This window comes from Vanessa tameamea, chromosome 10 (assembly GCF_037043105.1).
Source record: "Vanessa tameamea isolate UH-Manoa-2023 chromosome 10, ilVanTame1 primary haplotype, whole genome shotgun sequence".
NCBI classification, from domain to species: Eukaryota; Metazoa; Arthropoda; class Insecta; order Lepidoptera; family Nymphalidae; genus Vanessa; species Vanessa tameamea.
This window is the reverse complement of record NC_087318.1, coordinates 2,232,946-2,290,442: the sequence shown is the minus strand read 5'-3', so window position 1 is coordinate 2,290,442 and position 57,497 is coordinate 2,232,946. Positions and strand designations below refer to the sequence as shown.

The 57,497-nt window shown below is 32.3% G+C and overlaps 3 protein-coding genes across 4 annotated transcripts; 2 read left to right on the top strand and 1 right to left on the bottom strand.

The window, feature by feature from the left end:
* The first annotated feature begins 5,613 nt into the window (after positions 1–5,613).
* On the top strand, positions 5,614–29,893 carry LOC113404383 (facilitated trehalose transporter Tret1-like). Its single transcript, XM_026645259.2, has 9 exons — positions 5,614–5,883; positions 14,403–14,538; positions 14,861–15,075; positions 16,988–17,132; positions 19,022–19,160; positions 20,736–20,902; positions 22,657–22,852; positions 28,901–29,084; positions 29,632–29,893. Exons 1-9 carry the CDS (start codon positions 5,851–5,853, stop codon positions 29,812–29,814), a joined length of 1,398 nt encoding a protein of 465 aa, XP_026501044.2. The 5' UTR covers positions 5,614–5,850; the 3' UTR covers positions 29,815–29,893.
* Positions 29,894–35,534: 5,641 nt separating this feature from the next.
* On the top strand, positions 35,535–37,848 carry LOC113404401 (pro-resilin-like). Its single transcript, XM_026645282.2, has 5 exons — positions 35,535–35,685; positions 35,781–36,383; positions 36,478–36,667; positions 36,887–36,925; positions 37,357–37,848. The coding sequence occupies exons 1-5, from the start codon at positions 35,677–35,679 to the stop codon at positions 37,770–37,772; spliced, it is 1,257 nt and encodes a 418-aa protein (XP_026501067.2). The 5' UTR covers positions 35,535–35,676; the 3' UTR covers positions 37,773–37,848.
* Positions 37,849–38,616: 768 nt separating this feature from the next.
* Positions 38,617–48,083, bottom strand: LOC113403854 (uncharacterized). 2 transcript variants are annotated; one of them, XM_026644475.2, is made up of 6 exons: positions 47,829–48,083; positions 45,252–45,460; positions 40,890–41,025; positions 40,536–40,801; positions 39,505–39,700; positions 38,617–39,001 (listed from the first exon to the last, which is right to left on the bottom strand). In XM_026644475.2, exons 1-6 carry the CDS (start codon positions 47,869–47,871, stop codon positions 38,928–38,930), a joined length of 924 nt encoding a protein of 307 aa, XP_026500260.1. In that variant the 5' UTR covers positions 47,872–48,083; the 3' UTR covers positions 38,617–38,927. The 2 variants fall into 2 exon arrangements, with proteins under 2 accessions (XP_026500260.1, XP_026500269.1); XM_026644484.2 differs by having other exon boundaries at positions 38,619–39,001; positions 39,520–39,700.
* Positions 48,084–57,497: the final 9,414 nt, after the last annotated feature.

Genomic DNA, 57,497 nt, shown 5'->3' with positions numbered 1-57,497 from the left:
AACGGAAACGAATGCAACTCTTGGGTAATCAAAACGTGGAAATTTATGAAAATATGGATTTCCAATAATGGGCGCTATTAAAACTTCTATCATGTGAATGTTCTATTTTATTCGACTATTGAAAATATATTAAAAATATATTAAATCTCATGGGAAAGCGACGTCGGATATCATCAGTCAAATATATAAAATTTATTAATGAAAAGTAGGGGTTATATGCTTGACATATCTGTATATCTTTGCGTCTGTCGTGGCTTTGTCTCAAACGGATGGACGGATTATGTTTTTTTTTTTTGATAGATGAGAGATATGCGATAGATTTGAGTGCTTTGCCATCGATAAAAATAAAACTACAAAGAACGAAATGTTTTAAATTTGTAATTTAACCTTGTAATATTAAATAGTTATGATGTATTTGACTAACTGCGTAATGTATATTACACAATATTACACGTAGTGTCGTCGGGGTTAAAGCATAGCGCGCCGTACATATTTATAGTATACTAGCTGGGCCCGCGACTTCGTGTGAATTTAACAAAAAAATTATTGTTGTAGCCTAAGTTACTCCCTATAACATCAGCTATGTGCCAATGAAAGTTCCTTCAAAATAGGTCCAGCCGTTCCAAAGATTAGCCGGAACAAACTGACAGACAAACAAAAATTTTAAAATATGTTATTTTGGTATATGTACCGTGTGACATATGCATTTAGTAAAAAGCGATTATTTTAATATTACAAACAGATATTCCAATTGTATTATATGTATAGATTTATTTCCAAATGCAAATGCACAGTGGTGTTACTCATGAATCAATTAAATATTTGAATAAAATATCATATTTACATTTGACTGGCGGTAATAATTACTTATTTCTAATCGAATACGTACTTATTTTATAAGTTAAATATATCTAACTATAATAATTTATAGTTACTATACTAATATTATAAATGCGAAAGTAACTCGGCCTGATACACTTTCACAGCCAACCCACTGGACAGAATTACATAAATTTGATTTCAGGTAAGCTTGAACCCCAAGGAAGGACATAAGCATACTTATTTATATTGAATACCTAATCGAACACCGAAACCACGGGCGGCAATTAGTGTTATATTTTTTTATATATAGGTTATTACGACAATGTATTCTGAGTTCAACTGTTTTTCATCAACAGTAACATTGAATATATCATTCGAAACAAGTAGCTATCGTTATAGGAGAGTATACTCATAATGGGCCGTAATAAGTGTCGTCAGATTAGGTTAAGGCACCAGAGAGTTTGTTTAAACTGTATAATTTTCTTTTGTTTTTAATTCAAATAAATACATTTAAATAGACTATCAGCTCTGTTTGTTTTATAAATTCTAGGGTACAGTTGACTCCTCGATTTAGATAAAGGTTTTATCTAGCACGTGAAAGCGATACACTTAAGAAATAAGTGTTTTCAATCTTTTGTTTTTCTTAATCTTGTCAGTTAAGTACGATTAGATTGAGATCATTCTTATGATTTCAGGACTTTATAGCTACTAAGGTTATAAACATTTATATATCTCAAACTGATATTTTACATGTAATGCAGTTATTATTTTACATGTATTTGCATTTCATATATTTAAAAGTTTAGAAACACTTCGTTGATTATTTGGTCTGTTAAGGTAAGATCAGACAGTTCATTGTCGTTCATTTTGCACTTTCACCCAAAGTGACATTTGCTTTACTAAAACAATGAAAAATAAATAAGTGATAAATTGATTAATTAATTAACCGAATCATCGATGTTAGACATGAATATTCACTCGAGTGCATGTTCTTCAGAGTGATTCGCCTTAAGATAGTTGATTAAAAAGTCGGTGGTGAGTAACGGATAACTATTATATATAAATAGACTCATTAGTGGCCAACGGCGTGAACAGAAGTCACGCAAACGGCATACACAATGATCTCACCTTACATTAGCAGCCTGTAAATTTCCCATTGCTAGGCAAAGGCCTCCTCTCCCTTTGAGGAGAAGGTTTGGAGCATATTCCACCACACTGCTCCAAATGCGTGCACCTTAACCGATGATTTCGAATTCAAAACCAGGCAGGCACCACTAAATTTTCATGTGCGTAATTTGTGTTTATAATTCATCTCGTGCTCTGCGGTGAAGGAAAACATCGTGAGGAAACCTGCATGTGTCTAATTTCAATGAAATTTTGACACATGTGCATTTCACCAACCCGAATTGGAGCAGCGTGGTGGAATATGTTCCAAGCCTTCTCCTCAAAGGGAGAGGAGGCCTTAGCCCAGCAGCGGGAAATTTACAGGCTGTTTATGTAATGTAATGTACAAAATATACCGATATGCCAAGTAAGTATGAAAAATTTGGTATGAAGTAAATTTGAACTTCAAGGAAGGAAATTTAATGCCTAAGACCTGACAAGCGACCCCTAAAAGGCGAGCGAAGCCGCGGGCGAAATCTAGTAGAACTTAAAACAAGTAAATTTGTAAAGTGTTATACATAAAAATTTAAAATATCCCCTGCCTATCTTAGTTAGAATATAATTTTAACTTTAATATTTAAATATCGGTTGGGCTTGTGATTTCGTCTAGTTAGTTAGGTTCCATATAACGTTGATTTTCTGTAATAGCCGTGTTATTTTAGAGCGTCCGGGATAATAAGTTCAATCGACTATAGAGGAGTCAAATAAAACCAGGTTTATCTTTTAAATACGTTTTTATATAAATATTTTGTTTAATTAATTTGAATAATAATAATCGAATGTATTATTCTAATGAATGTATCAGTGTGTATGTCTCTTTATATGTATGTATGTATGTATGTATGTATGTATGTATGTATGTATGTATGTATGTACGTATGTACGTACGTATGTATGTATGTATGTATGTATGTATGTATGTATGTATGTACGTATGTATGTACGTATGTACGTATGTACGTACGTATGTATGTACGTATGTACGTATGTACGTATGTACGTACGTATGAACGTACGTACGTATGTACGTATGTACGTACGTATGTATGTACGTATGTATGTACGTATGTATGTACGTATGTACGTATGTACGTACGTATGTATGTACGTATGTACGTATGTACGTATGTACGTACGTACGTATGAACGTACGTACGTATGTACGTATGTACGTACGTATGTATGTACGTATGTATGTACGTATGTATGTACGTACGTACGTATGTACGTATGTACGTATGTATGTACGTACGTATGTACGTATGTATGTACGTATGTACGTACGTACGTATGTACGTACGTACGTATGTACGTATGTACGTATGTACGTATGTACGTACGTATGTACGTATGTACGTACGTATGTACGTATGTACGTACGTATGTACGTATGTATACGTATACGTACGTATACATACGTACGTACATACTTAATTAATTTTGGTTTAAATTTAATATGTGTTTAATTGGGTCCACGGAGGGCTATATTGAACCCGGTAGGTGGCGTTCGGACAGGATTACAAAAATATACATATGTATATATATTAAAATAACATTAACTCATTTTCATAAAATACTATTAATCCGTTACAATCCGTTGTAGATCTTGCCCCAGAAAGGATGTATTGACTTGCTTGACAGCTTGACACTCGATGTATGTTATTATTATCATAAACATATCGTTACGCAATTGTAAGTTTTTAAATTTTGATATTTGCTTAGCGATTAACAGCAGCTGTTTACTGTATAAAACATAAAGAGGCTGGGTAATGTTTAGTTTAGGAAATCGGAATAGCAAATAAATGGGAAATTTAATTATTCCACGAGGTCATGGTTTTTGCAGTGGCTATTTTTATAATTGATATTTACGATTATTATATTTAGTAAAGTCCTTATTGTAATCAGGGAGCGAATTTTACTTATAATGGAAATGATACGTTTCCGATTCCATTCCGGTCCGACTTCGACTATTCCTCACAAAAAATAGCCTCAGCTTAATCGTAACTGAGGACTAATTCTACTCATTACGATACGATCCCGATTATATTCCGATTCAATTTTGACCAAGTCGCAACTGGATCATTGCGTTTTGTAGACTGAAAACGACTGAATGGCTGAGATTATGTATCGATTCAATTGCAAAAAATTATCACTTTGTAAGTAGAATTGGGGCCCAGTATCAGGCCACGCAATTGTTCTGAACATACATCCTACCACACACTTTTATTCTATTGCTTTTATTAGTGACCAGTGGGTCGCGCGCGAAACTTCGCGTTTATTCAAAAAAAAAAAAAATGGGAATTTCAAAACCTATGGCAGGTCTTGTTTTGATTTCATTTCGTTGTAAACTGCAAGTCACTCATCCCCATTTGGCGCCAAAATGATGAAAATTATTTAAATTATATTTTTTATGTCAAATAGTATACATTAGTTCAGTTAGTATTGGAGTTTGTCGATAGCAATTTATTTTAATTTTGTTTACGTTTTTCATTTTTTTTTCTACAGAAGTAGCATCGCTCTCTATACGGCCAGTAACTTTTTGCCGCTATCTAAAATTAAATCTTTGTTAAATTGTAACAATTTAGTAAGGTGCAATCAAAAATCCTCTTTTTTTTCTGCACATCTATGGCTACAGGAGTTCAAAATGAAACCATAATCGCTTTTTTATGTCCAGCAATTGTCCCATAATCACTGTCACTTACGCTATTAATATACGAGATTTTAACATTGTAACGACTCTAAACTACTGGTCCTAATCGCAAATAGTAAATGATAAATTGTATTTAGATGCAGAAAGCAATTAAAGTTATTGTTATTCATATATTTCTTTTAAATGAACATTTAAATTTATGTGACAGTTAATGTTAACTTTAACATTTATTTTTCCTATTTCTTTTAACAGAAAATGTGTACAGGATAATGATATAGATAGATAGAATTTTCTGTTACTTTAGAGGTATATAACTCTTATAAAATTTATTATTTATTTTACTTTTACTCAAAATATTCCTTAAAAAATGTAACAAACAAATAATTATTTTACTTCTAATTTAACAAATTTTAAAAATCAATTTTCCATCTTTGTTTATTTGTTAAACAGAATACGAAAATAACGTAAAGTAAATCAACTTTTGTAAAACATCATATTTCCATGCCATACCGTGCCATTCAATTTAAATACTTTTAGAAACTCATATTTTCATTTAATTTTCGTAAGAGATGCATGAAATACTACTAAGTGATATGTTTTAATGTGTATATTGTGTGTATCATAATTTATCTGAATACAAACGCTTTTTGATTAATTTATACATTTTAAATAAAACCATACACAATTGCGGATCACTAAAAGATAATCTTGTATTTTTTCGTTACATTAACTTATTATCCTAGACCTTATTTCGCTGTGTTATCATAAACAACTACATTTCAATACGCAAACCGTAAATTCAGTAAGACTCGGTTAGGTCGTCATTTAATTCACGCCTAGGTGTCATATTATTTTGTTAGTTAAATGATTTGTTCTGGTCCATGTCGTTCGACGTCATTTATCGCATTAGCGGTAAAGTACAATCTCACATGAGCACTGTGGAAACGCGGATTTTTTTTTATTCGATTGTTATCTCTAATCAAAACAGATCGTAAGAAGTCGTAGCTGGTTCATTCATAGCCGGCGGTCAAGAGGCACCGGTGTCTCGCCTGCTCCATTTAATTTTTATTCGCAAATTCTCCACGTTGTTGTAGTGCCAAGGACTGTTGTCGCGTATCTAGGAAGAATTACTCGAGCTAATATCGACTCTTATATTTTTTTTATCTTAGAATAACGTCGTTTTTCAAGTGAGACGCTTGACTCACTTTTTCGAGATGACTAAAATACCAGAAGCATTTTTGAAACAGGTATGTTTCTTTTAATGTATATTCTTTATATAAAAAATCCTCAATAATAATAGCTTATAATTACATAATTCTTATATTGTTTACTATATTAATACATATAAATACGAGTAAAATATTTAATTAAGAATTCGATACTGTAATGCAAGTAAGCATCATACATTTTGTTTTTTATATATAGTAATACGACTTGTAATTTTATTAATAATCGACGTACCATAATAATTTAAATAAACAAGTTCAGATTTAATTGTTATTTCGTTCTCAGGAAGCGTTTGTGTTTTACAGAAATCGTTTAAATAATAACGATCAGCGTCGTTACCGTCATTATTTTTTATCTTTTAATAAAATATTTTTTTTTTAATTAAGTGAGATACTAAAAAAACGCAAGGTGACATTATTTTTTTTTAAGTCGTTATCAAAGAAATTAGTATTAGTAAATAAGAAATGAATATTACCCATAGGAGAGAATAGGTATATACTTATATACATAAAAAAGGAAAGTCAAATTAATATATATACAATGAATTTAAACTACGTATAAGTAACTCATTATAATGTATCCATTTTTATTACTTTGTTTTTTTTTTTACATTCATCAGTAGGGTTATTCTGTAAGTCACCTTCTATTCTGTACTCACCGCGGAACTCGATCTTAAAATGTCTGGATGTGATATGCGACATTGACAATAATAATTATAAGTATGCATATGAAAATGCTGTATCACCGTCACTTGGCTCTCACCAACCTTCTCGAGTGAGATACGGAGTGAATTCGTAAAGAATCGCAATGCTAATCAAATTTTAGCAATTATTCTTTTGAAAGCGTATTGACGCTTGATTAAAAATATGGGTTTAATACAGTCTCATATTCTATTCTCTTCATTAAAAAAATAATTATGACAATTGTTTTTAATGTAGAAAGCTTTGACTTAGATATGTGAATGAATAGTTTTAGCAATTTTCCGGTTTTAATTGGACACTAGTCGATACTAAACTTGAATTGAAGTTTTAATTGTTCTACTTCTGTCTGTAAAAATGTCACGTTCATCATTTAATTCCCTAAAATTCATTTAAGTGTTAAATAGTGTAATTAATTTAATTTTTTATAACTACGACCTTATTTGGATGAAGAAAATTGCATTAAAAGAAAGATTTAAGCTCTGCTAAGCTAAACTGTTTTGTTCTTAAAATCCTTTTTAAGTATGTACACTAAAAATGTTATAGGAAATATTTATAATAAATTAAAAGACCTTCAGTGATGTAGGATGATTTAAAAGTGTAGGTAATCGAGTAAAATTCAAACTGTATTTGGTGGTAGGACTGTTCCCGTCTGGGAAGTCATAACATCTTCGTTCCCAAGGTTGGTGACGCCTTGGTGATATAAATTTTTAATATTCCTTAACAGTACCAATGTCTATGGGTAGTGGTGACCCCCCACCAATAGGTGTCCCGTTTGCTAATCCCTTTACTATTTTATTTTAACGAACGTGGTCAGAATTAAAAGGTAAGATTGTCTATTGATCTGTAGACGCATCCTGCTTATGATTAACAATACACGCAACGATCAAAATATTAAACTTAATAGCAAATATAATCAAAATAAGATAATTAATAATTTATTAATAATAAATTTTAACTAATTATAACATAGTTATTACGAATAAACTTATAACGTAATACAAGAAATAAAAAAAAATGTATTATAGGGTCAATTCAATCATTTCCCGCTTTGTTTTATAAAAAAGTAAAACGATTTCAATTTCCTGTTGCAATCAAATGTGTTTATGCCATGTACTGACTATCTAAACTAGCGCACCAAATGTTATTCTATTTTTAAAAAATCCAACAATTGCATGCATTTACTTGTACTTGGGAAAATGTATTATGTGTTTACGTGACTTTATCGTTGTCCATTCCATTTCGACTTTTATTTTACAACACTGCAGAGATTACATTCGTATTACAGTGACATAATAATAAAATGTTGATTTCCCTAGTAAAGCTAGTTGAATTGGCCTCTAAATACTATTGTATTTTTTTCCTTGATGAAACTCAAGGAAAAAAAATGTTTAAACATCATACAAAATTGCAAATATCTCCATTTCGTGTTTACAATTACAGTAAATCTGTTTATCAACTCGTCATGGAGATATACAATTATGTTTCGATGACAATAGATTTTAAATCACATTGTGAAGAAATTATAAACAATGGTCTTGTTTAATTTATTACTATATGGTTACAATTATGCACGGGACTGTACCGGGCCCGCGGGTTATATTCTTTCATATTGAAGTAATTAATTATCTTAAAAATATAAAACTTTTATTTTTATTAATATCGATCCGATTCGAAAGGTCAGTGATCCAGAGTAATTACAGGCACGAGGAACATAACGTCTATTTTTCCATGATTGATGATGGTAAATATTTCTTTTAGTGTCATCAGTCCCGTTTACTATTTGGTGGCCCATATGCCAGTCTGCCTACCTATGTTAAATAATATATACCTTCGAGTATTTTATCTTTTCGTTAGTGATAATTAGCTGATTGATATATTACGTCTTTTCTCTATATACTTCAGACTGAGCACAGATTTTATCGTAATAAGTAGTTCCGATAGTTTAAAGAGATACACATTCGCACTTACATATATATATATATATATATTTGCATATTTAAATATAATACTTATTTACAAAGAGTGATTCTAACAATATTACAAAGTATTTCCTACTACACGCAAAAACGAATGCGATTGCTTTGGCTGGCAAATGTATACCGGCTTGATTACGCAATCATGATTTAAGAGAAAAATAAAAGTATTTGAAATTATTTCAAGTAATAGTAGATAGCTTGGACTAAATTCTTTATCTTGATGATTCAGAACGAGATATAACGCATGTATTATACATGAATGGCCCACGACTGAGCTATTGAATTGGTATTTTGTCGGTCGCCCGATACGGCGTTTACTGAAATTACTAGATAGACTTCTTCCGTTGATCATGCGATGCGTGATTTACTTGCCTTTGTTTGCTTTTTAGAGATTTTTGTAGTTAGTCGCGTTTAAATTTTAGTTTTTTTTTTTTTTAGTATTTATTAATATGTAACATAATATGTCGCCTTGACGATAGTCAAAGAAAAAAAAATATAAATTCAAAAAATAAACCGATTTATTTCATTAAACAGTTTCGATGACATTATGAAACAATATTTTTTATCGATCGTTTTACTTAATAATTAAAAAATATTACGAAAATAACGAACCACATAAACACATCCAATGTGTAAATAATTATGAGATATATTATAACTCTTTAAATTGCATAAGCTACTGTCACTTTAGCAGAATCGACCAGTCAAAATGGGGGAGACTATTAACATAAACATAACATAATCAGCCTGTAAATTTTCCACTGCTGGGCTAAGGCCTCCTCTCCCTTTGAGGAGAAGGTTTGGAGCATATTCCACCACGCTGCTCCAATGCGGGTTGGTGGAATACACATGTGGCAGAATTTCGTTGAAATTAGATACATGCAGGTTTCCTCACGATGTTTTCCTTCACCGCCTAGCACGAGATGAATTATAAACACAAATTAAGCACATGAAAATTCAGTGGTGCCTGCCTGGGTTTGAACCCGAAATCATCGGTTAAGATGCACGCGTTCTAACCACTGGGCCATCTCGGCTCTTTAGAAAGTACATAAGGAATAGATATTGTAATAGCATCACTTTAAATCGTTTGGCTTGACTATAGTAGTTGTATTTATATACGCGTACGTAGTACGTACGTAGTATACACGCACAGAAACTTAAAATGACAGAAACTGAAAAGCGGCAATTGGAATAAGCGCTCTTAATATGATACTAGTGGGTCACCCGGTTTTGTTTTCATTTCATTTAATTGCAAACTGCAAGTTTCTCATCCACATTCGGCGCCGAAATGATAAACCTTATTTAAATATTTTTTTTATGTCAAATAGTATGCATTAATTCAGTTAGAATTGGAGATTGTCGATAAAAAATTACTTTAATTTTGTTTACATTTTTAATTTTTTTCCCAATACAGCCGTAGTAACTCTCTAACCTGCCAGCAACTTTATTCCGTTTTCTAAAATTAATTTTAATCATTTTAATAAATTGCAATTAAGAGTCTTCTTTATTTTTCTGCACATCTACGGCTGGAGTTCTTCAAAATGAGATCATAATCGGTTTTTATGTGCAGCTACCACCCACAATCACTGGGACAAAAATCGGCTTACGCAATTACTATTTATTTTGATAAGAATTGGACGAAATTTATCGATTATTATTTCCCATTTTCGAGATCTGTAAATTTATTTTTACTTACAATGCTTTCCTCGTTACTGTTGAATTTTTGGCATTGTTCGCTGGTATGGCACCCGGACTGCGCTAACATCATAAGCTGTCTCGAGAGAAACACGTGAACAAAGCAATGAGTCCTGATTTCATACACTAAAATAATATAAACTTTCGCACTTTCGTTTCCGTTATTTTTTTTCTTTTATTTGTTTAAATTTATGTTTATGTAAATTCTCCAGTATATTCCCAAATACCGATTTATCTCGTTAGAATACATTGTGAGTCGGTGGTATTTTCAGGTTAATTATGTCGATTTAAAAATGCTTTTAATCTAAATAAGAATGCTCTTATTCGGATTTAGATATTTTTTTTAGTGACACCTTCGAAATTAACAGTTTATTTGGACTTATACAGAATTATATTGATTCTATAAGAGCATAGTTTTAGTTTAACTGTATTAACATAGTATTATTAATTGACATACAATTGATCATCACGATGACTTAGTTTTTATGTTAACCATTTACATATAAACTAATATTACGAATACAAAAGTAACTATGTTAATTTTTCGCGACGTGACAGAATGTACCACTGCTGGGCTAAGGCTCCCTCTCCCTTCGAGGAGCAGGTTTCGAGCTAATACAACTACATTGCTCCAATCCGGATTGGTGTATACACATGTGGCAGAATTTCGTTGAAATTTGATATATGTTAACCTCTTCACAATGTTTTCTTTCGCCGCCGAGCACGAGATGAAATATACACATATTAAGCACAAGAATCTCAGCTCTATGGGATTCGACGTTACATACTGAGCCGGTATTAATAAAATTTAATTTTGTCTTCATTTTGTCATTAGTTTCTTTTTGACTTCAAGGAGGTGAAATTATCTACCGATTTAAAAAAAAAAAACCAAATCAAATGTGTTTTATTCAAATAAACTTCACAATTAAGCGTTTTTGATTAATCTTCAATATTTAAACACTACCAATAGTTAATAATTAGAATGTAGTAGACCTACTTACGATGACATATTTTATCAATAATATTATATATAAAGCTTAAGAGTTTGTTTATGTAATCTCAAAATCTTGAATTTGAAAATATTATACATTTATTGAGAAAGGTAAGAAATATAAACCATATGACATCACACTACGACACAGGGGGCGAAGCAATAACGTAATACATAGACGTAAACCGCACGGAGCAGCTGGTACATCTACATATGACGTGTTAATATAAAAAATATCGACCTTTCTTACATAGAAAGTTATTAAGAAGCTGATTATCGGCTTTAATTAGCGAAATAGTTAATCTTCTAATTAGATGACATAATTTAAAGATTAACTTTGAAAAAATGACAAAAACCAAGAGAAAAACTATAGCAACATCATATCATATAAAATCGGGGTAAATGATTTTGTTTAACGATTTTTATCACGTTTGCACTAGCGGCTGAAACCAATTAATTAATGTGGTTTTCTAGACCGGAAAAGAAGATCCACAATAATATCAGTTAAAGTAAGCAAGCCAGCACTGAATATCTTATTACGAAGCAAAAATGTCCCTGCACTGTTCAAAAAAATAACCATCATTTAAAAAAATTAAAGTATGTAGTTATTGAAAGAATTTATAAAATGGAAATGGAAAAAAAATAAAAAATTAGAAATTCGTTAATTAAAAAAATATTTTTTTTTGTTGCGGAGAAATTCACAAATAAAACGTCTACACTAAAGAGACTAGAGAACGACTGCATAGCTTAATGCCTTTTACCACCACCGCCATACGAATTAGCCTTAGACACCACACATCGTGTTTATCATAACGAGGTCTTGTCGTGTAAATCACCGTTGTACATTGTAAAAACTCATATTATAGGCCAGTCAATAAAGCCCGTGAATGTCAAGTAATTAGTATCATTATGATTTTTTGATATGTGGTTAGGGACGTTAAAATAATAACAAATTAAAATTTTCAACCCTCTGGGGTGAACGCTAGGGGGTTGAGATGGTGAAAAGCGTTTTTGCTTATAACTTTGTGAAAAAAATTGTTAGATGGTTGAAAATTGGACAGAAGGTGTAAATAATTATAACTTACCTTGTATTAAAATTTCAACCTTTTTTGTTTAGTGCAAAAAAAGTTATTAACAAAAAAGAATGTGTCATCACCAAGGCCGATAGATGTTACCCATCGAATTTTTTGACCCGATCGAGTGATCGACGTTTCGTTTAATAATGATATTTATGTATTAATAATAATGGCAATGGCAATTAGATAACGTAAATATCTTGCCCATTGTAATATCTACAACGATCCTTGTTCCAAAAACTCTCTCGACTAACTCAAAAGCCCTGCAAATGACCGCATCCACCATTCCACACTTATTCAGAAGGCCTTTCTTATTTAATTCTCAACACTTGCCGTGTCACACGTAAATTCTTGTCATGATCATATGCTAAATTCTATAAAAACTCAAAACTCAAATTACCCCTCTAAAATGGAGAAAAAAATTGGAAGAAGAAAAATAATAACAATTAATAATATACACAAAAGTCTTTGAGCTGATGAAGATAAAAAGGTTTTTAATTATGATACAATATTTTAATTATACCACGGTGATTGAGTTCACATTTTATCAATTACAAATTGGTACTTGGTTAATTCAATCCGGGTGAAGAAAAGTTCTTTGTTGACAGAAACGACCTTCGGCGCTTCGCTGACTCTTCAATTAAGCAATTATAATGAAATGCTTAGGTTTTGACATTGGTTTCCTAGACGGAACTGATGGCTTTGCTAACACAGTTTCTTTTTTTAATTTTCAAGTGCCAATATTAAAGGAATACAGCTTTGATTAAAATATAAATAAAATCATTAATAATACTTCCAAATATTTTTTAATATTGTAGTAATATTTTTGGAAATATATCGATTTATCACGATCTTTTTTCTTCGATAACTATTTTTTTACATCCCTAATTCCGTCTTACGTTTGCGACGCCATTGACGTCTGTCCGATGAAGTATCTTTAATGTAATCTTAGAATCTGAATCAACGATGAATTTGTTTCACATTTATGACTGACTATTTGTGGAGTGAAAATTTGAGATAAGGAAGAGTAGATAATGTCGGCTATTTTGTGCTTGAAGTTATAGGAAAAAGCAAAAATCTAACCTATGATTCCAAGTTCAAACCCAGGCAAACACCATTAAATTTGAATGTGCTTAATTTGTGTTTATAATTAATCTTGTGTCGGAGTGGGGGAAGGAAAACATTGTGAGGAAACCTACATATGCTGGGGATGTCACGTGTATCCACTAACCGATATTGGAGCAGCATCTTGGTACAGTAAGCTTCTTCTCTTCAAAAAGAAGAGGAGGCTTTAACCCAGTCGTGGGAAATTTATACACAATACTGTCTTTATAATTTAAATGTCCAGTTTGTGTATACAAAATATTTCGAGATCATGATTTAAGAGATAGGAGGTACAATGAAATTGCCATATTTTGAATTAATTTGTTTAGTTTTTATTTTTTTCTGACTGAGTCTTTTACATTGAACTTGACTCAAGGCTACGTTAGGATACCATATCTCCCAAGGTTGGTGGGGTATTGACATTGTAAGAGGACGGTGGTGACGTTTTAAAGTCAGATGGACCGTTTGTCAGTCTAACTATCTTTTTCTTTAAATAAATGTCATAGCGCTAATTAACTTTTAACTTTCAAAAAAACGGTAGTATGTAACGAGGTGGTACCAATAACTCGAAAACGACTTGACTAATGTAAAAGATAATACTTGATTCTATTAAGGTAAATCCATATTTGGGTAAAACGTAAGTTATAATAGACCTCGATTAGTCCAAGAACTTAAGTGATTATCATATTTCAACAGTCTGCATTTATCACCAAAAGTTTGAGCAAAATTTCAGCTCAATCATTGGCAAATTGTAGTTTAAAATACAGTAGTATATTTGACCCTACACATTTTACCCAATACTTCTAGTTTAAGTTAATAACAATATATATATTTTTTAAAAGTGCTGACTCCTGAGTATTACTGATAAAGGCCACTGTCGTTTATCACTGTCTAGAAATAAAGTCTAAATAAAAAGATTGAGGATGCTGGCGTGTGGGATTTTCTTGGAGATATCCTGTGACGTAACAACCACTGCTTATTTTTAAATTATTTCAGTTATGGCTCACCTTCGGCGCTTCACTCGCTTTCCTTATTATTGGCCTGGTCCGAGGATATTCAGCTTCCGCTATACCTTCAATAGAAAGTCTGGAACCAGATCTTATTCAGCACAGTGAACAAAAATCATGGATTGGTAAGTATCTAATTAATTTGTTCATCGCTTATCCGAACTAGAGGATGTCTCTGATTTTTGCAAGAGTGATTAAAGGATATGACAAGTTATGTGAATTAAAAACACTGTTTTTTTTGTGTAATGTATTTATATTTTATGATGCCATTATAGATTTCGTTGAAATTTAAAATATATTAACGAGTAAAACGAAACACAAATTTCAAGGCGAGTCTTATTGAAAACGACCTATTGAAGTATCAAAGTATGTGAGAATCGGCGTAATTGAATATTATGCTTTCATACGTAATTAGTCTATTTGACGATGATATTTGTTACTCTACAGGTGCGATACCACCATTAGGTGCCTTCCTGGGCAGTATGTGTTCCGGACCATTAATGCAACGTGCGGGCAGAAAACGAACTTTGCAACTGACTGCACCACTTTGGGCTGCCAGTTGGCTAATACTCGGATTTGCACCTAACTTTCCGCTCGTATTGTTGGGTCGTATCATGTCAGGCCTTTGCGTCGGCTTCGCTTTAGCGCCAGCTCAAGTATATGTGAGTATATTATTTATTGCAGTTTTTCAATATGTTAATCAAAGTGTGTAATATATTTAAGTAAACTTAACGCTCACGTTGTATTTATTCACTAACTTTAGTCTTAATATGATATTAAAATCAATTTATGATTTTCGTATTATGCGTGAATGTTTCTTGTAATACGACAAAATATAGCTAGTTGGTTTAGATTATTAATTATATTGAAAAAATGAAGGCTTATTATGAGACTCAGAGACTTGGACTCTAATAACGTTTTGTAAACCTTATACGACACAAGCTACAATATATGTAGTTAGAAGTAGTTACAGACGAGCTGAGAGAACGTTTCCTGAAGTCCAATTGGTGTTGACGCTTATTACAATAGAAACATAAACGCTTATGCAATATATGAACGGACACCCCTTTTGTTGTTGCTGCGTTAAAATACTTTAATTTAGTACAAACCTAATTTAATACAAAATTATAATACATGTGACAATACAGAAATAGACCTAAAGGTATTCAATGCAAGTGTGTCCACGATGGTTGAAGATATAAATTGATCATCCACGTTATAGCATATAAATAGTTTACACATAATTATGTTTCATATCTTGATAAAACATGTGCTGCAAAAGGATGCACAGCTGACAATAATAGATGTGTATGGATGGATATTGTACATATATACTTTAGTAATTTTTACAAGTATAGAATGATCTCTCTCTTTACAAAAGGAACAATTTTTTAGTCGTCACAAAAAGTTTATTTGATCACTTTGAAAAATAAATATTGCTAAAAAAGCATTTCGAACAGTTTCAAATAAGATGCCAAATATAATAATATAGAATTTTGAGATTGTTTGTATCCTACAAAACGATACAGTATTGGTAATACCCTTCTCCTATTCTGTTGTTTAAAAAATTATTATATATATTCACTTTTCGTTTAGAAGTTATTATAATTCGATTAGACGCTATTTCCGTGCTACGAGAAGGTCGGAGTCGTTGGAGAATTCATTGTTTTTTTGTCTCTAATATTTTGCGAACAAAAGATGATGTTGACTTCAAACGGCGTGCGTAACACCGTAATGACCATAATATTAAAATTTGATTATGATGGACATAGAATGTTGTCGTTAATGGTATTCAGTGGGAAGTTGACAACTCAAACCAATTTACAGCAAAACTATTTTTTTTTACATTATTAGCTAGAATACTCACAGGCTCACTGACACAAGTCAATTTTAGTCGATGTAACCGCATAAGTATTATCGACCTGTACAGATTATCAAACAGATTAAAGCAATAAAAGTCGATTCAATATAAGTTTGCTATATATAATTTAAATTTACATTTGCCTCAAACGTTTAGTTGAGCAACAGACGTTTCAAACAGTCTCAGCCATGTATGATTATTGTTTTTGTGTAATTCCTTATTTTAATTTATTAAGTTTATTTCTAGTACGTCAATAATATTTACGTAGGTTATAGATCTAAAGCAGATGTCAGTATAGTTAACAGTTCAACATTGTTACTTATAAGGAAGTCTGTGTTCATTAATAATTGCTCAGTGTAATACAAAACACATTTGCTTATAGCAATGTATAATTAATATTTATATCGTAAATAAAATATATTCAACCTCCAAAAGGCGTTTCGATTCAGTTTTACTTACATAACATATTTTTAGAAATAAACGCAATTCGATATTCTAATATAAAAAAGATTTGTCAAGAATACAATAGTGATTGTAATATTATGAAGTATTTTTATTGACTGTGGGTATTTTATTTTGCGGATTGGTGTTCTAATTATACACACATATTTAATAATGTGTAGGAATAAGAATGCTTTCTAATATGTGAAGTAAATGATATAAAATGTATGTGTATTTGAATTAAGAAATGACTTAATAAGTCTTGTTGTAAGGTAAGCGAATGCTGTGATCCTGAAATCCGTGGAAGGCTCGGATCTCTGCCTACACTGTCCATGTCACTGGGCATTCTAATCTCCTACTTGGCCGGTAACTGGCTGTCATGGAGACATCTGTCCTTCCTCTCCGCCTTGTTCTGTGGTAAATATGTATTTTATTACAAACAAAGATAAAGATTTAGTATAAGATAAATTAATTTGTTTTTTTTTTATTTTATTTTTTTTAATTAATTTCGACAGAAAAAGAACGAGATGGAATTTCTTTTAAATATTTATTCTATATATTATTATTTTAAATTTACATCAATTTTTTTTTTATTTGGTCGTGATTTAAATTACACGCGTAATGAAAATATAATACGCGAACATGTTGTCGTTGCGTTATTTATTTACTACATACAGATAAATAAACATCAAATAGTGTAGTTAACACTTTAATAAGCAACTTCACTATAATTTGCTGTACGCCAATTTGCGACATAATGACGCTTGTGGCTTTTTAGCGTTAACAATGTATGTATATATAAAAAATAAATATCTTATGTGAAATACCCGTGGGGGGGGGGGACAATTCTGCAAATGAATATACTAAGAAATTGTTACTTCATCGCAATTGAATCGAAATGTAATTATTGCAGTTTAGCCATTTTCTTATTCTACTTATACAACAATCCTAATGCGGTTCGGTCGAAGGTGAAACTTATTGTAATCGTTATACGTAGCAGAATAGGACCTCCGTTACGACTTAGCTGAGATTTAATTTTGTAAGGAATAGAAGAAGTTGGACCGGAATAGAGTCGGCAACGTAACGTTACCGTTATGAATTAGTAGAATGGACCATGTTACTCTTCATACTCGAGTATTCAAACGATTTTGATATTTAGTTATCTTCAAAATTGTTTGTTTTTCTTAATTAACTTCTTTTTTTTTAAATTATATTTAGATGTTACATCGTAATTGATCAATGATCATGATCAATAAAATAATTATATATATTAATGTCTTAAAAATCTTATTAGAAATAACAAAATAAAAATTATAAATAGCTCAGTATTGCGAAGTATTTGTATTGCGGAGAAAAGTAGCAAAATAGAGTAAATATACTTTAAAAGCATATTCCAGTTGAATGGCAATTCCGATTATCTTGGCAAAAAAATGAATTAGTCTTTTCACTAGTATCCGAGAAGAGGTGAAGTCTTGGAAATGCCTTTGCACTATTTATGATTTTGTAGTATAAACTAGCTGTGCCCGCGACTTATTGTTAAAAAGTTATTGTTGTAGCCTGAGTTACTCTTTATTACATCAGCTGCCTGTGAAAGTCCCGTTAAAGTCGGTCCAGCCGTTCCAGAGATTAGCCGAAACAAACAGAAATACAGACAAAAATTAAAAATAAAAGATATTTTGGTATATATCTTCTATACATATGCATTTAATAAAAAGCGGTTAATTTAATATTACAAACGGACACTCCAATTTTATTATATTTATTGATGTATTGAATGATAACTTTATTTATTCGGATTGTCATGTACTTCAGCTATACAATATATATAGATGAAATAGTTTTGATTTCCGAGATATTAGTCGCTTAGTTTGACGGTCAGTAGAACTATATTTTTATTTATTATAACGTAAATAACGTTATACCCAAATGTCACATAATGTAACTATAATACTTTTGAGTTATATAATTTTTATTATTCTTATAGTTATATATGACCTTAGATTATTTATATATATATAGATAGAATGTCGCATAACAAAACAACTAAAACAAACGGGCTAACTTTATTGTCCTGGTGTGCGTGATGGCTACGCTTTACATGTGCTAAACGTCATACTAGTGTGCATGTAGTTAACGGCCAACTGTTTGTTACTATTTCTTTCGACGCATTCTCCGCTATGACACTTTATCTAAAGATATAAGTAATCAAATCTCAAGACAGCTGTTCATAGTATTATATGTCGTGTATTTTGTGATATACTGTTAATTGGTTAATATGAATCAAATTTATGTTTTATTTCTTTTAGCGGCTTTATTTCTTGTTCTACTACCGTTACCTGAGTCTCCAATATGGTTGAGTTCAAGAGGCCTGGACAACACATCCGCGGTCAAGTGGTTGCAACTCTCCCAACATGCCATAGCTACCGTCAAAGAGGACGATCAAGAGTGAGTTTTGTTTGAATAATAACGTACATTAGTAATTTGATTGCTTGATTATACGTATATATTATGTCAATGCCAATGATCGTTAGGCCAATCTAACAAAATATTTATGAATACGAAGTAAGAAAACAAAATAAACAAAAATATATTTTTTTTTTAATATCGCGCTAAAATAAATTGATTATTATGTCAATCTGAAATAGTTTTTGAATTTATAAAAGGGCCTTAGATTATACTATATGTTATATTTATGATATAATGTTAATTAAGTCAGTTTAACTAGGGAATAATGTCACTTCGAAGGTTTCATAGACCGTACGGGACGTAACATTAATGGATAGGTTACATACGTTTAAAAACACACACACTGAAATTATGAGTATAATAATAAAATATTGTTTTATAAATATGTTAACTAAAAAATTGAGGTATATTTCTCAAATAAAAAAAAAATCCGACTAAGGTTTGTAGTATGAATATTACTTTCGGAGATTTAAACACTTGTATTAGCGATGTTCGATGTGTGATAAATTCCTTACGACAGACGGGGTGACATCTTAGCTTGTACTTAATCATATACTCAACTCTTCTGAAATGTTTTTTTTTTTTTTTAATATTTTTTTATTATGAAATAAAGTTATACTGCTCTATTTCTAGAAATATTATTGGTACCAAATTAATTAACTGCATAGAAGCAAGTGCTGTAAAGGCTACTTATATGTTGTTCCTATGGCATTATATTGCTTTGTATTATACATTCTACGAAAGACAAGAATTTTCATATAAAAAATCGGTTCAAATACAGGTAAGAGTTAGAACTTAAGTTCGCTGCACCGATAAATAATTATTGTATCATCTAATCAAACTATTGAAATGTACAGCACTAGATCGCTTATAGAGAACAGTTTTCTCGAGACAAAAACGTCGTTAGCGCCAGGAATTACGTGTTTCATTCATTCGTAATGTAACAAATTTGACAGATTGTAGGATGGCGTCGTCTTTAAATAAATAATTATTATTTCAATTGTGGCATTACGATATTATTAGCTAGGTATTCAATCATTTGAACAGTAATTTTACTTAATCGATTTTTGAATTGTTACCAAATAAATCCGGGTTAATACTTTGATTCGGATTTTCAAATTATTATTAGCGCCACTCCGTATGTGGGCGCATTGAATGAATGGCAAGGCCACACTAATGTCAGGTGAACAGTCTGCAGTTCAGTTGAGTCGAACAGTGAGTGTTCGGAACGCCATATTTCGTGCTTTGTATATATACAAATATATGTCTTATTGTGACTGTAACTGTCACCAGGTCTATTATAGTCTTTATTCAGTATAATAGTCAGTCTAAGATACAGGCTCGGCCTAGTTCAGGCGCTTGTACTCATAGAATAAGTACATACAAATTGTAATATTATTTATAAGCTATAATACATCCTTGTACATTATTTGGTTTTGGTTCTTAAAAAAATAAATATATATATATATCTATATCTAACTATTTATAAATAAAAAGTTGCGTAATAGTTATTGAGCTGATTATGGTATATTTAACATTTTTTTATTCTCGCAGGCACAATCAAAAAGGAGAAGAGCCCAAAAGTCTATTTACACGCGAAGTATTCTTTTCTTCAGCGGTCATCAAGCCTCTCATTGTGGGGTTTGCCTTACTCTTCTTCCAACAATTCAGCGGTATCGACGCCGTCATCTTCTTCACAGTCGAAATATTCCAAACCGCTGGTAAGGATACGTAACATTTATTGTAACACATGACAGCACTACGGTTTATTCTGATAAAATATAAGCTATCTATGACCTACTTGTATAGTCTTTGCAATTTGAAGTGACACGAAACAAACCCGGAAATCGTTGATAGGAACCCAATCTTAGATTCGTTAACATTATCACTATCTACGTATGCACTAAACATTATTACATGCTTGCAATTTTTAACACAGATAAATGTGGTTTTGAACTTAACACCTGATAAATCCGTCCTTGGTACTAAGAATGTTCTTTTAACAAGAACTTCTATTTTGGTTTCTGAATTTAAGTCCATTTCTAAATTTGAAAAGTAGAACATAAACACATACATTATTTTTATTTTTGTCTTAATTTGTTGAAAATGTAATTATTTTATATAAACATATATGTTTTCCTTCCGTCATTTCGTCTTTTTAATATTTTATTTAGCCTTTCTGGGATTTGGCATCTTTCATGATGATATTGTAATTTAAGTATCTATAAATGATGACTTAATGAACATTACATTACATTTTACATTAGCAGCCTGTAAATTTCCCACTGCTGGGTTAAGGCCTCCTCTCCCTTTGAGGAGAAGGTTTGGAGCATATTCCACCACGCTGCTCCAATGCGGGTTGGTGGAATACACATGTGGCAGAATTTCGTTGAAATTAAACACATGCAGGTTTCCTCACGATGTTTTCCTTGACCGCCGAGCACGAGATGAATTATAAACACAAATTAAGCACATGAAAATCCAGTGGTGCCTGCCTGGGTTTGAACCCGAAATCATCGGTTAAGATGCACGCGTTCAACCACTGGGCCATCTCGGCTCACAACACTCACTTAATGAACATTAATATAATAAAAATGTTGTTTTATTGAGCCTAGTTGATATTATCGTGTGATTTAATCTGAAGATTAATGTACTTTATAGTTTTTGTAACGTGTTAAAAAAAATGATTTTTATGTTTCTTGTCAAGCATGTTTTGATAGCGTTGCTAACAGACATTCATACTGTCTTATTTGATTCTAGGCATAGGCAGTAATCCCTTTATTGCCCATTCTGTGCCCCGTCTACTTTTCCTTTCTGACTTGACACAATTTTGTACTTAATATATGCATTCTAATATTGAATCAGTCGTAATTGTTCCCAATTTTTATACGACAAGGCAAAAAAACACCTTAGTCCGCAAGCACACGCGCGTAAACACATCCATATACTCATGAATATATTACAAACACGCACAAACATTCATGGACACACAACACAGAAGCGAAATTTGGAATAAAAATCCCTGAGGAAATTAGTGCAATTATTCAATGTTATGTAACAATATAATACTTGCCCGATATGTATTTCAAGGCGCAATAATAACATAATTATATTATAAGCGTTTAACGTGTAATGATAATAATGACACGCTGGCTCCGGCGTCGCGTTGATTTATCTTATTTAATTATACATCCGTGTAACGTAAGTAATATTCATGACTTTGCCAGTTCGCATGTGTAGTATTGCATATGTACATATCAAAAGTACTCCTTAATTCGTTGGTATTGTACTTTGAAAAGCTTTTCGTTTTGGTTCTAAAAAGTCTAATTGGTTCGTTGATTTTGATTTATCTCTTACTTTTGTAGCCTTTGAAGACTGTTAGTATGAGTTTGTCTGCCACGTTTGTTTGTTATATGTTTGAATATGTGGGCTGACTGGAAATCAGAGCAAGTGAAAACACCGTTTTTATTTGTAGGAAGCAAGCTAGACGCGATGACAGCGACGATCATAGTGGGCGCAGTGCAGTTGTTCAGTAACGGAGTCAGCACCGTCCTCGTGGACCGAGCTGGCCGTCGGCCGCTGCTGCTGCTCTCTGCGGTCACGATGTGTGTTTCCATGCTGTCCATGGGAGCTGCTTTCTACTTTCAATTTGAACACAACTCTTTACTGGGGTGAGTTAATGTACTACGAATATTTTATGAATTGCCTTTAATTAGTAATATGTATTAATGTAATTCAAAAAGTAGTAGTCTATATCTGTCTAAGGAATATTTCGCGTCGATTGGTCGTAACCTCACAAAGACTCATTATTGTTTGTTAAAACAATAGCACTATTTGTAATGAAGTTTGTGTTCGGGATTTCAATATAATCTCATGCCTTTTGAAAACGGATGCCTGAATATTTTGTATTTGTGGTATGAAATATATATGTCTTTTGAAAGGAAAATATGGAAGGATAATATTTTCAACCGTGTTCAATTTACGTGAAATGTATATAAAATAGTATGGAATATTTTTTTATATTAAAATTGCATTCTAAAACACGACTCAGTCCAATGACACGGTGGATATGTGAAAAATAAACAATACGAAACGGTTCTAACTCAAGTTTCACGTTTATGACGACCATTAGAGTTTTCTTTCCAATGATTTACTTTATTCATCGTCATATACTTGTTAAATTAAATTCAATTCCTTTGTATGTGCGAACAATAGTTTTTTTTTTCCTATTTAATAGTTTAAGGAACGCTAATTGAATGTTGACTTGTGGTTAGCGTGTATTGACATGTGCTCTAAATGATATAATTATTATTTATGTACAAACAACATACATCAGTGAATCATCGCTTGCCGAAATTCGTATATAACTATATGTTTACGTATACTTTAGTGATATTTGTTACTACGTAAATATAACTCACATCTCTAGTAAATTAAATGTTTCATTACTGGGCTAAGGTTAATGTAAATGTTTCATTACCCCTCCCTTTTAAGGAGAAGTTTTCGAGCTTATGTCAACACGCTGTTCCAATGCTGGTTGGTGGTTACACATGTGGCAGAATTTCATTGAAATTAGACACATTCAGGTTTCCTCACGATGTTTTCTATCAGCGCCGAGCACACGAGATGAATTACAAAAAATTAAGCACATGAAAATTTAATTTTGCTCGCCTGGGTTCGAACCTGCAATCGTCGGTTAAGATGCACGCGTTCTAACTACTTAGCCATCTTGGCGAGCACTAGTAGATATGATAAAATTTATTAAAATTACATGAAAGGTGGAAGTTTCTTTGTTTCCGATAATACTTCGGGCATAAAAATATAAAAAGATTTGTGTGCATGTAATAACGCTGCGTGAGAAATTCAGTATTATTAGTAGGTATTATAATGAAATCAAATTGTAATCCAAATTTATAATTTAATTAAAAATAGGGTTGCGGTTCCGAATCTCTTAAGCCTTAAGATATTTTTGCCGGCACGTCTTCGAAATGTTTTCAACCGAAATTTATTTTAAATTTTAGGTAAAGCCTGTTTGGGTTTATATAAATGTATATTTCTTAACTAACTATTTTTTTTTCGAAAGACATACTCAGACGATTATATAAATTCTACGACAGCATACACCTACCGAAGGTATTTTTTGTATATATTCTCCATAATTCTCTAGTCATTGAATTAAAGAAGCAAAGTATTAATATTTTACGAGTTTATCAAAAGACAATTTCTAAAAAATAAATTGATACAAACGTGACCTCAATGCCATTAATATAAAAACATGTACTTAAAACCTAAATTAAATGAATTACCAATTTAATTGTATATAAATATATTTTTTAAGCAAATTCAAAATAATTAATGAGTTTACGTTAAATTTTTATCGGCGTATAATTGTATTAGTGACACTCATAACTGCAAGATGACTGTATGCGCGAGAAGACTATTTTAAAATATATAAATAAGAATATTGTATGTGTAGATTTACATAGATGTGACTAACCAATTCGAAGAATATTTTTTCTAATATTCCAGTAAATACTATCAAAGGATTTAATGCGTCACCCAATGACGCTTTAGGCTTATTTAAATTTTACTTTCCCAAGATTGAGGTAGAATTTTCCTTTGTGAATATAACTCCTTGCTAAGTATTAAAAACTTTTAAAACATTGAATCTTAAAAGGACCAGCGATCTATGGGATCTATCAGTTGCAATTATTAATAACCTAATTGTCGACTTGGCTCCTTATTTAGCTGTCATCTTTAATAAATGTGGAGAATTTGGTAATTTTCCTGATCTATTTAAATTAAGTAAATAATCCCATTAAGTCCGGTGATAAAAATGACCCAAAAAACTATAGACCAATCTCTATTTTGACAATATTAAGTAAAATATTTTAAAAAATCATGCTTAATCAATTGTTATTATACTTTAACTCGATCAAGCTATTACACTCTCAACAGTTCGGTTTTACCAAAGGTCGCTCGACTACTGATGCGGGTATAGCATTTATTGAGCACATTTATGATGCGTGGGACAGGTCACAAAATGCTATTGGAGTTTTTTGTGGCTTCAAAAGCTTTCGATTGCGCTAGGTATGGTATTCTTCTAGAAAATCTTAAATATTATGGAATCAAGGGCCCTGTATTGGAATTCATTTCTTCCTACCTTAATGAAAGAGTTTTGATGGTTGTTATTAAGGGTGCAAAATCAAATGACGCTTTGGAACAAATGGGTGTACCATAGGGTTCAATTTTAGGACCTCTGATATGTTTAATATATGTAAATGATTTACCTTATTTGTAAATAAGACTTGCGACATTGTAAAGTACATGTATCATCTGTAATATTCCTTGTTTTTTAACTCGACAGAGAAATAAACAACTATGACGTTGTAAGCAGTGCTCTGTCACGGGTTCTTGATTGGCTTGACATAAATAATTTGGTCCTAAATGCAACCTGCCAATGTCAAGTGTCGAGTCAATTCTACCGAGGTTTTTTTCAATAAAGAAAGACTTGATTTTGTTGAGTCGACGATCTTTCTAGGGGGATCACTCCAAAAGTCAGTGGGGCACCCATTTTTGTACCCTAGCAGGAAAATAAGTAGTGTCATTTATTTATTCAAAAAAAACTATTTCAATACTCACGGACATAAGTGCTGCTAGACTAGTTTATGTATATACTATAGATAATGTAGCAGATATTGAAATAGTATTTATTCTGCAGGTATATGGTACAGAGAACTTTTTTGGGCAATGGTATACGCATACATAATAAGACACAATATATAACCAAATTTACCATTTAAAAAAATAAAAAGTTTTTAAGACTAAATTAATTAATTAATCTTATTATTCAATAAAATAATACTTTATAGAAAGAAAACGCCTTTATCAAGTCGTAAACTCTTAGTACTTTTTGAATCTAAAGCACTAAACAGACAACTGCAATAAAATTAAACTAACATAGTATGATAACTAGGTTCAAAATAGTGTAAAATGTTTGGACTACGTCTAGTGTCATATCAACATAAAAACTTTTTTATGGCCTAATTAGTCATTATAAGATTTAAATCAGATACGATATCTTCTACTGAATTGTCAAAGTCTGTTAATGTTATATATTTTCTTGAAATTCTTGCAATTTTGGAATAAAAACGCTTGTAATATTATTCGGCCGTTATTTTAAGTGACGGTTAATGTAATGACGTGACGTGTGATGAGTCATTCCATCGGCACCGGGAAGTGGTAGTGATTCCTTGGCCTGCAAAAGCGGCGGATATACCCTATCGAAAATCTATGGGGTTTGATGGTGCAGCGGTAGATAAATAATAACGATAGAACTAAAGCAGCTGTCGTAGAACATTGCCGAAGTGACTGGAAGGGCTTCAGAGGAACCGACATATGCTCTCGCCTTGTTGGATCAATGCGACAGCGATTAAAGCTGTGATTGATACGAATAGCGGATACACTTGTTTTTAATAAAATAAATAAGATTTTAAATTAATTAAATATTCGTATTAGTAGTTCAATGATATACATACAAACATAATAATTGTCATAAAAATATATGATAATAGGCAATATTATATTAAATAGTTTACAAAATAATTTAAGCTTCTAATTTCATCAAATAAGCTGATAAGATTGTTTAAACGAAATCCGTTATTTATATGTATATGTTTCAGACCGCGCTTCTCTCTAAAAATTATACATTTAAACATAATTGTTACCTTATATATTTTGAATGTAGAGATATTTACACTTTTAAGCCAACAAGTTCGAGCCTCCCTTCGCGAGAGTGTCATATTCCGCTTCTCTTGGGAATTTAAACTATAACAATAGTATAGCTCTATATCAATAGGTTAGTAGTTCTTTGCGTGTAATAAACAATACTTACGTTTATAATATTTTTTTTTATTTATATGACTGTACGAAAAAAATGCCATCGGGAAACTGGAGTTTTTAAAAGTATAGCAAAAGTTTACTTATTAAGGTAATGCTTTTTTATATTTATTCGCCATCAGCAATTGCATTATATAAAAGGTAGGCGTCCACAACTTTAATGTTTCTATTTTTATTGAATATATTTCTATGAAAAAAAAAAAACAAAATAAAATATATCGTAATTTGGCTCAAAAACTGTAGCAGCGCATTAAGAACGGCCCCATTATGTTTTAAATAAAAACTACAATAATTATTTAATATATGTATATATATTTAATCATTTTATGAACACTGATTCCAATCATAACTGGTTATTCAATATATATATTCCTATTAAAACTTTATTTTTATGTTTTTTCTTTTAGTGTCGTTATTTATTTTGTTTTCTACTTGGTGGTAGGGCTTTGTGCAAGCCTGTCTGGGTAGGTACCACCCACTCATCAGATATTCTACCGCCAAACAGCAGTACTCAGTATTGTTGTGTTCCGGTTTGAAGGGTGAGTGAGCCAGTGTAACTACAGGCACAAGGGACGTAACATCTTAGTTCCAAAGGTTGGTGGCGCATTGGTGATGTAAGGAATAGTTAATATTTCTTACAACGCCATTGTCTATAGCGGTGGTGACCACTTACCATTAGGTGACCCAAAGTAGACTCTTACAAGCACTTTTGAATCATCATTTTACGGAACTATATTATAAGTAAAACTGCCACCGGTTCGGAATTTAGACTCTACCGAGAAGAACCGGCAAGAAACTCAGTCGTTATTGTATCGATTCTCATCATTCCGCTCATCTATTTCAACATCATCTTAGATGAATGTATTCACTTTTCATCCGCCGCCTTTCACAGTTTTGTATTAAGATAAATCTGTAAGAACAAACTCGAAATTCACTGCAGACAATCGTAAAATGTCAGAACGTGACATGCGACATGGACAATAATAATTATAATATTCAAAGGATACGCGCGTCAAGATAGCGTATCCATTGTAAGTCGGTTTTTACTGCTTGAAGTAAATTATTACCGAATAATATTGCAGGTTTTACATACATAGTTCTTCTTTCGTAATAAAAAGATTTATCTACGAATTCGTATACATTTCATGTAACTTTGATTAACTTAACTTATTATCATGTTTAAGTTGAATTTGTCGCCTTGAACAAGTAATAAACAATTGAACCCAGCTCAAGAATTTGAAGGTACATTTTTTTTTTTTTATTTTATCCAGTGACAAGAATTGATTACACTAAGGCCTCAATTATCTTATATATTAATAGTGTAAGCCGGTTTTGTTGCAGTGATTATGGGACGATAGCTGCATACCATAACCGATTTTTTAATCGGTTATGGTCTCATTTTAAAGAGCTCCAGCCGTTGATGTGCAGAAAAATAGAAAGAGAATTCTTGATTGCAATTTATTAAATTGTTATGATTTAATAAATAATAAATTTAAGAGAGCGGCTCTTTGGCTGTATAACAAAAAAAAAACAAATGTCAAACGTGCGAACAGACGTCGTCAGTTTACAATAAAATTAAATTAAAAAAAAACTAGTCGGTTTCGAAATTTGTAAAAATCTGTTGAATAAACGAGAAGTTTCGCGAGCGACCCACTAGTACAAATAAACATTAAAAATTGCTTCTGTACAAATGATGACCGCGTAGAATGGCGGCAAGCATGGTAGCAGCATTTCCCCGTTGAATCGTAATTCCGATCGCCTGAAAAAAAGAACCACTCCTACAGTAATTATTTATTTTAATTTAGACATTTATTTTAAAGGTACCTGCCGATTGCCAGCTTGGTGGTGTTTATGCTGGGATTTTCACTTGGATTCGGAGGCCTTCCGTTTCTACTGCTCGGGGAACTGTTCCCCGCCCATTACCGTTCACAACTGTCCGCCATGGCCAGTGCCGTGAACCTCATGTCCATGTTCACCGTCATCAAATCTTATCATGCTTTGGAGGTAAGAAATTATGTCAATAAGGTTTTACATAACATTTTATTTGAATCAAGGTTAATCATATTATCTGTTCACATGGGATGTCATTTCTAGTTTGGTTGTCAAATCATTAATAAAATAAGACTACCGTTTTAGCAACGCTATAAAATAAGCTTTTTTAATGTGTAAAATAAATGAAATAGTTTTTTTATAGAGTGGAGTAGTAATGCCCCAAATTAATTAAGGAATTACTAATATTTATATACTACTACTACTACTATTACCCCTCCTTTTAAAGTTATCACGTGTGTTTGAAGTGGGGACGACAATAGCCCAAGGAGTCGGGATCAATCCTGCGACTTTTTACATCACTAGGCGGCCAGTAAATCATTGAGCTATTGACGCTTCGAAATATATTATATATTTCTAACAGATTGACACAACTGTTTGCGAAATTTCAGCTCAATTCCTACAGGTTACTGGTTTACATGGATAGTAATCGTATTGCAACAGTAGTTGTTTCATAATAGAATATTATATTTACAAATATCAATGGTTCGTTCTTTTTCAGCGTGTATTGACTTCAGCGGGAACGTTTTGGATGTACGCTTGTTTCTGCGCTTTGGCATTTTTCTTCGTTTTATTCATGGTTCCTGAAACGAAAGGGAAATCACTCGCTGAGATAGAACAACACTTCCGGGGCAAGAAGAGGAAAAATGAAGTCGATTTGAAATCAGTTCAAACTAAATTTTAATCATAGTAATAAAATTAATATACATAAGTTGAAAATGTGCGTCTTCGGTTTCTTGGAAATTGTTGTTTAATGTTATGATGTTAATATATAAACAGTATTAATAACTCAATACAGTTTAGTTTTAGAGAACTTGGTTAAAAATCATATATGTTTCAACTCTGTTACGAGCGAAACCGTCGATTGTTAATAGTGGGGTCGCGTTTCTAACAAAATAGTTGTCTATTAGTGTGTTGGTAATTTTTGTTCCTCAAACCATCAGCAACGATTACATACAGTAATACATTTATTGACAATTTGATTTGTCACTAATGCGCGTGGACAACACGGATGTTTCCATTTTGTTTCTTATGACGCAGCTTTATAAGTTACACATTTAAAAGTAGTTGCTTTCATGATTTTCTTTCATTAACTTTGTGAATTATGAAGTTGGACCTTTGTTGTACTATTAATTATAAAACATAATAAAAATTTTGTTCAGTGATAGAGATTCTCTTGTATGTTATTTACTTTTTAATAAACTTTATTACATTTGTTTGATAATTTAAGGACTTAATATGTCGTTTTTTTTTTGTAAAACTGACTAAAATAGTTGGTGATTTTTGTTAATTATACGATATTGTAATTATTTAACTTTCAGTAATGACAGACACTTACCAATTTTCCTATAGTCTAGACGCAGCTTTACAATAAATAATAATGTTACTAAAATAATAACACTGACCGTAGATAATATGTTAATTGTGTAATTTGTTTAATTGATTCTGTGTTGATATTTTAAGTATTTGATGTCTGTGATAATGTTTTAATTTTAATGTATGTTTGACGTTTCTCATAGTTTGGTAAATACCGTAAGTAGGATAATTGTGTAAAGCCAAATATATTGTATTTATGCGGTTGATAAAACTGCTCTGTGTGTTAGCAAAACTTTAACAAAGAGTATTTATTGAGCTGCATAATAAACTTGTGATATTGCATTAAAATATTTTTTTATTCCTATTTCCGATTTTCTTCAAATCGTACCCATTCTGTTTTACCGGGTTCTGTGACTTTAAGGGACTTATTTTTACTTAGTCAGAACCTCCCACTCAAATATTCGACAGTGTAACATAAATATTTAGTATTTGTGTGTTCCGGTTTGAAGGGTGAGTGAGGCAGTGTAACTACAGGTACGAGTGAAATAACATCTTAGTTTCCAAAAATGATAGCGCATTGGCGATGCAAGGAATGGTCAATAATTCTTAGTGTCATTGTCTATAGACGGTGGTGAGCGTTAGCCACCACGTAGCCTATTTGTCCGTCCGCCTAGCTGTATCATAAAAAAAAAAATGATGACATGTCTAAAGTTGGTCTTCGTTACGATTCATCTTGTAAGATTAAAAAAAAAATGACAATTCATATTGTGTGAAAGTTTTGAGTATTTTGTTGTTTATTTCGATGCTTTTTTTTTAAATATTAACAATCACTCATAAATTAACTAACATGTCACAACGTTAATGTGTTTACGAAATTACACGAATGAAGCCTCCTTTTGATTAAGTAATGCAATACATATCTCAATTACATCCTTCGATTGATGTTCTTTCATTTCATTCCATTCAAATGTATATATATTTTTTACTGAATAGAGCTATATACCCACGAGGTCACTGACAGCGACACAGACTCATGAAAGAGATTGCGGGGTAGCATGAGCAAAATATAAATTAAAATGTAATTCAATCGATTTATACTTCGTTTTTTTGGTTCCATTTAAGATTAAATTATTAATAGAAACCTTGGAATGTATGATATGTTTAGCTATCTGCCCCAACGGCAAAGTTAGCATTGTGACCTCACATTCAGAAATGACCGGCGCCTCGTACCATCGCTACAAACCGAAAATTTGGTACTCCTCAAAATAGAGAAGACGTTAGACTAACGGTGGGACATTAACAGCCCGTTACTTTACTTCTATATATGTGTACTATTATCACTATTGAGCTCATAGACTTTTATTTTTTTCAATAGGATAGCAAAGTCAAAGTTAAATTTTGCAGCTGATAATAATACCATATTTGTATTGCAGAAGAGGGCTATTCGTGCTATCTATAACCGGGGCCTAAACGATTCGTAAGAAATTAAAATAATGACTGTCGCTTCGCACCCAGAAAACGTTCAAAAATATTCAATTGTAAAATTTAAAAGAACCGTTAAAGGGCGTTTGTGTGTGGACATTACAACACTAGTGACTTCTTAGTTGATTGCACACTCCGGGAATGAGATGATCGCTTCCAAGCTGTTTCAAATAACGAAAATATATTTATTATTATGTACATGAAACAATAATTGTAAAAAAAGACATTTAAATAAAAAATTGAATAAATCTCGCTGTGTTTCTTTCGCCGGTTCTTCTCAGTTCGGGCCTCAGAGTTTTGACTTTGACTTTTGAGAGATGAGGATTATAATACTTTTTTTTAACTATTATATAATTATATAAAAAAACAATTAAATATAACATAAAATTAGAAATGAGCACAAATAATATTCTAGATTTTTAGATTGAACTGAGGGTGGCATCATGACATATGTCTAAATCTTTTACTTGATTACTATTATGGTATAATAACAATAATAACCTCGATATGATGAAACTTTTTCCTGATTGCGTTCTATATAATCTGGTATAAAAGAAATGTCTCGTATTACCGGAATTAACGTGAGGCACGTTTAAGTAGAATCTTGATAATAGTTCCGGACGGTCAATATCAATGTTAAATAAAAACTTCAGTACAATTATTTTTCACCTGTTCTCCAGAATTTGTATATTAAAAAAATTGCATCTTTCATTACAAGACTTCAAGTTTATCCCAACTCTATATAATAGATGACGAAGAAACTTTTTTTTTTTTTGTAGATTCTATAAATGTGCAATTTTTTAAATTTAAACTAAAACGTTCTTGTAATAATATATGTAGTGATAATTATAATATATTATAATGAGATGACAAAGTGGAACACGTGCATCTCAATCGATGGTTACGCGTTTCAATTATAATATTATTATAAATATAAATATAAATAATATTATTATAATTATCACTACATAGTCTAATGTCATAGACCCGTTTTTTTCTCGGTTTCCGTCTCTTCGGCTGGATTGGAACGCTTAACCATCGATTGAGATGCACGTGTTCCACTTTGTCATCTCAGGCATTTTATAATATGGATATTATATTTTTCTGATGCAAATGACAAAACGTAAATCTTTGATACACCATTATTTACACGTCTCAAACTGAGTAATAACCATAATAAAAAGAAACAAAATATCATTAATATTTAGTTAAACTCAACTTAATATTACTGCTTTAACGAACTTTTACAAGCTCTTGAATTTTAACGTAAAGCAAATACCGATTCTGAAGGCAGAATCCACAAAGAAGAAAGTAAGACGATCAGTACTTTTTATTTTATTCTAATTTTAAATACTTATACTAAGTCTTATTAGGCCTAGCTCTTCTGAATTTTCCGATTGTATAGATATTACTAATACTATTACTTTTTAATATTGCAATAACTAATAATTTAATTGTTAATTAAAATATAACGCAGGACGATAACCGTTGAACGACATGGGCATACGCGATTATCTTTGAAAAAAGTTTTTATAAATCCATATGTTCAAAATAACAATTATATCCTTTTCTTATATACCGTATCAAAAATTAACTCTCTCTAAATTTAATTTTACTATCTATATATATTTTTGACGAAATAATATGCGTTATCAATTATTTTTTTATTGAGGCATCAAGCTCACTCGATCTACGTAAAATTGGGTGACTGTATTAAATAATCGAATATTGCTCTAGAGAAAATGAACCATGAATAATTTTGGGGTAGGAAACTCGTTATAAGTACGCCTTTATCGCGATCGATATAAATGTACTTTTTTTATGTCATAGGTGGCTACCACTGCCGATGGACATCTGCAATACCGGGGAGCTTGTAGGTGCGTTGCCGGCCTTAACACACATGTACACATAAAATTGTCACGTATTAAGAATAGAATGGCAATAATAATAAATAAATAAATATTGGACAACATCACATACATTACTCTGATCCCAATGTAAGTAGCTAAAGCACTTGTGTTATGGAAAATCAGAAGTATCCACGGTACCACATACACCCAGACCCAAGATAATATAGAAAATTAATGAACTTTTTCTACATCGATTCGGCCGGGAATCGAACCCGGGACCTCGGATTGGCGTACACATGAAAACCGGTGTACACCCTACTCAACTACGGAGGTCATCAAATTGGATTTAAAGCGTGTCATGAAATATAAAATTTATTGTAAAAATGTATTCTAGATACGGCTCATTATAAGCAGTGTGTTGTCGTGTGTTAGGACGTTAATGAGCGAAAAGATTGCATCACACGACCCAACTGTGGAAGAGCACGGAGTAAGCTCACGATCCGATTTAGTTTGTATTTGAAATAAACTAGGGCTGCTAGTAACATCTCTCTCTGTGTTGTCATATTCAATTTTTTAAACAATTTAACGTAATGGTTAAGGAAATAAAAAAATAACTCTGTAATTTAAGTGCACTTAAAATTTTTATATTTAGAAGTTTTTAATTTTTTTTTTATTATTCTTCAAATTATTCTATATCCAACGTGAAGTATACAATTATCTGTTTTTAAATATATCCTTACGGTTTATGTTAGTCGATTTCTACAAAAAATATTTAAGATATCGTGTCGTAGGTACCTAAAATTGTTATAGATATTATTTTATTTAAAAACATTGTTTTTTTTTTTTAATTTGAACTTAAAATACCTTTACATGTCATTGTAAATGAATTTTACAAATAAAAAAATGATAAAATGTTGTCATTTTATATCCAATGCCATAGCCCTGCGTATAATTTACTAACCAAACTAAAGAGTATGTAAATGGAAACAGATCTATAAAATAATTGTTGACTAGTCCGGTTTGTATACATATTATACTAAAGTAAAACATATTATATACATATTAAACTTATTATAGTCCATTGTTTTCTTGTTTTAGTCTGTAATATGCAGTTACCATAGCTAATATACTAAAGTATTGTCAGTCCATTTATTTAATAAAACATTAAGCGAAATTCTTAGTATTTTTTTATTAAGGTAGGCAGACGAGCAAATGGACCTCCAGATGGTAGGTGGTCACCACTACCATTAACCATTCCTTATATCATATATAAAATATAATCTTGAGAACTAAGATGTTGTGTTCCTTGTGACCCTTTTGTTTTCGAGTCACTTACAACAGTTTGAAAGATATAGTCTACTTAAAGCGTATATATGTATGTTTTAAATTTCTTTTGTGTAATTTGTGCGACTACAAAACCGTCGTACTTGAATTTAATACCCAATTTATGTGCTACAAAGATCTCATGAAGGCTATCATAATATTGAATTCGTTTTTCATGAATGGTTGAGCACTTTCGTTCGATTTTTTTTTTATTCTTAAGCTTAATTCAAAAAATCTTTTTGAGATGTTTATTAAAACATAAGCAAATAAATGAACAAGTTGCTTGTTTTGTTTAGCGTGTCAACGGTGATATAAAAGATACCTGTAAATTATTGCAATGTCGAGAGCTGCAATAATTTCAGCTGCTCGCAATTGGAGATGGATGCACGAAATTAAGCCGAGACACGATGCGCGTGCGCACCTCTTGGATTGTTGTCAATGCGACATTCACCAATATGATCACTATATAAGTTTGGTTTGGATATTCAAAATATATTCCAATTCTGAGTTCAGAAACAGAAACATCTAAGAATAATAACTTAAAGTCGAATATTATTATTATTCACTCTACAAATATGTTTTTGGTAATATTTGTCTTTTCAATATTTCATATTTTTAAATATTTATCTGCGAGATAATTTGTTCGGTATATTAACAATAAATTTATTTTATTTTGCAGTGGATTCTGTGCTTAGCTGCTTTCGCATTAACGACGAGCAAATGCGAACCACCAGTAAATAGCTATCTACCTCCTAACTCAGGATCTGGGAATGGAGGACGTCCATCGTCACAATATGGGCCTCCAGGAGGAAGTCAGGGAAGATCTCCTGGTGGATTTAACTCCGATTCCTCAAGCTTAGGAAATCAAGGCGATGGTTTTAGTTCAGGGGCAAATCCGTCTTCTCCATCAGGAGAGTATGGAGTACCAGGACAAGGAGCCGGAGGTTTTCCCAGAGGTGGTTCACGCGGATCTCAAGCACCGGGGCAAGGCTTTGCTCCAAGTTCCGAATACGGAACTCCAAATCAACGTGGACCAAATGATGCTTCAAATGGACCATTCCGTGGACGCGGTTCATCACAAAGACCTGACTCTTCTTATGGAACACCATCTAATCAATATCGATCTCCGGGCGGTACAGGCTCTAATGGAAGAAACGGAGGCCAAGGTTCGAGGCAACCATTTGGTGGATCTCCGTCTTCGTCGTACGGCACCCCTGATTTCGGTAATGATTTAAATAGTCAAAATGAAAATTATCGTGGATCAGGGGTAAATGAATCTAATGTAAGTTGTAAATAAATTACATAATCGGTTGCTGGAAAACGTATTACGGTCTCTTAATAGTTTTATGATGACATATATGAATTACGTTTCGCAGGAACCAGCTAAATATGAATTTAGCTATGAGGTTGATGATCCGGAGACAGGTACTAAGTTTGGTCATTCAGAACAGCGCGATGGAGATGTGACCACAGGGGAATATAATGTAGTTCTACCTGATGGCAGAAAGCAGGTGGTCGAGTACGAGGCAGATAGTGAGGGCTATAAGCCCCAAATTCGATATGAGGGTTTGTTTATCGCGCGCATGGCGCCTGTGCATATGTATTTTATTTATTTTAAAAATATTTACTTTTAGTTTTTGGTAATTTATAAAGAGGGTACAAACATTATTCGAATAACTCTATATCAGAGCACTAAAACAATCAAAAGTTCGCTTTAGAATAATTTATTTATGATATTGCCACCGTTGAAGAAGCTGAAGTAAAATTTACATATTTCTTTAACAGGCGCTGGTAGCGGGACAGGAGGATCGGGTTTCGGACGTGGTAAGTTTTTATGAAATATTTAATCTAGTTCATTTGATTTATTTTCTTCTAAATAAGCGTGAATGTTGTGATAAGAATGGCTTTTGCTTTTTTACATACCTTGGTTATCGCTGATACAATAAATATAAATTACTTTCTCAATAGTAAGTGGTCAACTCTACCCAGAGGAATTGGTGATATTAGAAATATCAACAATTTCTGACAGTGTGAAAGTGTTATAACAATTGTAACCTTCGCATTTTAGTTGTTACGAGTGTGTCCATTGTGTTTTTAACCACACTGACTAACTTTGCCCTTCAAAATAAAAGCATTATTGGAATAACTGATAAATAGGTGATACTTATCAAGACGAGTTTGCACTAAGCCGTCTAGCTGTATAGTATTGCTGTTAATAGTAAGAATTATCCAAAATTCGTGTATTTTTTTTCAAGGAGGTGCTCCAGGTGGAAACCAGGGATATAATAGCGCAGATGCAAGTGCGGACGCTTTCGCCGGAAATGGTGCTGGTTACCCACAATCCAGGGCTGGGCCTCAAGGTGGAAGATATCAACAACCCGGTTCAGGTCAAGACTCAGGTTCTTCTGGTTATCCTAGTGGAAGACCTGATGGACAAGGATTTGATAGCCAAGGACAGGGATATCCTGGAGGTAGAGGCAGTGGCGGCTTTCCTGGCAGTTCACAAGGAGGTGGGAATTATCCCGGTAGCCAAGGTGACGGTGGTTATCCCAGTGGACCTCAAGGCGGCAGGGGTGGCCCGCGAGGCGTTGGCAGAGGATCCAATGGTTTTGGAGGAAGTGATGGTTATCCAAGTGGTGGTCCCAACGGTCTTCGTGGTTCCGGATATTGATTACACCTCACATGTTACGCGCGATGCAGTCGATTGTTCACTCACTTATCCCTATCAGAATTTTTAGCAAATAAATACACAATATAAAGTAAACATTTGTTATTTTATTTTACAAATCTCTGATGCATAAAACTCATAAAGTCTTGATTAATTTATATATTAAGAAAAAAAAGAATTGTAACGAGTCCATCAAAAAGTTTTCAAATTCAAAGAAAAAGATTTAATTCAAATAAAATAACACTGAATCAATGCCTCCTGTCCTCTACAAAGGTACTTTAAGGTTCTAATTGTATTAAACACGCATTCAGAGAAACCTCAAATTAATTAATATTACAATATTAACTGTTATCTGTTTAAGGAGTCAAGAATTATTATCGAATAATTTCAAAGCAAATCTATTTAAATATGAAGACGTCTTATTGGATTATCTTCGTTTCCTGGCTTGGCTGGCACCGACTCCACAAGTAACGAATAATTTGATTTTATTGCAAATTATATAAACTGTTTCATGAGTTTTCTTTATAAAAACCACTCGTTACAATTATTACTATTGAAAAATATTTTAATTTTTATTACAAATTTTCGTAAAAAGTATAATGTAAAGATTTGAATTTGTATGGATTTGGCAAGGAATTAATTTTGTATAATTTTGTTTGATAATTACGAATATAAATGCGAAAGTTGTGAAAAAAAAACATAAGCTATTTTTGTTTAATTTTATTAATAAATTCTAATATATTGAATATAATACCAAATAATTTACTTCTTTTTTAAATAAAAAAGGCATCGGAATATACAATTATATCACATTGAAAAATGTTATAAATCTTAATTATTAAAATAAATGACTTCTACGTCTGGAACAATTATTATTTATAAAGTGTAACTAAATAAATTAATTACAGAATTTACATATACTTGTCTTTCAGCTATACAATTTTTTTAAATGTACATTGAACACAATATTTTCTCATTTAATTTCTAATAGAAATTTAAAACAAAATGCTTATCACAAATGTAACGCTAAGGAATATCATCTTATTATATGACGACGAACCTTGAACTTTACCGAAGCGTTTTCAATTTTCTTAACATTAATAACAAAATGCAAATAACATTATTTTTATAAATTTTATAGTGCATTATATGCCTTATTTATATGAATATTCGTAAGAATATGATAGATGGTAAGATGGCCCACGGCGAAAGTTTTGAAGCTGCTTTCTTGTCTGAAAAATAGTAGCAAATTGTTATTTTGGAAGATAATATTAAATTTTAAAATATGATTAAAGTTCAAAATATGGCTGACTGAATGACTGGTAATGTAATATATTTGCTCATGAACACTATTATTATAATTTACGTAAGAAAACTGAGCCGATTTTAGTGAGATTTGGTATGAAGAAATTTAGAAGTCCGAGGACATGGGTTACTTTTTATTTCCAACACACGAAGACCAACAAGACAACAGATCGGTAGTTTTTTCATTTTGTGTCAACTGATGTTCCTATACGGCGGTAGTTGCAGCTTTATTAAAAAAAAAATAGTTGGAAACATTGACATTAATATATATACATATGGTCCTCTATGATAATAATTAAGGCCCAATTTCGACCATTGATTATATTGGTATCCACGTTAACGTTAAATAAACTTTTGTATGATACGCGAAAGCTCCACGATATCTTTAGTCTTTATTTGTTAACGTAAAAAATATATTTAAAATAGTTACATGAAATAAATGAACCTTGAATATCTCTATCACTTTGCGATTCGGCCGCCGGCAAAAAGTCCGTGTTTTCCTTGAAAACGGTCTCTTCGTAGTCGTTCAGTGCAGAATAAGAGTTGTCAATTTGTGTCGGCTCAGTTACTTGTAAAATATGGTGAATAACTTCTTCTTGGTAAAGTGGAGCGAGAGAAGCTTGACACTGAAAAAAAATCACAGTTTATTCTTTCTTATTCTATTCGATTTTCAAAATATTGGAGATGTGACCCGACGTCACAAATGAAAAGACTTACTTCCAGAATTTATATATTTTTTTTAATGATTTAAATATATTTTAAGTATTTCTTATTGTATTTTTATATAATAGACTGTAAATTACAATTACATCATTATGCAATATCATGTGTTTAAATTTAAAGACATTTTTAAAGACGAACGAGCTGTTGAGTAGCAAACGTTACTTGTTAATCGGAATACGTTAAGCAAAACCAACAAAACATTCTATTGAATCTCTTTTCTTGTTTTACAAATTATAAAGATTATGGTGTAATACTTTTAACTGCAATATGTTAACTATTACAAGGCACAGACATTTTTTTCCGTACTCTTCCCCTGTCAACTGCGCCTCATCGATTGGATTAAGAAACAAATGTATAATGTTTATAGTATGAATGATACGTGACAGAAGATATGGTTATTTACCGAATGTAAAAATGTAACAATCACCAAAATCTTTTATATCGTGAATTAAACGAAAATTAAAAAAAGCACCAAAACCAGCCTTAGATTATTTGTAAATATAATTATCAAACGTTTATCCCAATTACCTATAGCATTATGAGTATAAATATATAAAAAAAAAAAATAGAGAATATTCATTCATACAACATTTTATTTTTACTTTGAATTAGATTTACCCATATTAAATCAAATAAAATCCTTTACCCCTTAACTTGCAATTTATCTTAACGCGACTACTTGAATCCAGAACAAACAACTAAAACTTTGCACATTAGAATAGTATACAGCCCTGTTACCTTAAGTGTCAGCACGCCTTCATGGAAGTGGTTCTGCCTTACAATAAAACTCAATTCTAAGATTGTATCCCGAGCATCAGAACGTTCTCTTGATGTTTTGTCCCAGGGGCCTCGTATGTAATTCTTAGGAGCTGGTAGGTCGTTAATTAGCCATTTTATTTGCGCTTTAGGACGAGATCTCGGTGACGTACAGTTAACTACGAGTAAGTCACCAACTCTCAATTCATTTTTAAGACCTATCATTTTCGGCGCATGGTTTGGTAGAACTGAAAATGAATATAAATTTAATTCAACAATAACTTGTATCAATAGTAATAGAATTAGACGTTATTTTTAAAATATTGTTTTACTCACGATGTATACTGATGTCTTTGTCGTCAGAAACTGTAACGAAGTAAGGTGCTTCTCCCGATACCTCACAGCGATAGCGACCACCAGAATCTTGCGTTATGTGTTCAAGAGTTACAACCGTACTGGATGATCGGGATATCTTAAAATTTGTATACTTTTAAAACAATATCTACATTTTGTTAAGAGATTGTTAGTGTCCTACTTTTGGAACAAGACCGTCTCTTAGCTTAAGGAGATTTGTAGTTTGTTTCAGCACGCTACAGTGTTCGTTCGTCAAAACATCTTCCTTCACCGCATAGCACGAGATGAATTATAATCACAAAATAAGTTCTATTTACCCTATTTTCCCCTATATTCGGTCCTATTTACCCGAATTAAAACCGATTACAATTCTCCCGTTGTACTAACGGCATTCTCAAACCGTAATTTGATTGAACCGTAATTTTTATAAAAAGAATCAAAGAACACCGATATCAAATTTTCAAAAATCAATATTAGAAAAATAAAATAGAAACGTGTACGCGAAAACAATATTGAGGCAGTTTGAATTTACATCTTTGATGTTGATGTTGTATTTAAGTTTCTGTGTATAGTGAGTATCTTTGTGATTATAAGTGTGTGTCTTCGTGTTTGTGTAAATAGCTATTTTTTAGCATTAGCAGCCAGTAAATTTCCCACTGCTGGGCTAAAGGCCTCCTCTCTCTTTGAAGAGAATGTTTGGAGCATATTCCACCGCGCTGCTCCAATGCGGGTTGGTGGAATACACATGTGGCAGAATTTCGTTGAAATTAGACACATGCAGGTTTTGCCGAGCACGAGATGAATTATAAACACAAATTAAGCACATGAAAATTCAGTGGTGCCTGCCTGGGTTTGAACCCGAAATCATCGGTTAAGATGGACGCGTTCTAACCACTGGGCCATCTCGGCACAAATAGGTATGTTTATTTTAATTCATATATATATACAACATAATGAAATTGAACCCAAATTCTATTTGTCTGAAAAAACAATAGGCGCGATCTAATTTTTACCGCAAAAAGCACTATCGAATTGGTGTGCAGGTGTGGTTTTTAGAAACAAAGCGGGCAGTAAAAGCTACTGAGCTAGATGCAATTCAGCTAATATTGAATATTGCTATTTTTTAATAAAACATGTGCGAATTTTTCGCGTAATCTAATTGCAGTCGACATAATTCGGTTAACGCTTATATATTATACGTAATATATAATTTTCATTACGTAATATAGATACATTATTGTCTCATCAATAAACGCTTATTATTCATTTAAATTTATATTAATATACAGTAGATTAGCTTTTGATATACAATATTAATAAATAGTAATTACAAAAAGTTGTTAGCAACAAAATATTTAAGAATATATTTAACAATAATATTATAGTTCGTAAAGTAAATGATACACACAATTGATAATAATAATAATTAAAAATAATAAAAATAGATAAACCGTACTAGGTAACTTAGTAAACTGATTCGTATTTGTACAACTAATTAAATACAATAATATTAATTATAAGCCGAAAAAACACGCAAAAGATCTATACACATAGAAACTAATCTGGTAATGTCGTCATTAATGAAAATATCATCTGTAAGGGTGTCGAACTTTATGCGTAGGTTATTCCAAACAAATGCCCTTTGAAATTGTTTGCAATATTAACGTCGTTAACTTGGCCTGAATGGGATGAATGAATGAATATGCCGCACGAAAACCCCACACCCCATGTGCCCTGCAATTGCGGACAAAAGTGTCACAGTGTCACGTTTTGCAAAACGTCTGGTCCCGCACTGATTTATTAGAAGACAAAAGAGTTGCATCGCGATTAGCGCGTCCGATTACGTAAAAAAAAAATTTAAAAAATCCATTTTCAGAATGGATAAATAATCATAATCATTAATTCATTATTCTAATTTAAATAAAGGAAACTTGTAGTAGATAACTTAAGAAAGAAAAACGAGACATCCGGTTGGAACGAAGTTACTTTTTGCTATGTCTTATGTATTACTAACAGACATAATAATACAAAAATGACAAAATTGTTTTTAAAAAATTCGTCTAAAATAACTAGAAATAAGTTTTAATAATAATATTTAAAACGGTTTACATTAGAAAGAGACAGAGATAATGAGAAAGAGAGGGAAAAGCTTACTTTATTATTACGCCTTTTTCTTACGTGATGATTTCTGCTCGTTCATTGTAAGCCACGTAAACGGACTTTAACGCGGTTTTCATCAATGAACAGAGTAATTCAAGAGGAAGGTGTATATATAGAATACATGCATATTAAAATTTCATGGTGGATAAGTAAATAAAAAGTAAAAGAATAAAAATCTTTAAGTACAATAATGAATAATTAATCCATTTTCAAGTTACAAGTGTAAACGTCATACGCCATAGCGGCGACTTGTACATTTATACCTTACAAAATAATATTGTTTGACTTGCTCTTAAATGTAACGTTAATTGATCGTAAGCTCGGGACCAATAGTCAAACGAGGCTTTGCTTATTTCAGAGCTAAATGAGTTTACTCACCGCGGTAGCTGAGTAAACTTTTATCCGGATATTGAGTCACCAGGTTATGTAGACAAGAACGTATTAATATCATAGATTTATTTTGATAATATAATATATATTATTATGATATAGAAATATTTGAAAAAATTGTATTTCGTCGAGCATTATCTTGTACTGACGGCTTACATATCTATGCTTTAATTGACTTTGCGGAATTTATATGTGGTGTTATAACTTTGTCTTAATTCTTCATTTTCGCATTCAGTATTTTAAAAATATTGGTGTCGCAAATGTTATTATACCGTTTTGCTCAAAACTTCCTGAATATGTCTCGAAATCCGAGAGGTGCACAAGGAGTTACTAGTTTAAACTCTAAAAAACAGTGACACGGTAACTACGACTGGAGAGAATTCAGCATTAAGACCAACATACTATCGTAAAGACGGAAATGTAAACATTGCTAGTTCCAATCTCTCGGCTGCTCCTGATCATTGCCTCAACTTGGCATTTGAAACACAGGATGGGCGAGCCAATATAGATGCTAAACTAACGCGGCAGGTTGTATGTTATTTAAGTAATATAATATGCATATCAAAAATGTTTCAGCAGTTGTAGTTTCGGACACAATGATGGATGTGAAAACCAGCGCAGTACGACATTTAGTATCAGAGCAGTTCAAGTGTTTCGTATTATCCTGAAACCGTTGCAATATTTCTATCGCTCAAATTCACTTCAATAACATTGTAACAAAAAGGAATGAGTGTGTGTGAGTTTCTCTTATGATTTTCCTTTTGTCGAGATGGGGGCTAAAAATAAAATTTCTGAAAACGAGTATTGCACGATGCTACCGTTTGTACATGCGTGACGTGGAAACACTGGACGGTTTTTAATAAAACTCAGTGTTGGCTAGGATATACGTGAAACGCAGAAAAGGTTTAGGTTATCGTTAACCGTCGTGTAGGAACGTTCTAAGTTATTAATATTGTTCCACCTGGACGTATTATCAACATATGGAGTATTTATAATTACTGGGTCATGAGACAGGCCAAGAATAACTGTAAAATTTAGGATCATTGACGCTTATATCTTCGTACCGTAACAGTTGAACTTCTATATTTAGTCTATATATTCACATATAAAAATTGCTATAACAGCTAACATATTATTGTTAGGTGGTATCTCCAAATATTAAATAATTATTATATAATCGAGTGTTCAAAGTATGATATTAGAAAGTAAAAATTAAGTTACAGCCACTAAATTAAACTATCTATTAACCATGTCGGCCTGAGGCCCCTTATCTAGATGAGGATAAGAGGTTATTTCCATACTACTCCAATAAAGAATTTTAAACGATACATGCAGGCTTCCTCACAATTTTCACTCCGTAATAAAGTTGATGAAATAGAATTACATATTATGCATATGAAAATTTAGTTGTGCTAGCCCGGGCTTGGCATCGATGGAGATTCACATGTTCTATATAATCGTTATAAAACTATCTATCATCTTTTTATGATATATGCGGGCGGACGAGCAACTTTGCCACCTGATGGTAAGTGGTCACCACCGCTCATAGACAATGGCGCTGTGAGAAATATTGACCATTCCTTATATAGCCAATGCGCCACGAATTTTGGGAACTAAGATGTCATGTCCTTGTGCCTGTTACATTGGCTCACTCACCCTTCTAACTACAACACACAGAGTCCTGGATAGTACTAGTAGAGTGGGTAGTATCCGGACGGACTTGCACAAATACCTACCACGAAGTAAAAAAATTGTCTATTAGGAGTTAATGCAAAAAAGAACTTATATACTAACATCAACGAAAACACCGGGAACGTAAAAATAGGTCGTTGATTCGCTATTTGAAGGAACATAGCGGTAGAATTCTCTGCCGCCTTTGTACCACTTGACTGAGTACAGGTCGTCCCCTTCTAGATCAAACTGACAGCCCAATAAAGCTTGGCCGCCCTCTGCAGCGTGACCTGGCACTCGGAGATCGAGGATACGAATGCTTTCCACGACACCTGAAAATTGTTAAAGAAATATTTATAAACATTTAAGTTATATTTATAAAATATAACTCAAATGTATAATATTGTGTAATTTTAATTTGTGTATTAAATCGATTTATTGATATGTGAGTGGGGGGAATTGGATTGTGCGAAAATTAGAATAAAAAATAGTATCATAGCAATCAGACTTTTGACCTATTTTATATCCCGTAAATATGTTTTAATACGAACATATATCATAGAATCGATATTTGTCTATGGAAGGTAGCTGAGTGAATCTCATTATGCTGCGAATATGCCAGTAAGACATTTGAAGAGCACGCACGCATCCGTGTAATTTTTCGTCATCTAAGTTAAAATGATTTTACTGTAGTATTTTCTCGTAAATAATATCCAAGATAAACATCACAGCTTACTGCATGACTGTACTTTTATTTTTAAAGTCATAGTATATAAATGGTCGCGTATCTGATATAACTTAAACAAAATATTCGAATATTCATTTCACGTGCAAACGCAGCCATATCGTATAACTTAAATCTTTCTACCGGCAAAAAAATTCATATATTAAATTTTGCAAAGCAACATAAAAATGAAATCAATTTATGTGCAGCGAAGGGATGCGCCGTAATACGATAATCGCCGTAATCAGTGATCGTGTTAAGTCGCTACCATTTATTAAATTGATTTTTTTGAAGAAATTTGATTTAAAAAAAAACGTTTTTTTGGTCGGATTTCATAAGATTTTAGGAGAAACCTTTTCGTAGAACACAAACAACACATATATAAGACGATTATTTGTTTTCTAAATAAATAATATATTAATTATTTGTAATAAGTTCGATTTTTTAAACTCCTAATGATGAGAATAATCGATCTGTAGATTCAATTCTGTGTGTTTTAAGATTCTCTGGGTTTTCTTTGACCTGAACGAATTTTGACCTCGGTCATCAACGTCATGGACAATCGAGCTGGAGACGCCACAACTAGTCTCTGTTTCTTTAGTCTAGTACAATAATAAAACAGTAACTTTTTACTATTAATTCGCAGGACAATTAAATTAAGTAAATGTAAATTCACTCCTATATGCAATTAATCAAGGTCTAAATTACAATGATCACCGGCTAAGATTCAGTCTATTTTATTCAGCCTTATGTCTATCGCCCGTGCTGCCAAGGTCATTGACTCTTACACATAAAATTAGGTAATTTATGTACAATTTAGATATCATTTTCTCATATATAAACCAAGAATAAGAGAACATTGTGTTAATATTGTTAGAATTATAAGTATATCGCATAGTTAATAAGGCGTGATTAAATTATAAAATTGTATTTAATTTTCTAGTCCCTAACTGCCCTTATTCGAATGCTGAGGATATGATCGTTTGTCACAGAGAAGACTTAAATAAATAAATAAATATTGGACAACATCACATACGTTACTCTGATCCCAATGTAAGTAGCTGAAGCACTTGTGTTATGGAAAATCAGAAGTAATGACGGTACCACAAACACCCAGACCCAAGACAACATAGAAAATTAATGAACTTTTTCTAAATCGATTCGGCCGAGAATCGAACCCGGGCCTCAGAATAGCGTACCCATGAAAACCGGTGTACACACTACTCGACCACAGAGGTCGACAAATTGTTGATGTGACGGAATTCGTCTTATATATTCTACTTCCAAAATTTTAGTTGAACTGGGTATTGAGTGAATTGCACGGATAGGAACCCGCGATGCTTTGTTTAAGATCCTTGTGTCGCATTATCTGGGTTAAAGCTTTAAAACAATGAATTAACGTCGTGAGCACGTTTTATGTTCCTAACGCAAATACGTTTTTTGGAAATAAAACTGATTATTTTATGAAATTAAAACATGTAATTTTAATTATATTTTAGTTGGATTTGTTCGACCTATTCCATGAAACTTATATATAACCTATAAAATGTTCGAAAGTCCATGAATACCTATTTGAATTTGAAGAGTGCTAAATATTTGTACGTATTCATATCTATTCAAGGAACAATCTAGCTTTTTCCCGGCATTCTAAATGGTACGAACTATAAATTTTTTGTTCTAAAATGTTCTTGTTTTCATTAATATTTTCCCCTAACTCGCCGCTTTTATGGTCAGTAAAACGTGAGCCGAATACACGATATTTAAAGTTGAAAATTTGCCTGAACCGTTTCCCACAAAGCAAGATACATCTCCTGAATTCCTTCCGTTATATTCTCCGTAATAATTATATAGTACATAGTTATGTTTTTTGTAAACATATGTAATAATATATTATAATTGTAAAAATAATTTGAGGAATAATGAAAGCATTCATTATGAGAATTGCGTGAAATTAAATTAAAATGTAAATGACTCACCATGTTTCCACAGCAATAACGTAATTATCAGTGCACTGTACATCGTGGATTTAATATTTTTAACAGTCTGTCCACATTCACTCACGTAAAAGGATTATCCAGATTTCACTTCATAACACACACTAATTGGAAATTTTAAACATAACATAATACACAATTATTTAAACAGTTCATTAAATTATGTCAATTTTGAGGTTAAATTCAGCCGTTTGTGGTGGTTCGACAATAAAATGGGACGGCGATTTCGTAGCGACGTTCTATATTTAAATGTCGAAGCGACGCGTACGCATGCGCGGCTGATGTTCGCACATTTATTCGAAAATTTTTTTCAGTGCGTGCGATTAATTTATGCGAGGCATCTTAGAATTTGAACGAAAAAGGGAGGTGTGGCTTTAGCCATAAATAAGTATGTATGTATTTTTCATCATTCTAGAACGTAAAACAAGCGCTTTGCAATTAACAATAAATTTAAATATATATACAAAAAATTCTGCACAAGTGTAGTTCATTTTTTCCAAAGTTCTTAAAGAAACTTAGATTTTATCGTTTTATTCTTATTGCATAAAGTTAAGCTGATGATGCTCCTTCTAGATCAGGATCCACATTATTTTTTGCAAGAATATATGTGGGATGTAGGGTTGAAAGAAAAAAGAAGGCCTTTCCTGAAAGGCCGGCAACGCACCTGCAAGCCCCCCGGTGTTGCAGATGTCCATGGGCGGTGGTAGTCACTTTCCATCAGGTGAGCCTCCTGTTCGTTTGCCACCTATGACATAAAAAAAAAAAAAGAAAAAAAAAACACGAAATATCCACAATTTATATTGTTTGTTTTGAATTTTAAAAAGAGTACGTTACACTTCAATACGTCGTGCCGCCATCATGTCTCCATTTTCTCCCTCTCACTCTCACCTTGTACCTCCCAATGACACACCTAATATTCCCACATATATACATAATAAAAATCCTGCGTTGCTGTCTTTATTGTGAATTAATAAATATATCCAAAATTATCAAAGAATTTACCGTCGAACTGAATTGAAATAATAAGTCGTACCAAAAAAAAAATTATCTAAATATAATTTTTCAAAATAGTTTCTTAAGAGGACTTTTGATAAGATCATTCATAAAATATAAGAATTTTACAAGATAAATCAAAATTAATTTCACGGAGCGTCGGTTTCATTTAACGGTATATATTATAATCTAGGAGCAGGAGTACCGCAAGGAGGATTTCTTGAGCCTCCTTATTCTCTAGTCTATTAAACTATATTGTGCCCGTACAATTTTTAACATTCGCGATGTATATTAAATAATAATATTATTTGATATATATGTCTGATAAAATAATGAAATAGGTATGTCTGGTATAGGTGAATATAAAATGAATTTTATGCCAATTAACTTCTAATCATCTTAAACTTCTACTTTATGTTGCTACATCAATATTTTATTATGCCTTTATTTTTATATTTTTTTTAATTGGTGGTTGATGTATTGCACCGCATTAAAAAAAAGCCAACCAATTGTTGGAGCCGAGATGGTCCAATGAATAGAATGCGTCCATCTTAACCGATGATGGCGGTGTCAGACCCAGGCGAGCATTACTGAATTTTCAAGTGCTTAATTTGTGAATTAGCTCTAAAACTCAAAGGGAAGCAGGCTTTATCCCAGTCATAGGAAATTTACAATCTTTTTCTTTATCGTAATGCCTTATATTATACTTATTCTGACATAAAAATTAAATACACGAATAAAATAATTTTAAAAGAGAGGAAAGTATAACTCATATAAAGCGTAAGTATTCCCTGTAAACGAGGGCGATTTTAATTAACTCGATAAGTTATGTCAATGAGTCATATAAAATTGTGCCCCCACTTTAAGTTATGCATGATTTTAAAGTAAAAAAAAAGCATGGGGATATGCCGCATTAGTCATTAATAAAGAATGCAATAAAATTTTATAATACATTATTGCCTGCAAACAAAAAATAAATGAATATTCATAATAACATTGTTCGGCGTTATTTTTGGAATAATAGTCACGCCTTCGTTTCTAACTTATAATAAATATTTTGGTATATATTTATGTATATTTGTTGTAGTAATTGGATTAAATTTTATTTCGCGAATGTATGCATGAATGTTTTAGAAACCTTAGATGGTTATTTTTTCTGGTTTTTTTTTGTGGAAATATACAGCACATAACAAATATTAACAAATAATTACCAACAAAAGTTTCCAATGATTGATCAAGGCATATAACAAAGTCAAAAGCCTTAGATGCGTTGACTAAAATTAACAATCAATTAAAAAATAGGTTTATAAGAGAGAAATAACGATAACATATCTTTATAAATAATAATTACTAATTATTTAAAGACGAATATCGTGCGTGTGATTGTACATGTGTCTATTACCTACTTAATAAAACTCTTAGGACATATGACTGACATACAACGTGAGAGTGGTATTATATACATATATAATATGGATATATTTATGCGTCAATAGCACAATGCTTTACGAACCTCCTAGCGATGTAAAAAGACGCAGGATCGATGTTGATCCTGGGCTATTGTCGTGCCCACTCCTAAGACATGTGATAAGCTTAATAGGCCCCTCCTTTATAATAAATAAATAGGTATATCAGTAATTCCTTAATTCAGTTGGGGCATTGCTACAATTAATTCTTTTTTTTTTAATGCGGATTAAAAATAAATGTTTTTTTATAACGAATTCCTAAAGTGAAATATATAATTATGTGATAATTTGTTTTATACTTCTCTTTATAAACAATTCAGTCAGTTTTATTAGTATAATATAGTATAATAATAAATTCACAATGTGTTAAATAGGGTACGAAAGTTTATATGAGAGTGCGTTATTATTGTACTTCAAAATGTTCAAGTTGGATAATGAAATGGTAAAAAAGTGATATTAGGTAAGCAGTTTACCCAAAATTACTAATATTTGAAAATAAGTCGGATTGTTTCTTAGACGATGCCAGATACCATAAATATCTTGATATAATATTTGGCTACGTATAATTTGGTACAAAGCAGACATCGTTTATTTTTTTAAATGTTTAATGTGTGTGTGAAATTATGTGGACCGTCAATTAAAAAATAATTGTTAAATGAATGTAATAGTAACTCCTTATGTCTGAGGCGCAAGCATATTTTCGTACTTGTCTAACATGTCCCCGGTGCCTCCAATCAGATTGCGAACTTTGTACGTGACTTCCAAGTTTGCCGACAGACAGTAAGATGTCGCTTCTATGCATATAACTTTGTGTTACTGGCTGTAACCTGTTTAGGGGATATCAAAATATTCTAAATTGTCTAACGTATTGCGTTTTAGATATATTGGTGTGGAAACTTCCAGAAGAACATTTTTTATCATGTTTATTTATGTGAACAAGTTTATTAATATTTATAATATTAAAATAAAATCATTACGCAACCTTGAGCACTTTGAAAGCAGTCTCTAAATATCACACTGCTGGAGAAGTCCGCCTTTACCTTGAGGAAGAACATGCACTGCTGATGGATAGATCCATTTCATCCGACACATTCCAGGCGATGATCATATGAAACCCCAATTTAAAAACATAAAACCTCAGCGTTGGACGAACTTGTGCCCACGATCTTATATAAATATGTATTCACTGGGACATTTCAATTTTTAATTCCCACTTTAAAGCTTTCTTTATAATACGTAAAAAGTAACTGACACTGAATATCCTCGTACCGTAACTGATATAATTTTATAATGGACTCCAGCCACGTTGTTTAATATATAATTTATGAAATATAGCTAATTATGTAAGCGTAGTGGGGCACAAAGTGTCGGTCGGGGCAATCTTCTTGCGAAAGATGGCAATAATTTAACAGATGTAACAAAACTTTGAATAAGGGATTCGCAAAACTCAAGTCTACAGACGTTAATGCGACGCAAATTACAGCTATCATTATCTAAGATGACTAATCATTTAGTCAGTACAAAGCAGATTTTAGTCGTAAATATAAACAACTTACACCAGGAGACAATGTAAAGCCTAGATCCAGCAAAATTCAACAGGATTTAGAATCTAATTACAATTGTACATAGTCATTAGTAATCCTTAAATTTCAACAGAGATGCTGCCTGAGATGAAAATATTTACTTGTACTTAAATTAGGCACGTGCAGGATTCCTCGTGATGTTTTCTTTCACCGTCGAGCACGAGATAAATTATAACACAATTTAAGCACATGGAAATTCGGTGGAGCTTGCCTGGGTTTGAACGCCCAGTTATTTAAGAACCACTCGGCCATATTATCTCATCCTATGAAATATGAAATTCTGCCACATGTATATCCACCAATCCGAATTGGCGCTGCGTGGTGGGATTAGCTTCTAAGCTTTTCCTCAAAGCGAAATAAGGTCTAACCAGTGGAGCATTTAAAGATTTTACTTAAATTTACATGTATTTACTTATAATATTGAGTCAATCACAAACAGAGGGAAAGATACAACATGAAATACTTTTGCGAGACAAGTTTAAATATTATGTTCATAGCAATAAGTACTAAAATTGTACTGACAGTGTTTAATTTTATTAATAGATATAAAACGATAAAGTTTAAACAGTATAGTTAAATGAAATATACTGTTATATAAAAGTGTTCAAACAGGTCTCTAATGTAGACGATTCGTTCAAAAACAATAAAGTTAGTCCAATATCCAGTTTTAAATTAGTTTCGCCCGAACATTTGTCCAAATTAGTTTTGTGATTAAATCGTTTGGACAACTAAAATTCCAATATTCAAATAAAGTTTTTTTTTTTATACTGATGATATTCAGAGTCGTATCTTTATTGAAAAGTTAATAAGACTACAATTAGATGATTTAGAACTTAAAATGAATCATCGATATGATAAGTGGTCAATTCGTGGTAACACCTGATGGTAAGTAGTTACTATGGCCCATAAACATTGGTACTGTAAAAATATAAGCCTTCCATTAAATCGCCAATACGGTACCAAACTTGGGCACTAAGATGACGCTTGTTCTTGTGGATACACAAACTCACAGAATATGCTATGAGTCGTTGGTATCTGCCCCGACGGGCTTGTAAAATGTTCTACCAAGTAAAGGAAATATAATCAATTAAAATATACATATTAGTTCAATTTCAAATAAATCACTTCGCTAGACAAACGTAACATCAATGAAAACACAAGTAATTTATGATAACAAAATAACATATGAATTCTCTCCACGAAGGACAAAGGTAATATTGGGCAAATACGACTGTTTGCTAGCATTAAATACAAGCTTCGGGTGTTAATTAAGCTGGGCCGCTAGGACTGTGGTCGCCCTTCGACCCTCCGACATTTACTTCAATCAAAGACGTATGCTACTGGCATATGCAACGAGTTCCGACTAATGTTTGATCGTCCCTACTCGACGTTCGTTGTGCTATCGATATTCAGAGCTTTGATAACCGACTCTTGCCAATACTTTAAATGTATTTAAAGTTCGTTATGGAATTAATTTGAAATTTAATCAGATATTTTATTGTTTCTTTTTTTTTAAGTGATGACTTCTTATGGAAGGGTAAACCCTTTCGTTACGTAACGCGTTACGGCAACAGTCTGTCTGGCTTCCCTTTCTCTTACGCATACGACAGCAGTAGGCAGGCAATAATGATACTTATCATTTACATATATAAGATCCTATATACATGTTCTAGAATTGTAACTAAGAATAAAATATATTTAATAATTAAAAATTTTTTTTTTAATAAATAACCTTTCTTTACAGTATTATATTAATATACATAAAATTTAAGTAATAACTTAAACTTTTCTCGAGTTAAACAATTTCAATATTAAATAGTTCAACTTAGATTAGTTTAAGTTATCACTTCTGTCGGTCGTCCCTAGACGCACATTTAGTTTTATTTTGTATTGGTATGATATTATTATACAGTGGTTCTAAAATATTCAGTCGGAGGTCTTGATCAATAGTTTTTCTATTTTTTTTTAAATATTATTCAAGGGCGGAGAAGACACACAAATGTTACGACTAAGCCTCACTACAGGTCTTCTAGATCGGCTACAGCTTCTTCAGTTGAAGATGTTATTGATATTTTTTTGGTTAAATATATTTTGTATACTTGTAAACATATGTTTTTTTTTAAATTATATGTTAAGAACAATAATTCATTTTAGTTTTCTATCGATATCATAGTGTCTGATATACTAGTTATTTGAGTATTCTGTACGTATAAACAAGGTTCAACCCTAATTCCAGATTCTATGAGATTCATAAAATGTGTTATTATATTACAAATTATTCTGAATAATTAAATATAGGCTTAAAAATGTCTTTATATGTATACAGAAAGAGAGCCGAGATGGCGAGTGGTTAGAATACGGAAATAGTACAGAGGGTTTTTTATTGTTTGCACAACTGCACAAATGAGGCTCGGAAGTGAACAAACTTTCGACCTTCAGACTGGCTGCAACTGAGAAATTTTGATTTAATACCCAATAATATTTTAGTGTCCCTTCCCGGGACTTGAACCTAGTACCTCGAGATCTGATTTATAAGCTAGCTACTTTATTTTAGAACTTTATTTTTTTTTCTCATTGGAAAAGCACGTTTCGTATTTTACTTTTATGAGGTGGTGGTATTTGGCACTCGCCGATGCCCAGGACACATAGCGCGCCTAGTACAACAAATACCTACTAAAATACCAGAGGCAACCTCTCCGTCTCTTCGGTGAGAGTCACCGGATCTCTTTCGAATGCTACTGTGATGACGGTTGATCCGCTTACGCGTGCCTCCGTTTCCTAGGGGGGATTCCCGTGGACTAAGAACTACCCTAGTCGAGTAGAGGTGGAGTGAGAAGGAGCGCGTAAAGTAGCTTCTTCCGCCTCCCCGATCTTCTTCAGCGAAGCGGATCTGCAGCGACGTTCTCTTCCCGTTAAGTAAGTAATGGGACTAGACAAACGAGGTACAATTTTTAAACGGCACCCGCAAACTATAATTTATACAATAAAAATATTGAGTATCGAAAGCGGTTCACAACTTTTTTTTGTGGCGTTGGTTGGCGGACTAGCATATGGGCCACCTGATGGTAAGTGGTCACCACCGCCCATAGACAAAGGCGCTGTAAGAAATATTAACCATTCCTTACATCACCTATGCGCCACCAACCGTGGGAACTAAGATGTTATGTCCCTTGTGCCTGTGATTACACTGGCTCACTCACCCTTCTAACCGGAACACAATAATAAACTATCACTATTGAGAAACATTAACACACTTATATATAAGCCTAAGTCGTTTTCTAAATATAAATTGTACAACAAAAACGTAATATTATTAAGTATCCCACTGTGGTCTTGTATATCTTAAAATAATAGGTACATCTCCGTATTCAGATTACGTTAACGCTAACGCGATAGTTTCCGTTTAAGACGCGCACTCGGGGCACTGAACTATTAAGCACAACTCTCGCGATAATTCAACTGCTTCATATTACTTTTCTTTACTCCTCCCTCCAGAGACAAATAAAATTCGACACCGAATTATATCATAAAGTTCTTGACTTTATGACTTTCCTCTTCGAATACATTTGAATAAACAAAAAGCCGATGTTGAGTTAAACGAACGGTTAATTCTCGCTAGAACTTCTAGCGGAAAAATAGTAAGAATTAATCGCAATATTAAATCGGTATTAGGTTCGCAGAAATAAAGACCTTATTTATACGACTTGACCGACAAACGGAGAAATAAATCTAAATGAAACCTCAGGTCGCCGGAATGAATGATTAAACGGAGGAGTTCTTGGTTTGTTTTCACTTTGGCTCGGACAATAGAGCGTGTTGGAGTAAGGGAAAATTACGCCGCCCGCGGGAACTCGCACCAGTAAATCATCATTAGGCGTCGTACTTGCGGGACATGCCTCGTCTTTATAAAAGATTCAACCTAATACAAACGAGACGGCCGAGTAATGGGAAATTTACTCTTGCTTAGAAAACAAATTCCAACATAAGATAAATTATGTCAAACAATAAGAATTTCCATACTATTATAATGAGTGGAACTAAAATAGCATCGTATTTCAGAGTGCAGAGCAAAATATTTAATGTTGTCGTGTATTCAGCCGGATAGGGAAATAGTAAATTTTTAAATACTTAGCTTGTATTTAACTTATATGCTTGTATTAAAGCGTCATCGGGAAACATAAAATTGTTACGGACTATCCGAAAGAAGTACAAAGAAAGAACATCTTGAATGTACACGCAACTACAACAATTAAACTAACTACAGGCAAAAGGGACATGAGAACTTAGTTTCTAAGGTTGATGGCGCATCTGAGATATAAGGAATGGTTAGAATTTCTTACAGTGCTAATGGGCGGTAATACTCACTGTCACGTGGCCCATACGCCCTAACTATTACCTATAGAAAAAAGACTTGTATGAAATGTTAATATGAATGGTAATTATAGATAATGTACAAACTGAAAATTGTAAAAATATACACAGATGGTGGTCTCGAGCAGTTCTTTGCTTTTTATTTTTAAATTTAAGTTCGACCAATCAAATATAGATGATCGGAAAAATAAAATTGTTTTTGTTTTTTTTTTTTATGATATAGATAAGCGAACGAACATGTGGGCCAACTGATGGTAAGTGGTCACCACCGCCCGTAGACAATGGCGCTGTAAGATATATTAAACTTTCCTTACATCGCCAATGCACCACCAACCTTGGGAACTAAGATGTTATGTCCCTTGTGCCTGTAGTTACACTGGCTCACTCACCCTTCAAACCGGAACACAACAATCCTGAGTACTGTTGCTTGGCGGTAGAATATGTGATGAGTGGTAACCTACCCAGACGGGCTTGCACAAAGCCCTACCACCAAGTAATACGAGATAGTACGATGTATCACAATTATGAGCGAAGAGATCAAAATAAAAAACGTTACACGACATCGCTTACGCAATCAAAGTTGCAATTTCGAACCTGCAAATTGGATTAATAGATAGTCTCAGAGAGAGTCGCATAAAAAAAACAATCGACTATCTTATATGAATAAAAACTACTGTTTTTGTTACTTCTGTTGGTATGCTTGAGTCTGATGATTAAGTGGCGCTGATGTAGGGTTTCGAAATACTTTATTAAAAAAATAAACATATATATATATATAAATAGATATATATAAATATAATATATATATTACATAAGTTCCGATACAAGTGGTTTTCATTATCGATTTTGTAATAATTTTTGTTCGAAATGAAATAAAAATGTAAAAAAAAAAATTTTTATTAAAAACGATTTATACAACATGTGCTTGTGAATTTTATCGTATAAGATGCTCAACATAAACGTATCTAAATTTAAGTTATATCACGGAATATGAAGCATAAAAAATTATGTAAAGATAGATATTACATAGAAACGAAGAACAATGAACTGTAGCGATATGTTAATATTATATGACCGATTTATTCAAGTGTCGAACTTTTACTCAAGCCTATACCCCTAAACTTTACACGGTAGTCGTATCAACTTTACATATATTGCCTTATGTAACTGGTTATTAAGGTTTACGAGGGCCGTATCGCGAACTTTAATGTACGCAGAGACTGACTCTTCTTAATCCT

Coding starts and splice junctions, on each gene's coding strand:
- LOC113404401 (XM_026645282.2), top strand. Junction 36,384..36,477: donor CAGGGGTAAATGAATCTAAT/GTAAGTTGTAAA, acceptor TACGTTTCGCAG/GAACCAGCTAAATATGAATT. Junction 36,926..37,356: donor AGGATCGGGTTTCGGACGTG/GTAAGTTTTTAT, acceptor TTTTTTTTCAAG/GAGGTGCTCCAGGTGGAAAC.
- LOC113404383 (XM_026645259.2), top strand. CDS start 5,851: ATGACTAAAATACCAGAAGCATTTTTGAAACAG. Junction 15,076..16,987: donor TAGCGCCAGCTCAAGTATAT/GTGAGTATATTA, acceptor TCTTGTTGTAAG/GTAAGCGAATGCTGTGATCC. Junction 19,161..20,735: donor GTCAAAGAGGACGATCAAGA/GTGAGTTTTGTT, acceptor TTATTCTCGCAG/GCACAATCAAAAAGGAGAAG.
- LOC113403854 (XM_026644475.2), bottom strand. CDS start 47,871: ATGTACAGTGCACTGATAATTACGTTATTGCTGTGGAAACATG. Junction 45,461..47,828: donor GTTATTGCTGTGGAAACATG/GTGAGTCATTTA, acceptor AACAATTTTCAG/GTGTCGTGGAAAGCATTCGT. Junction 41,026..45,251: donor TTCCCGGTGTTTTCGTTGAT/GTTAGTATATAA, acceptor ACAAATTTTAAG/ATATCCCGATCATCCAGTAC.